This window comes from Gymnoscopelus microlampas (assembly GCF_963454915.1).
Source record: "Gymnoscopelus microlampas genome assembly, chromosome: 3".
Classification (NCBI taxonomy): domain Eukaryota; kingdom Metazoa; phylum Chordata; class Actinopteri; order Myctophiformes; family Myctophidae; genus Gymnoscopelus; species Gymnoscopelus microlampas.
Genome location: NC_139940.1, coordinates 59,862,194 through 59,934,282, shown reverse-complemented (window position 1 = coordinate 59,934,282; position 72,089 = coordinate 59,862,194). Strand labels below are relative to the sequence as shown.

The window sequence follows — 72,089 nt, the reverse complement described above, 5'->3', positions numbered from 1 at the left end:
TTCTGTTTTACTTGCGACACAGCCTTGGCACACCTGCTTGATTCCTCCTGTCGGCGGACTTCGGCCACAACCATTTTCCGCCGTTCCCGTGAGGCTGCTTTGCTCCATCAGGGTCGCTTTTCACCCAGCCCCAAGCCACTTCTTCCATGTTGAACTTGGCCCACGATGTCATTGTGGTGGAGAGCAGATTTTGCCTGCTGTACCGCATTCTTAACTGTCCACTTCCTTCCTGTTGCCAGGGTTGGGGCAGCAGCTCGGATTACAGTGTCCTTTGATTCTGTCAGGGTCATCTCTAATCTCGCTTTGGTACATTTGAACTCCTCTGTGAGGCTAGAGAGGGGAAGCTGAAGTAGCCCCTGCCCATACAGAGCTATACTACTTAGGCATCGAGGGGCCCCTAACCACTTTCTCAGATGAGAGCTTATCATCCTCTCCATCTTCTCAACTCTTGTGAGTGTGATGTCATACATGGTTAGTGGCCACATAAGGCGAGGTAGTAATCCGAACTGCAGGCACCAGATTTTCAGCTTGCCGGGCAGCATGGATTTGTCAATGACCTCCAGGCCTTTGATGAGTTCTTGCCTGAGTTCATGTGCCTGATCAGGGTCCTTCAGCTTTGAGTCGTACCATCTTCCCAGACTTTTGATGGGCTTTTCAGTGACCGTTGGGATGGGTTCTTGATTGATGAAGAACCTTTGTTCCATCAGTTTGCCTTTCACTATCGAGATGCTTCTTGATTTGGATGGCTTGAATTTCATTCTGGCCCCAGTGATGTTCTCTTGAAGCTTCCCTAGGAGGCGCCTGGTACAAGGTATTGTTGTTGTCATGGTTGTCATGTCATCCATATAGGCCCTGATGGGCGGTAGCCGGATGCCAGATGTTAGCCGCTCACCGCCCACCACCCACTTGGAGGCTCTTATAATGACTTCCATCGCCATGGTGAATGCCAATGGGGAGATGGTGCATCCTGCCATTATGCCGATCTCCATGCGGTGCCATGTGGTGGTAAAGTCTGGCGTGGTGAAACAGAGCTGAAGATCTTGAAAATAGGACTTGACAAGGTGCGTGATGGTCTCTGGTATCCTAAAGAAATCAAAGGATGCCCAGAGGAAACTGTGAGCGACTGATCCAAAAGCATTAGCGAGGTCAAGAAAAACAACATGGAGATCCCTCTTCTCCTTCTTAGCAGTCTGGATTTGGTGCCAAATCATGCTGGTGTGTTCAAGGCATCCAGAGAACCCTGGGATACCTGCTTTTTGGACTGCTGTATCCACAAGGTTGTTTCTCTCCAGATAGCTGGACACCCTCTGAGCTATGACGCTGAAGAAAATCTTACCCTCTACATTAAGCAGACTGATAGGGCGGAATTGGTTTATATCCGTGGAGTCCTTCTCTTTTGGAATCAGGAATCCTCCTGACCTGCGCCATGCTTTGGGTATGATTCCCTTCTCCCAGGCCACTCTCATCAGTCTCCACAAAAAACGAAGAATATCCGGGGCATTCTTGTAGACACGGTACGGAACTCCATTTGGCCCTGGGGCTGATGAAGCTCTCGCCCGCTTCACTGCGTGTTCCACCTCCCTCCACTTGGGAGGATTAATGTCCATTTGATGTTCAGGTTCTTCGATTGGTGGAATGTCAGATAGAATATCTATCTGCTCGTGCCTCTTGTCATCCGCAAACATTCGTTCCAAATATGTTTCCAGCTCCTGCCTTGATGTTTTCAGGTTTCCTCCTTTCTCTTTGGTGAAGAGAGTTTTCACAAACTTGAAAGGGTCCTTGAAGAAACGTGATCTTGCTCGTTCTCTCTTTTTCCGTGACTTTCGCAGGTTCTCTGCTCGTCTCAGAGTGGTTAGCCGGCTTTTGATGTCTCCCTGGAGGATGTTGATGCCCTCCTTCTCACTATCAGAAGCCTTCCTCCACTGCTTCTTGAGTTAACTTCTCTCCCGGATCAGCCGGTCGATCTCCTGTTGTCGTCTGGACTTGCTCTCTAGTGCTGGTAACTTTCCCTGCTTGCTCCTTACTCCATACCGTTCTGCTCCGTAAGAGTAGATGATGTCTCCCATCTTGTCGAGCTTTCTTTCAACTGTGCCGCTCATTCTTTGTAGGACACCGGTCAGGTCGCTGTTTATTGTCTCCCATTCTTTCTTCTCCGAGGCTCCAGGCCATTTCACCCGGGGTATGTTTCCACTGATCTTCCTCTCCATTGCTGGTTTTGGCTGGATGGGCTCCATACATCCCTCTGCTTCCGCCACTGTGCTTAAGTTTCCTTCTTCAGGGGGGCTGATGTCCTGCGAACTTTGGTGAGATTCCAGTCGCTGGACTTCACTCGACTGACTTGATTGACTTCTCAAGAAGTGCGTATCAATGCGAGGTCCCTGTTTTCCTTCCTTCAAGCACTTTTTCCTCCCTTGATGTATTTTCAGGCCCCGTGGAGTTGTCATTTTCCTCCAGCCACAGGGACAGACCTGAAGCGTTTTCTCGGACGATGATGCTGCGCATGTCTTCCTCGTAGTCTTTTCCGTTCCGTTCCAGGGTCTATTGCCATGTTATCCGTTTGTGAGTCTTCTTCCGCCCCCACTCTCGCAGACTCTAGGGGTATTTCTTCTTGTATTTTGTTCGTAGCAATTTGCGGGTGTCTCCAAAATACTAACTAGTATTGGATCCTGCTGACATGGGTAGCTAGCCCATGCCTGCCCCAGAGCCTTACTCAGAGCCTTCCATAAGCTCAAACTTACTAGAGAAATAGCATATCCATATAAGAGAAATGCTGTAGTTAATATTAGCTTGGACCATCAAGCAGATGTTTCAGAAACACGCTTACCAGTGACATCATCGACGGGTTATCCAAGCTAATAGAAACAGCAGTCTTTCTATTCAGAGAAAGTTTGCAAGCAATAATATAAGTCATGTTCTTCTTGCATTAATAAATGTAATAAATTAAATAAAATAACATTTCAAGTCTTCTTGAAATGACCAAACCTGCCTACAGATTTGCCACTGGTAGGCAGGTCTCTGAACTGTCCACAGCCCTTCTCTGTGATACAGAGTGAGTAGGAAAAAAATGGGTGAAGTCGTCCTTACAGTATCATTCTCTCTCTCATCCTCAATAGTCAGCAACGAAGTCCCTCCTCTTTGGCCATTTTCTCTGTGGTCCAGCAGCTCTGATGGCATTGTTGAAGTCATAGTGTTTATATATAGTATTTTTAAATTTAATTTTACCTTTTGTGTCAATACAAGAGACAGCACAGTGTATAATATCAAAAACCATACAGTAACACCACCAAAACAAACAACGCATTACAACAACAAGAATAATAATAATAATAATAATAGTAATAATAAAAATGACATTTTTGAATGAAAAAAATAATTAGGGTCTTGTCCTCACATCATTCCATCTGAGAATATGTAAGGAGTCCATATTTTATCATAAATGTACAACTTTCCCTTAATTTTGTATTTTTCCCCCAATTTACATCAATACATTAGAGTCAGTGTTCAGTAGTTTGTGTGCGAGGTTTTACTATGGTGTTTGAGAGTCTTTACTAGTGTGTCTGTGAGGCGTTCAGTAGTGTGTATGTGAGGTTTTACTATGGTGTGTGAGAGTCTTTACTAGTATGTGTTGAGGTGTTCAGTAGTGTGTATGTGAGGTTTTACTATGGTGTGTGAGAGGCTTTACTAGTGTGTGTGTGAGGCGTTCAGTGGTGTGTATGTGAGGTTTCACTATAGTGTGTGAGAGGTTCTTACTAGTATGTGCGTGAGGTGTTCAGTAGTGTGTGTGTGTGTGTGTGTGAGGTTTTACTATAGTTTGTGAGAGTCTTTACTAGTATGTGTGTGAGGTGTTCAGTAGTGTGTATGTGAGGTTTTAATATGGTGTGTGAGAGTCTTTACTAGTATGTGTGTGAGGTGTTCAGTAGTGTGTATTTGAGGTTTTACTATGGTGTGTGAGAGTCTTTACTAGTATGTGTGTGAGGTGTTCAGTAGTGTGTATGTGAGGTTTTACTATGGTGTGTGAGAGTCTTTACTAGTATGTGTTGAGGTGTTCAGTAGTGTGTATGTGAGGTTTTACTATGGTGTGTGAGAGGCTTTACTAGTATGTGTTGAGGTGTTCAGTAGCGTGTATGTGAGGTTTTACTATGGTGTGTGAGAGGCTTTACTAGTGTGTGTGTGAGGCGTTCAGTGGTGTGTATGTGAGGTTTCACTATAGTGTGTGAGAGGTTCTTACTAGTGTGTGTGTGTGTGTGAGGTGTTCAGTAGTGTGAGATTTCACTAATGTTTATGAGAGGTTTTCAGTTGTGTGTGTGTGAGGCAACGTTTTCAGTAGAGCGTGTGTGAGGTTTCACTATAGTGCGTGAGAGGCTTTACTAGTGTGTGTGTGGGTTGTTCAGTAGTGTGTGTGTGTGAGGTTTCACTAATGTTTATGAGATGTTTTCAGTTGTGTGTGTGTGAGGCAACATTTTCAGTAGAGCGTGTGTGAAGTTTCACTATGGTGTGTGAAAGGCTTTACTAGTGTGTGCGTGATGTGTTCAGTAGTGTGTATGTGAGGTTTCACTATGGTGAGTGAGAGGTTTTACTAGTGTGTTTGTGAGGTGTTCAGTAGTGTGTGTGTGAGGTTTTACTATAGTGTGTGAGAGGTTCTTACTAGTGTGTGCGTGAGGTGTTCAGTAGTGTATGTGTGAGGTTTTACTATGGTGTGTGAGAGGCTTTACTAGTGTGTGTGTGTGTGTGTGTGTGTGTGTGTGTGTGTGTGTGTGTGTGTGTGTGTGTGTGTGTGTGTGTGTGTGTGTGTGTGTGTGAGGTGTTCAGTTGTGTGTGTGTGAGGCAGTAGCGAGTGTGAGAGTTGAGAGTGAATTTTGGCCCAGACGGCACCCCATACCTAACTGCCCCCCTCCCCTCCTCCCCCTCCCCACACACACACACACACACACACACACACACACACACACACACACACACACACACACACACTCTCTCTGTATCGCGCTGTATCTATCAGGCTGCGACTCCTAACTGCCCCCCTCCCCTCCTCCCCACCCACTCACTCTCTCTCTCTCACACACACACACACACACACACACACACACACACACACACACACACACACACACACACACACACACACACACACACACGGTGCCACTGTTGAGAGAGGGAGACGCACACAGGCACTGGTCGTCAACGTAGGTAGTAAAACATCTTGGATCGACCACTGGAATAATAACTGATCATGATACATCTCAAATATAGGTGACCACATGGCAATCAACAGCACTAATTAATGGCAGCTGTGTCTTCGTGTGTGTGTGTGTGTGTGTGTGTGTGTGTGTGTGTGTGTGTGTGTGTGTGTGTGTGTGTGTGTGTGTGTGTGTGTGTGTGTGTGTAATATCAAACTGAATGTTTTCTGTAGTGTAGATATCAAGTATTTACCTGTAGAGCAGGGGTCTTCTAGGGGGTCCTCAGAGTTACTACAGGGGGTTCTCCAAATCTTTGTGATAGGACCTGTTTCTTTTATTTACATTAACCACATGAACCCTAATATCCCTATATTATGAGGAGAACTTTAGAAGAGGTAGAGTGTAGAGGGGAAAAGAGCAGACCAAGTACAGAGCCTAGGGTCAACGTTACTAAGTACTGAGAGTTTGACATGTCTGATAAATACACTGATGACACTGCTGTTAAATAAGGCTATGAAGCTATCTATGAAATCTATGAAAAGGTTTAATCTGCAACACAAATTTTATACAATATGTAGTGGGGGTCCCTGCTTCATCTCTCTCTTAGCTAAGGGGTCCTTGACCTAAAATACCTTGGGGACCCCTGCTGTAGTAATCAGAGTAGACCCTCTCCCTCACACTAAACTTAAATGACTTCTAAGTTTCACTTCTCCCCAAAAGGACAACTTTATTTTCCATCCTGAATGACAAGTCTAATATTATTATTGTATTTTGGCTATGTGCAATAACTGCAAGCCAATGTTCAGAGATTCAGTATTTGTCTTGATTTCTTTAATTAACATTTCTTTTGTTGGCAATAATTCAACTGTCAGCCAGTGTTTTGAGACATATTGTCTTTTATTGCTACAAAATAAATTATACATGCATAAATAATCATTTAAAAATACTTTTTTAAATGAAAGGATCGGATCTGGAAAAATCGGGATCGGCAGATACTCAAAATCAGAAGATCGGAATGGGATCGGGAGCAAAAAAACGTGATCGGGACATCCGTAAAATTCATTATATACATGTATATATATTTATCATATTCGGCCTTTCGGTATTCGGTTTTCGGCCAACTGTTTTCTATTTTCGGCATTCGGTTTCGGCCAAGAATTTCCCATTCGGTGCATCCCTCGTTTAGATGGAAAACCTGACACCTCGCTTAGACAGACAGACAGACAGACAGACAGACAGACGGACACACGGACACACGGACACACACGGACACACACGGACACTTACACACACGGACGGACACGGACACATTTAACATCTTTATTTGCGTTCACATTTAACAAGACATTCTTGAACACAAACAATAGTAGATGCACACACAAGTATTTCAGGATACAGATCACAGGTCCAGGAAGCATAGCCTCCTACATATATGGCGACTGCCAATTATCACAGACACTGAACAGAATTTTGCCAATTCCTTGACATTCCTGCAATCTGCAGGCCTCTCACAACTGATTTATAGACATTACCAAGGCTTCCAAATATGAACACAAACAGTTTACATTTGTAACCAGGCTGTATAATAGCATCCTTAAGACGTTGGTACTGAAGCACCTTGGTAAGGAATGCCTCTTCCAGGATGTGCTCAAATGTACATGCCACATCCAAAATGGTCACTTCTCTACATCACCATTGATAATGCTGGGGTGACGTCAACTCGGACTGCGAAGAATCTGGGTGTGACCCTGGACGATCAACTGTCGTTCTCGGCAAACATCGCATCAGTGACACGGTCCTGCAGATTCCTCCTCTACAACATCAGGAGGATTCGCCCCTTCCTCACGGAGAAGGCAGCCCAGGTGCTCATCCAGGCTCTTGTCATCTCCCGCCTGGACTACTGCAACTCCCTCCTGGCTGGTGCTCCGGCATCTGCCATCAGACCTCTGGAGCTTGTTCAGAAAGCTGCAGCTCGTCTGGTGTTCAACCGCCCCAAGTTCTCCCACACAACCATCCTTCTCCGTTCTCTACACTGGCTCCCCGTAGCAGCTCGGATCCAGTTTAAAACCCTGGTGCTAGCCTATAGGGCAGTGAAAGGAACAGCTCCTTCTTACCTCCGGGCTATGGTCGATGCCTACACCCCTGCCCGACCACTTCGGTCTGCCACCTCGGGGCGACTGATTGCCTCGTCACTCAAGGGTCCTTCTGGTCGATCGACACGGTCACGACTTTTCTCTGTTCTGGCCCCACAGTGGTGGAATGAACCCACTGATGTCAGGACAGCAGAGTCACTGCCCATCTTTCGCCGCAGGCTGAAAACCCACCTCTTCAGGAAACACTACCCTTCCTCTTTGTCTGGCTTACTTGTTATTAACTAGTTGTACAAACTCTTGTTTTATTGTTGTACTGTTTTATTGGATCTTGTTTAGTCGATACACTTTTTGTATTAGCTCGTGCTCATTTGATTTTGCTATTCATCTCATCTGTTTAAGAAAGTAGGTAGCTGATATATTGCACTTTTACCTTAGCGCTAGGTATACTCTTGGTTGCTTGTTTTTGCAGGAAATGCACTTAAGACTTCTGGTGATTAGTAGTTTCGTTCCCTACCTATGTTGAATGCACTTATTGTAAGTCGCTTTGGATAAAAGCGTCTGCTAAATGACTGTAATGTAATGTAATGTACTGTCCTCATAAACAATAACAACATCTGGTGCACACACACACACACACACACACACACACACACACACACACACACACACACACACACACACACACACACACACACACACACATAGATGGACAGACAGGGTCCGCCTGTCTGTCCGCCTGGTACGCCTTCGGCCTGGCGGCGGCAATGAACATGTGTAAATAACATATCAATAGTCCAGCTGTGTTATGCGAGTGTGTTCTAGCCAACACCAAGTTCCAGCCAACTCTAACATCAGTGTCTTGAGCTCTAAAGTGTTGTTAGCTAAGCTGTTATTATTATTATTATTATTATTATTAGTAGTAGTAGTAGTAGTAGTAGTAGTAGTATTAGTATTAGTGTTATCACACATACGCATTTACAGTTTCACTTTGAGTGTTGGAAGTCCCCAACTGCACTCAGAACACACCCTGATGAGAGCAAACCAATTTTCTTTCAGTTTCTGCTCCAAGAAGGTGTAGCGGTTAGGGCATATGCCTCTCGTGCGAAAGGTCGTGGGTTTGAACCCTGCATGCGGTTGCAAAGTTCCCTAACGCCAAATCAAATGGGTTCAAGCAGTCGGAAGGCTGTTCTGGACAAGAGTCCCCGGACATACCCCTGGCTGTGTATGGGGGGTTTCCAGGGTGCTCGCGCGCGCGCACACACACACACACACACACACACACACACACACACACACACACACACACACACACACACACACACACACACACACACACACACACACACACACACACATAGATGGACAGACAGGGTTCGCCTGTCTGTCCGCCTGGTACGCCTTCGGCCTGGCGGCGGCAATGAACATGTGTAAATAACATATCAATAGTCCAGCTGTGTTATGCGAGTGTGTTCTAGCCAACACCAAGTTCCAGCCAACTCTAACATCAGTGTCTTGAGCTCTAAAGTGTTGTTAGCTAAGCTGTTATTATTATTATTATTATTATTATTATTATTATTATTAGTAGTAGTAGTAGTAGTAGTAGTAGTATTAGTATTAGTGTTATCACACATACGCATTTACAGTTTCACTTTGAGTGTTGGAAGTCCCCAACTGCACTCAGAACACACCCTGATGAGAGCAAACCAATTTTCTTTCAGTTTCTGCTCCAAGAAGGTGTAGCGGTTAGGGCATATGCCTCTCGTGCGAAAGGTCGTGGGTTTGAACCCTGCATGCGGTTGCAAAGTTCCCTAACGCCAAATCAAATGGGTTCAAGCAGTCGGAAGGCTGTTCTGGACAAGAGTCCCCGGACATACCCCTGGCTGTGTATGGGGGTTTTCCAGGGTGCTCGCGCGCGCGCACACACACACACACACACACACACACACACACACACACACACACACACACACAGCTACGTACGATACTTGCAATTCTACATTCATCCCCTAAACTGATATCCTCAAAACAAACCTCATAGCTTTCAACTAATGCTATTCTCCTAAAATGATTGTACATTTCAAGCTCCAAAGCTCCCACTCCTACACACACCACCGCCACCCCACCCCCCACACCACATGACATACCATACCCCCCCTCTGCCATACGTTGACTGTTCGAAAAAAGCCGATCTACAATGTGATGCGTTGTGAGCTTGCAGAATTTCTGTAGTTTTACTTAAAGTATATTTTGATGGCAATACCTCAAGCTCCAATTTAACACTAATGGTGTGTATTGGTCAACAAACCCCCATCCCCCCCTCTCAATCCCCCCCAACGTCACACACACACACACACACACACACACACACACACACACACACACACACACACACACACACACACACACACACACACACACACACACACACACATACCATCATACCAGGGCAAGGGTCGGAAGTCCATTTCTGGGGGAAATGGGACTTAGGGGACTTTATTTGTATAGCAAGTATACAAATAAAATGTTGGCATGATCAAGAATGTTATCAGGCCAATGAACTCTTATTTCTCGGAGTCAAGTGTTTTTTCCCAGAAATGGACTTCTCTTCTACATAGGATCTCGACACTACTTTTTGGAGTTAAATCAACAATAAGGATTTACAAAGTAGGCTGCATAAAAAGGAAACGAAATAACTGTAAGACAAAAAAAAAAAAAGTAAGACTTTTGGGGAAAAAGTAAAATAAAGTAATAGGTAACGAGTTACTTTTGGCAGGGAGTAATATGTAATAATATAACTTTTTAAACAAGTTACGAGTAATAAGTAACATCATTTATTACTGTTTTTGAGTAGCTTGCCCAACACTGTACGTAGATGAGGCAGACTTCCAGAAGTTCCAAGGGTCCAGGTGGTCACTGCAAACACAAAGTATTCAGAATAACACACTGAGTAATGTTTCTGGACCGGGTGTAAAACGACTGGGTCTAACAGAGACTATACTATGGCAGAGAATGAAGAGTTGACCCAGGCTTAGTAGATGTTTTGATTGGCAGCGTCTGCCTCCTGCCTTGCACACCTGTCTCCACTCCTACAATCAGATGACAGAGAGGACTACGAAGCATAGACATATAAAGGTAGACGGCTCTGAGGCGTGCGTATCTCGGCCGTGCTTCCACTTCCTTCCGTTTCAGCAGGGCAAGCTGGAAACTTCCGTGTGCATCACAGAAGGGGGCGTTCGGTAGGCTAATCAGAGGCAGGTGGGGCGGGTCTTTTCTTAAGAGGCAGCCACGCAGCAACTAGTCAGTTAGACGCGCTGTGATTGGCCAGTATAGTCAACGCGCTGTGATTGGCCAGTAGTCAAGTAGCCCTGCAGAAGAGCCTTGTATTATGATACCAGTCGCTCCAATGAACTGCAGAGGCCAATGAGGTATCTAGGTTTCTATATCTATGCTAGGAAGAGGAGGAAACAGGCAGAGTGGGTGTGGCAGATCTTACTCATATCAAAGATGATTAATTTATGAAGATACACCATCCCATTTGGAGCCACTAGAGACACAAATTTTACAAATGGTCTCCTGGGCGCCGGCGTCAGACGGCAAATCCTGCAAACGTTCTGTGTTTACCGGTGCTAGATTCCGCGAGAGTGTGTTGCTGGAACAGAGAAAGGTTGACAATAAAGTACATTTTCTCCTGGTTTGTCTCTCTGAAAAAAACATTTTAGTGTGAAAATCTTGGGAAGATTGTGTGTCTTGTGACGACCGGGTCCAATATTTAGTTCAGTGACCATGGAGCTAAAGAATGGTTCAGAAGCTGTGTTCACGTTCACTCTCCCATTGGAATCAATAGACCCCAACCTGCTTCTGGTCTCCTACTTCACACAGATACGGGAAGTAAACAGGAGATGGCTAGGGTGACCACCTCCAAACAGGCCCGTTGAGGGACAGGTGAACCCATTTTCCGGGACATCGCGGGACACATGGGGGGGCTTATACATATCTCCGCCAGGCCGAAAGGCATGGAGAGAGAGTATGTTTTTTCCCCCTGTCCGTCTGTCCGTGTGTCTGTCCGTCTGTGACCAGCTAATCTCCGGCACCGTTGGCTTGATCGCAGCGAAACTGTGCACACACACTCCCTAGATGCCAATTCAGAACCTCTGCCCCAAATATTTCTCATTTATAGCGCCACCAGGAGGCCGATTTGTGCAAAACATATTTTTTGACACTACTCACACAGATTTTGTCCAAAAAACACGCAAATCGGTTCACAGTATCTCTAAAGTTATTAAAAAAAACGGGTCTTTCAGATTTTTCATATTTCATCCTGACTGGCTAAAAATGTCTTCCAAAGTTTGCAGGAGTGTTCCGTTTTCAACAAAATGCCTCAAATCATGAACACAGCATGCAATTTCCGTGAAATTTTGCACGCACATTCCCATTAGGCCAAGGAAGAAATACCATTTGCAAATTTTCAAATCAACCTCATGGTGGCGCTATAACAGGCTGATTTGTGTTTTTACCTATAACTGCACCGATCTGTGTAAACCTTTATATGCACGCCCCCTAGAGGTCAAGGAAAAACCTTTGCCCTGCAGTTTTTCACATCTGCCTTTTATAGCGCCACCAGGAGGCCGACTTATGTAAATCACATTATTTTATACTACTCCTTCCAATTGTATCCAAATGTCACGCAAATCGGTACACATGATCTCTAGTCATGTGATCAAGACGGATGTGTTTGATTTTTCATATTATATCCTGATTGGCTAAGATTGACATCTAAAGTTTGCATTATTGGCTTGTTTTGAACACAATTCCGCAAATCATGAACGCACCGTCCTATTGCGGTCAAACTTTGCATTCACATTCACACTATGTTGAGGAACAAATACCATATAATATGCCGTGAACGTCCCAATCTGGCGGATAAAATCAGGAATTTGGAAGCAGGGCGCTACAACATTGAACATTGAATTGTTGACAAAACGTGCCCGGGGGGCCCGGGGGGCCCGGAACCAGGTCCGCGCTGAACCCCCCCCCCCAGTTGACAAAACGGTCCCGGGGCCCGGAACCAGGTCCGCGCTGAACCCCGCCCCCAGATCATTTATTTGGTGCGCACCAAGTAACATCTCCAGGTGCTAGACCAAAAAAAAAGTTATGTGCACCCCCCTGCACATACATCCGATCTACAATGTGACGCGTTATGAGCTTGAAGATCGGCTATTTTCTGAAAAGTTGAGTACTTTTACTTCGGTACTCAAAGTATATTTTGATGCTAAAACGTATGTAGATTTCAAGCTCCAAAACTACCACCCTTACGCACACACCCCATACTCCACCGCCACCCCACCTACCACACCACAAGACATACGCCCCTCTGTCATACTTTTGACTATTAAAAAAAATACGATCTACAATGTGATGTGTTGTGAGCGTGTAGATCTGCTATGTTGTAAAAAGCTTGAAAGTGTGAGTACAGTGGCAGTGGCTCAGGGGTTGAGTTGCTGGTAGAGCAGCCAGATGCCAATTGCAAGGTTCCCAGTTTGATCCCGGGCTCCTCCAAAGTAAGTGTCGAAGTGTCTTTGAGCAAGACGTTGAACCCCTAATTGCTTCCGATGAGCAGGTGCCTTGCATGGTTTCCTCCACCATCGGTGTATAAATGGGTGAAATTTTTATGGCAATAATTTTTTACATTTCAAGCTCCAATATAACACTAACGGTGTGTATTGGTCATCATAAACCGACACAACTCCCCCACACCCAATAATCCCCCCCCCCCCCCCCCCCTCACACACGCACATGCAGGCACGCACGTACGCACGCACGCACACACACAGTAAACCATCGGAAATAGCTAATCTACAAGCTCACTGGAGCCAGGGGGAGCACCCCACACCAATCACTCCTGCCCTAATCTGAGTTCCCAGAAGTTTTCGCCAGCTCTCGCATACAAACGGGAGAGGCGAGGAAACTTCTGGCCTTGGTATACTCACACACACACACACAGGAAACTTCTGGCCACAGGAAACTTCTGGAAATTCTGGCCGTGTGTGTGTGTGTGTGTGTGTGTGTGTGTGTGTGTGTGTGTGTGTGTGTGTGTGTGTGTGTGTGTGTGTGTGTTCTGTTTATGTGTGTGTTCTGTTTATGTGTGTGTGTGTGTGTGTGTGTGTGTGTGTGTGTGTGTGTGTGTGTGTGTGTGTGTGTGTGTGTGTGTGTGTGTGTGTGTGTGTGTGTGTGTGTGTGTGTGTTATGTTTATGGGCCCAACGGTGGGCATCCAGACGATTTGTCGGGTTGGGAGACACCTCAGCCCCATAAGCCAGCCTCGACGACCTCGCAGGCGTAGGAGCAAGTAAGGGTTAACAGCGCAGATGCTTCCCCGGCCGTAATGGTAGAAACAGTAGAGACAGCAAACATCTGGATATTCTGTTAGGGAGGACCACAGAAGAGGTTAGCAGGATAGAGAAGAGCAGAGAGACACAGCAAACATCTGGGAGTCGTAAAAGGACAGCTGAACACACTAATTGCTTTCCCAGGGTTGTGATGGAGAGAGGGTTTGGATGAGGACAAGTGAAAAGCCCATACTAGTATGAATGAAATGATAGCAGAAGTGGGGGTGAAACTAGGGGAGAGGTGAGTTTGATGTCAAGCGAAGCCGTCCAAAATGTGAAGGAGATTAGCAAAGACGTTAGATAAACATGTCTGTGTGCTTTCTGTGTGGTCCACTGAGAGTTAAGAAGGAACAAATGTTGTGCAATAATGACGCATGACCCCTCAGAGAAGTGGGGGAGACAGGGAGGTGCCCCGAGTCAGGAAGGAGGGGGACATAGATTCTGGGGGCCCCTGAAACGAATATTTTTTTTATATTCTACTGTTTAGACTGATGATAGGGTCTTGGTTTACCTCCTAGATCTCAATGCATTTGATGTATTACCTCGTGTTTACCTTGCTTACTGTAAATCTCTCAGTCTGGATTAGGTACGTCTTAGCATAATGAGATAATTAATAACCACTACTCTACCTAATGCTTCGTAGGTTAAAAAAGAACGCACTTCCATCGTGTATACTGTACATTGTTTAAGTCATAGGAGCATGTTTCATATCGTAAAATATGAATTTTGGCCCGAATCTCGCGTTTATATTCCACGTGAGAGTTGTTTATATTTCCTCCGTGTCTGGCGTCTAGCGTCCTGAAGGCAGCACTAACACAACACACTTCCTCTAAAAACGAGGAAAATTTCAAATTTCAAAATAAGAGCATCTTGTTTTTGTTTTTTCTCTATAATTTTTGTCCCGCGATTTTGTAACCCTTTTTTTTTCACCCGGTGCCAATTTGCTAAGTGATCCTGGGCACTACACTCCCCCCACCAGCCTAGGGAGGCCAGGGCCTAGGGAGAGAGCCAACTGACCTTCTTGTCACCCGACAGGGGGGAGTTTCCCTGGTTGGACGTAGCGCGTGGAAGGAACACGTTATTCCAACCAGTTCCCTTCCCCTCCATCAGGCGCCCCGGCTGACCAGCGGGAGGCAGTATAGTGACCAGGATTACTACATGTCTTTGTGAGGGTATTAACTACCCTAGGAGACACGGGGAGAACATGCAAACTCCACACAGAGTAGGCCCTTTCGCCAACCCCCACCTAGGGTATGGGCGCTGATGACGCGGAGGAGAAGACACGCCCCCAGCACCCACAGCGTCCCCGGCGGGAATCGAACCCAGGACCTTCTAGCTGTGAGGCGACAGCGCTACCGACTGCGCCACCGTGCCCCCCTTATAAGAGCATCTTGTAATATATTAATATGATTAGTCAACACTAGTGTTATGTTTTAGTCTAGTTACAGGAAGTAGATACACATTTGCAGTATGTGTCACACTCTATGGTCACACTCTGGCCACACTCTGGCAAGATATAGCAGCTGACGTAACGGCGACTGCACGCATGAGCGCAGATCTTTTCGACTGATCTGCCGCCCAACATTAATATTTAGCATTAAAACTAAGTAACAAGCCTGTTCTGTTTTGAAAATGTACGGAGTAGAAAGTACAGATACTTGTGTTAAAATGTAACGAGTAAAAGTAAAAAGTAGTCTGAAAAATACATACTGAGTAAAGTACAGATACCTGAAAAAAAGTACTTTGTTACAGTTACAAAGTACTTATACTTTATATCCCACTTATATCCCATCTCTGGATGCCAGCTACAGCTACTCTATCACAAATACTCACCATCAGTGTGACTGTGATCACATCTGTATGGAAGAACATGTCAATGTAACTGATGTGTATTCTGGTCTGTAAGTTAGGCTACAGTGTATCCTCTAGAAGAACAGAGTAATGTAACTATTGTTGTCTGTAGGTGAAGCTACATTGTCTCTTCTAGAAGAACAGTGTAATGTAACTATGTATTGTTGTCTGTAGGTGAAGCTACAGTGTCTCTTCTAGAAGAACAGAGTAATGTATTGTTGTCTGTAGGTGAGGCCCCTGGTTCAGAAGGAGCTATTTGCTACCAAGGCAAAGGAGGGCAGAACTGGACAAGTAAAGCTCGTTGTCGTTAGTTGAGAGACAGTGTTTCAAAGTGTCCAATAATGACAATAACAACTATAAATATAGCTGCAAGCAGCGATAATACGGGGCCAGGAGAGAGAAAGAGAAATGATAATTCCTTTAACAGGTCAGTTCATGAAAGTCCTTGCGGTCTTGTTTCCAATGAGGGCCTGTGAGCAATTAGGGGTTAAGAGTCTTGCTCAGGGACAAATTTCATTTCATCGACACATTTGCTGACCTGGCCTGGAATCGTACCTGGGTCAACCAGAGCCTCTGGCTCCCTAGGCGGGCTCACTACCACTCAGCTATGGCCGACCCTCAGAGAGAGAGAGAGAGAGAGAGAGAGAGAGAGAGAGAGAGAGAGAGAGAGAGAGAGAGAGAGAGAGAGAGAGAGAGAGAGAGAGAGAGAGAGAGAGAGAGAGAGAGAGAGAGAGAGAGAGAGAGAGAGAGAGAGAGAGAGAGAGAGAGAGAGAGAGAGAGAGAGAGAGAGAGAGAGAGAGAGAGAGAGGCAACATTGCGGTCGTGAGGCACTCTTAGGTAGCTGCAACACTACCTATAGTGCTATAGCTTTGTCCAGGCTGATATTGTCTGTTGAGGATCACAAACTCTTGCCTTCTGTCATGACCCAAGCCCCTGTTTCACTAACACAAAGATCACTCGTTCACAAACCATTTACCAATGAAGAAATTGTACATCTCCTAAGAACCAAAACTAGTGAAAGTAGCCGATCTACAAGCTCACAAACCATTAAAAGTTGTCAGATTGTACATCGGCTATTTTCACGATGAAGTATGTTATACATTGAAAAAACATACTCTCATTGCTATCTGAAAAGTTGTGAGATTGTAGATCAGCTATTTTCACAATGAAGTATGTAAAAAACACTCAATTAAGTATTTCATGTTATCTTTAACAATTGCAAATGTATTCATTGATAGTCATGTTGTGTGAAATGCAACTTAGATGAAGTCTGCACCAAGTGAGGCTTGAACCTGTGACCTTGAGGTTGTGAGACATACACTTAAGCGGGACGCTATTGGACCAACAGACAAACCTCTGAAAAAAGAGATCACACTGATCATACAGTGTCACGCAAATAGCTGAAAAATCCTGGGTTTAAGTGTTTTTCAAACTGCTCAAGATTGCGGACAATCTAAGGGCGGTGCTTACTGGTCAACGTGATAGATGTGTTCCTCATTAGTCAAGGCACATGTGTAAGCAGGTCTAATGGCTGTCGGCCAAACGAGGCATGACTTTTGCCTGTTTAAAGTTTGCATTTTCAAAAAATTGCTATAGCGCCCCCGTTTGACCAATTGGAGTAAGATTGGTTTCAGTGATACTTGGAATGGCCCTTTACATTTCTGCAAAGTTTCAAAGAATGGTAAGTCTGCATGTATGTGTTAGGGGCAGATGAATAATTGTCATAAAACTGCAATATTCATTGGCTCATTAAAGCTTCATTTTTTCACTTATGGAAGATATTTTGCAAACGTTTTTTTGGCATAGGTCCAAAGTTCATGTGTAAAAAGTTTCGTGCAGATTACTCAAAAATCCCAGGAGGAGATAGGTTTTAACTGTTTTTCATATAATTCAAAATGGTGGGAGATCTAAAGGTCAGAGGTCAAAAGTCAGAGTGTGAAAGTTGTTCAGCATGAGGAGACGCATGTGTGCATCGAAGTTTCATGGCTGTAGGTCAAACAGGGCATGAGTTGTACCTGTTCAAAGTTGGCATTTTCAACTGAGTGCTATAGCGCCACCTTTTGACGAAAGATTGTGAGATTTATTTTTTGATCGTTTTTCATGACCATCTACCATATGGCCGAGTTTCATAAAAAGCGACTGCACGGTTCAGCCAGAACTGTCAAAAACGGCAGAAGAAGAAGAAGAAGAAGAAGAAGAAGAAGAAGAAGAAGAAACGGAATAATGCCAATAACATACGGGTCCATGCTGGAAGCCTGGCCCCGTAATAACACTCCACAATCATATCCACATCCACAGCCTAGGACCTCCTCTGAAAGTCAGTTAGCCTGACTTTTATGAAGTCATGTTAAATACGCTAATTGTGTAATTCCCGGTTACGTCAAAACTTATCACTTAACACATTGGTATTCCGTTTTTAATGATAATATATAGCACATTGGTTGGCTATTCAAAAATAGCAGATATGCAAGCCCATAGCACGTCACGTCTTTGTGCCGCATTATGAGCTTGTAGATCTGTTATTTTTGAAAAAATATTATGTGCAAAAATGTAAAAAAAAGTATTTCAATACAGTATATCTTTATCTTTATATATATCTTATATATATATATTATATATATCTAAAATCTTTGCTTCTGCATGGGGTCCTTGGAAAAAAATATTTTGAGATGGGGGCCGACGGCCAAATACATATAATTTGGGGGGTCCTTGACATGAAAAAGGTTGAGAACCACTGAAACAGAAGTTTTTCAGAAATGTAGTAGACATTTTTAGAATCTGCCTCAGGTCTTAATGGGTTAAGGTTCTAAACCTGTTACCAACACTATATATATATATTTTTTTCCCTTTCAGCTTTGTTACCCTTTGAGGACAAACTACCTTCGGCCAAAAAATGCAGAGAAGAAGAACTGGAGCAGAGAAAGCAGGTCCATCGGTGAGTCTGATGTTATGTGACATACTGGTTCTCAATGTTGGGTCTGTGGACCTCCAGGGGTCCAAATGGTCGCTACACTCTCAGAGTAATGAATACAGATTCAAAAGACGTATCAAATAGCGGTTCATGGCCTGGCTACACATGTCAAACAGGGGTGTCCTGGAAATCAAAAATGAAGAATCACTGATATAATATATATAACTTCAAGTTTGTCTGGTCAAATTACCCAAGGTCTTCCAAGCCAGTTGACTGTTCTCTCTCCCTCCATAGGTGGGCTGTATATTTAGACGGCATTCCTCACTGCATGAAGAGTGATGGTCCTCTACATATGCCTTTAGAAGTCCGTTTCTCCTTCACCAAGATGACACAGTTTCTCTACACTGCAGCTAAGAGGTGAATAATTTACTATTGACTATTGTATGAGAGGACATTGTTTACGCTGCGTCACAAGTATTGTATATGGATTTGTTTCATGTTAAAGGGATATTTCACTTTCAAATATGGTTGGGGTCATTTTAACATCTACTTCGGCTTTTGTGAGAACCCCGGACAGTTTTTAAAGTTGCTTGATTTAGTATTTTGATATTTGATATTCATTTTTATCAGACACGCCCCCTTCCTACACAAACTGTAACTTCAAACTCCATTTTAACCATGATAGATTCATTAAAAACACCCATCCTTGGTTCTGGTGACTCATACTGCCCTCCTAATATGTGAGGGGCCATGTTTTTTCGACGACTTTTTTCATTCATTGTATTTATGGTTTTATTGTATTATTTAAAAAAGAAATACATTTATAAGAAAAACAAAATGATAAATAAATGAAAAAAAACACGGTCCCTCACGTATTAGGAGGGCAATATGAGTCACCAGAACCAATAGTCCAGGCAAACTAGCAAATGTGGGACCTCAACATCAAAGTAATTGAATTTTTTTCTTCACAGACCACTTTTATGAAGTCACCAGAACAACATACTAAAAGTCCTAAGAAATCCTAGTTGTGGAAATATGTTGATATTTGGCATCTAATTGGCATCAATCCAAAATGCCAAGAGTCCAATTTTCATTCGTCTGAGATTTGAATTGACTTCCAAATACATTTTGAGGAGAGGAATTCCGATAAAATATGTTTTTAAAATAGTTTAGCCAATGTTTAACCAATATAACAGAACTACAGGGTGTTATCACTTAGCCTGGGATCCAGACTGCTTCGCTACGTTTGGCGGATTTTGTTTCTCATTCGCTATACAGTCTGGAAAGCCTCTGCACAGACGGGAGAGAAGGAACCACGGCTTCTGATTGGTCTGTGTGTGGGGGGGGGGGGGGGGGGGGCAGTGTTGTCCAATGTAAAACTCAAGTCACTTTCTGACTTGTTGTCTACGTCATTAAAATACGAAGTCGAAAAGGAGGCTGGCCAGACTGCTAAGCGAAGTGAGGGAAACAAATCAGCTGAACGTAGTGAATCAGGCTGGATCCCAGGCTAGTTATAACTAGCATTTCACATACAAGTAGCCTAATTGTGAAATAATGTTTTTCTCCATACATTACACAATATCATTTTATATGGCTTTTTAACAATATTGCTGGACATCTTTGATTAATGCCAATTAAACATACTTCCACAGGATAGAATTTCTTAGGACTTTTAGTATGTTGTTCTGGACACCTCATTGAAATAATGTATGGTGAAAACATTCTGTTACAATTACTTTGATGTGAAATGCTGCTAGAATATCTGGTAATAACACCCTATAGTTATGTTATATTGGTTAAAAAATGGCTAAAATATATTTTTTGATATTTTATCTTAATTCTTCACCTCAAAATGTAATTGGAAGTTAATTGAAATCTCAGACAAATGACAATTTTACTCACCATCATTTTATATGTCTTTTTGACAATAATTGGTGGCCATTTTAGATTGATGCCAATTAAACATATTTCCGCAACTAGGATTTCTTAGGACTTTTAGTATGTTGTTCTGGTGACTTCATAGAAATGCTTTGTGAATAAGTATGTTTTGTTATCATCATTTTATGATTTTTTGACAATAATTGCTGGCCTTTTTGGATTGATACCAATTAAACACATTACCAAAATGTCTTAGGACTTTTAGTATGTTGTACTGACTTCATAGAAATGGTCTGTGAAGAAAAAAAAATCTCTTACAATTACTTTGATGTGAACCGCTAGTTTGCCCTGGACTACAAGGACGGGTGTTTTCGATGAATATTTCATGGTTAAAATGGAGTTTTAAGTTAGTATGGGTTTGTATAGGAAGATGGGGGGTGTCTGATAAAATGAATATCAAATATCTAAAAACAAAAAATACCATAAAACGTTCTCACAAAAGCCTGAGTAGATGTTAACATTTCCCCAAACATGTTTGATAGTGAAATATCCCTTTAATATAAAGTAAATATTGAAAGAAATGCTGAATGCCATTTACATCTAAATATTAAATATAAATCTAAATGCAAATAACGGATACAAAATAGCCTATACGAACATGCTTGACACTAGTGTTGAATTGAAGAGTGTAATGTGTGAATGGTGTGTGTGTGTGTGTGTGTGTGTGTGTGTGTGTGTGTGTGTGTGTGTGTGTGTGTGTGTGTGTGTGTGTGTGTGTGTGTGTGTGTGTGTGTGTGTGTGTGTGTCTGTGTGTCTGTCTGTCTGTCTGTCTGTCTGTCTTAGGGTTTAACATTTTCCGGGAAATAGCTAATTTTAATTCCCGGGAATTTTCAGACCTTTTCCCGGGCTTCCCGGGAATTCCCGTTAAAGGGTAAAAAAAAAAAGTGCCCACTAAAATGCATTTATATGTAGATACTTAAATAGCCAATTTTACACCGAGGTGCCCAAATGTCCCTATTGTGTCCACCTATGAACTTGCACTAATAATGACTTAAGTTGATTTTTTAAAAATCATATAAATATAATATATAAATATAATAGCCTATAGTACGGAGCCCTGCCCTGGCGGAGATCTGCCTTGTTGCGCAGCAGCGGGTGAAGACAATTAACTTAAACTAGGAGCTGCGCTCAAAACGCACTCAAACAATGTCAAACTCCAGCTGCTGAAATAAACGTTCCATTTGTATCATTATTGACAAGAGAATGTGCAAAGGGATTATTTATTTATTGTCCATCAGAGCGCCGGTGAGGTCACAGTTTATCTCTACTTTTGTAGGATATTGATTTGATAGCCTAAACTTGTCATTTGTTTGCAGGTATTAATTTATATTAGGCTACTTGCTGGATATTATAAGACTCCATTTGGGGATGTTGGCTGTATGTTGTCTATTAATCTATATTTTGTTGTTGATCAAATGTGGGGTTTTGTTGTAGTGTGATTTTGATGTGCACATGCATGCGCTGCCAGCACTGACAATCAATGAGACAGACAGCTGTTGTGCAGTTCACTTGTTCTACTGGGTAGTTCTAGTAAAATGGTGGTTTGAACGTTCTAAAATGCAAGTGTAGGTAGGGTAGGCTACATTAATGATGATACAAAAATCGGACCACATCGGTCTAATACTTTCTCTCTCTCTCTCTCTCTCTCTCTCTCTCTCTCTCTCTCTCTCTCGCACGCGCTCTCTCTCGCACGCGCTCTCTCTTGCTCTCTCTCTCTCCAGCTCTCCGGTCTGTCGTCTCTCTCTCTATCAAAAGCATTGCTTGGCTTGCGCGCATTTTAAGCTGGAATATAGGCTCGATCAAACCTACCTACTTTTTATGCAGCGTTTCACTTGATGATGTTGAATATGAACTAGTCAACTGGTGTCTACTATATTGACAGCAGAGGAAACAGTGAAATCAGCGTGCGCACTGCGCAGGGCAGGCATGGGGCATCACGGCCACTTGTGTTTTATTTTGTTCATTAGCCTACTGTTACATTCAGTGCGTCCCATATTGGTTCACAACGGGACGATGGGACCCTGCCCTGGTCGGCAACGTGGCAAGTAACTTGCCTAATTATAATAGTAATAGTAATTCCTCCACGCTGTAGATAGGCCTTTCTACTAATTAGTATTCATTTCTAACAAGAAAAAAAAAAACGGGAAGCCCGGGAACCGAGGTGAATTCCCGGGATGGTAAAAAACCCAGAATTCCCGGGAATCCCGGTGTTAAACACTAGTCTGTCTGTCTGTCTGTCTGTCTGTCTGTCTGTGTGTATGTCACACATGTACACACAGGTTTGGCCATGGTTAATCTCTCACCCATTGAAAAGTTCACATCTTGGCACTTGAAGGCCTAGCCAGTTGACACAGAAGTAGTTATCAGTTTAATGTTGAATGCATTTGTAATGTTCTTTTATGTTTTAGTTTTGAAGCAGTCCTCTCCTCTATTTTAAACTTTGTGCTTGTTTCACTCCCCAGTCTGGCGGAGCTGGAACTGAATGCTCTGATCAACCAAAGGGACAACTGGAACAACATTAACGCCATTGCCAGAGTTCCATCTTCCATCAAATCAACTAAAATTGCAGGTTGGCTATTCCAGTGGTTCTCAAAGTGTGGTCTGGGGACCCCCAGGGGTCATTGAGGGGGTTCCAGGGGGTCACTAGCAATAGGTTAACCACTTAAACCCCATATGGTTGCGTAGAGTCCCTCAAGGCTCTATACCAGTGTATTTTCTGTTTTCTGTTATTCTGGGGAAAGCTTTCACTGAATAGCTGATCGACAAGAGCTTGTCTGTCGATCTGCTATTTCCCCCACGATACGGATGCTAGGGTTTAAATGGTTAATATAGCATCAAAATCAGTTTAACCACTTTAACCCTACTAGATTTTCAGGCCGCTACATGGCCTTCATACCTAGTCCTATGTTGCGCCATTTGAAGTGTTAAACACTGCTATAACGCTGCTGCCGAGCAGCGATTCGCTTGCTGCACCCAGGTCCACTGTCATACCTGTGCGACCTTGTGTTCGGGAGGTAGGGGTCTACTTTCGGGTTACACCATTGAACTCCACACCCCTCAGAGAGTGTGTGGGTTTCTAAATTCTAGGCAATCCGACAAACTGGAAATAGGACGGCAAACCCGGAACTGGTCATTTTTGATGAAATTGGAAGGACCACCCACCAAGTTTCGGTATTTAGCATAATGGGAACTGGAGTTATGGCTTTTTAAACCCCAGCCAATAGGAACACAGAGGGGGCGGGGCATCAGCAATTACAGCCTGTCCCCATTGGCCGTCTAAGAGCACCTACCAAATTTGGGGCATTTAGCATGCTGGGAACTGGATTATGGCTGTTTAAAGCCCAGCCAATAGGAATACAGAGGGGGTGGGGCTTCAGCAATTACAGCTTGTCCTTATTGGCCATCTAAGAGCATAATTATAGTTATGATGGTTCAGTGTAAAACCAATTTTATTTATTATGCATGGTTTACATTCATTTAAGTTCATAGTTAGGCTGGTAAAATGGAATAGATACATGTTTAGCATTTAAAATGTTGTATTTGCACAGTGATAATGACACATAGACATGGTGAAGAAAGAAAAAAGTCAACTTTGTTCTAAACAATGCAAAATGGATGCTGCTTGGCTGAACAGTAAACTAAACAAAAGCAGAGTTCCATCTCTCTTCCAGACTATGTGCAGAGCCAATGGAAAGAGGATGCTTTCTTCGGCTACCAGTTCCTTAATGGTGTCAACCCCATGTTGATCCGCCGCTGTTCAGCCCTACCAGACAACTTCCCTGTCACCGATGACATGCTGAGCCTCCAGGGTGGGCGGAGCTGCTTAAAACAAGAAATGAAGGTGCTTTTTTTTTTTTTTTTTTTTCTTAAATAGTGAACTGATTCTTTATTCTTTGGGACACAAATATAGGTATTTGGGAGTATGGCCGAATCTACCGTTGTCTTTTAGATGAACTTCAACACAGTGGTTGCACTTTCAACCTTTTTGGGCCGGACATCTATACAGAAACAGATTTAAAATATAAATGCTTACCCCATGGCCACGGATGTTACAATTGTGTACGGCTCCTCAGAAGTACCCGTATTATCCGTATTGTTCAATAAAAAGCATTTTAATCCGATCTGAGGTCATTTTCTCCATATTTTCTCCATATGCTTTCAACTACGTGACCCTATCGGTTGGGAGGTGTATTGCTCTCTGATACATTATAACTCTATGAGAAAATGCCACTGATCATATTAAAATGCTTTTTGTTGAACAATACAGAAGATACAGGTACTTCTGAGGGCCCATACACAATTGTAACATCCGTGGCCATGGGCTAAGCACTTCATATTTGAAATCTGAACGTTTATGTAGATGCCAAAAAGGAAAGTGAGAAAGTGCAAATATGCACTTTCTCACTTTGTTGTACTATGTTGAAGTTCATCCATGACGGTCACAGGCTGGCTCAGCACACGTGCGCGCGCACACACACACACACACACACACACACACACACACACACACACACACACACACACACACTTAAATGACCAATCTACAATTTAAGTAAAAATCACACCCAGTGTGAAGAGAGTGGTGCCTGTTACGTGTTTTTACTCATTTTAACAGCTTTTACGTATTTTTACTCATTTTAAGTATTTTGACTCATTTTGAGTATTTTTACTCAGTTTAAGTATTTTTACTCAAAAGTGTGTGTGTGTTGCACTCTTGTTTGTGTATAATTAGTGTAACTGGTTGCATCTTTGTGTTGCAATCAGCCGCAGCTGTTGAGGTCATGCTGAGGTCGTGCTCATACGGACGGACACCCGGACACACACACGGACAAAGTCACGTATAGGAGTGGTTGGCACCACTCAAAAGTAACCAAAGTGACAAAAAATGTACTACAGTGTGTAAAAAATACTCAAAATAAAAAATAAAAATAAAAAAAAATACTTAAAGTTGTTAAAATGAGTAGAAAATACTTACAGTAAACAAAGTGATTAAATAATACTTAAATGAGTAGTTCACCCAAACATGAGTTATTTTCTATCATGTACACACCTCCATGAAACATTGAATTCACTGAGTTGTTTTAATTTTTGTCACATTCCTGAGCCAATAATTTTATGATAATATTAAAGATGCTAATGTATCCGGTAGGAGACACAAAAGAGACTCTTTGTGTCTCCTACTGGACAGATCGCTGGTTATCAAATTATTGGCTATAGGAATGTGATGAAAACTAAAATATCGCCATGAATTCAATGCTTCATGAGGTGTGTAAATGATAGAAAATAAGTCATTTTTTGGGGTGAACTACTCCTTTAACAGAAAATCAATTGACTAAAAATACTTAAAATGAATTACAATGAGTAAAACGTTTTTTTTTTTCCCCCTAAATTCTTTATCCCACGATTTTTTAACCCCATTTTTTACACCCAGTGCCAATTGTCTATGTAATCCTTCTGCCAGCCTAGGGAGGCCAGGGCCGAGCTCATGCCTCTTTCAATGCATGAGAGCCAACTGACCTTCTTATCACCTGACAGGGGAGAGTTTGCTTGCTGAGGTCGTGCTCATACGGACAGACACACACACACACACACACACACACACACACACACACACACACACACACACACACACACACACACACACACACACACACACACACGGACAAAGTCACGTATAGGAGTGGTTGGCACCACTCAAAAAACAGAAGTCTCGACGAGATTGAAATCTCGAGATTTCAGTCTCGTCTAGCGAGACTTCTGTTTTTGTTTTTGTTTTTTTTGGTTGCATAGTGTTCTGTTTTCTACTGTACCATTCATCCTAAGATATCATAACGTCATAGAAAAGGTAGGAAAACTTTAGTCCAAAATTTTCCTTTAAAAGAGCCATTTTGGCTGTTTTTGTTATTCCGAGAGCGATAGGGTACACAGGACCACGAGTCCATTTGGTTCCATCTGTACTCTCGCAGTTAAATTTAGATTTTTTTAAATTTAAATTTTACATTTTTGCGATGTAACGTAAAAAAACTTTGAGAACCCCTTTTGTTCATATATAGCTTAATGAAATGAACTCGTCAAAGGCATCACTTTTTTTGCTTTGACGTAAAACAATAAATACATTTCTTTTTGCCTTACAGAGCTAAAAGAAATTGCACAAGGAAGAAAACATGACAAATAGCTTACGAAGAGATGACTGTCAATGACCGGTACCAATAATCAAAATAAATCATATACTTTGGCTAAAACAGGCCATATCCTTATCTCTTTCACTGCAAGATTAAATACATAAATAAATTGCCCACTGCCAGCGATTTTAACTTTTCAACTAGTCACAGAATATTTATATCCAGTATGATCGATTCCCTGACAGTTTCTAAACACGGAGGGTTTCACTCTGCTTCCGCGAGAAAGACAAAAAAAAGTTATTTTGACCCCCCGGTGCAGGGAGAATGCAGGGAGAAAAAAAAAATCCCCAAATACGCTAAACAGGAAGTCAATGGTGGTGGAGACTTGAGGATGAAGCCAGCTTTCTTAATGTGCACCTTGTGTACCCGGAAGTTGAGACGCACTGTGATTGGCCAGTAGTCACTTTGAGTGGCAGTTGGGGCAAACGCAGTCAGTGGGGCAAACGCAGTCCCCACCAAAAATATTTACGATTCTGTCCCTATCGGTACATAACTCAGACGGCGCTTAGTCGACTAGCAGACCATCGGCTGGTCGTCGCGGGCACTCGCGCCTGGAGGCGCTCGGGCGCGACTCCTCAGCCTCAAGGTCTGCTGAGTCGGCGCGCCTCCGTCATGGTCCAAAACTATACTTTATCGGCGAAAAAAAGTAGTCCGCGGATGACAGAAAAAGTTTCACCCCAAGGGGGAGTCAACCCACACTACCAGTGGTAGTGGGTTGGAAGTCTAATGACTAGCGAGGTGCGCCACTGAGGCCGGTGCCAAGATTGGGTATTTTGGTTGTATTAGAATGTGACGTCCTAACTCTTCTATTGTAGAAGAAAGAAGTCCCCGCCCCCGCCCGCGCCCCCGCCCAAAAGGGGGAGCCTCGCCCCTCGCTCCCGATATGCACAGTGCACTTAGAGAGATGGCGAGGATGAAAATGTGTGTAAGAGAACAGCGCCATCTGGTGGAAAACCACTGAAAACAAAATAGTCGTAAAAGTCGTCTTTGGCAGTCTGAGCCTTTGGGGAAAAAAGTCGTAAAAGTCGTCCTTGGCAATGAAAGAGTTAATAATTGTATACTTTAAAAGATGTACGAAAATAGCAAGAAGAAATCGATCTACAACTGCGTATCGTTACACGTGAGCTTGTAGATCAGCGATTTTGGCTTTGGAAAATTTGTGAACATTCTTCAACATATTTGGATTTATTTTTAATGGAAACAATTCCAACGATTATGCAAAAAATAATTGCAATTAGCTCAACTAATGGTAATCAGGTGATTGTGTAATACGTGACAGGGCTAAATGAGTCCAATGTGAAGCAATACTAACATTGTTAATGTTTCCAACAGAATGGCAACATTTTCCTGTGTAACTACGAGGACTTGGATGGAGTGGAAGCAAACATCATCAACGATAAGCAGCAACACCTGATGGCTCCACTGACGCTGCTGCACTCAACACCTGACCACAAACTGATTCCCATCGCCATTCAGGTAAGAACTAATCTGACTCCGCCAGATGGAAGAAGCTTGCTTCACACTTGTCTCACAACCTACTTCCATCTGTGAACTCGGTAAGAACCACGCCCCGCCTGGTCGAAAGTAACACCAAAGAAGCAGGACGCCCCGTCTGGTCGAAACACCAAAGAAACAAGGTGTGAAATTCTAATAGAGAAAACACCTTCATATCCATTGACTTGGTTGCGTGCTTGTTAAACATTGGACTCTCATTCCCAACTCTCCATGATCGAATCCCACCATGACTTTTGCTGCGGTGTTTTACCGAACACCACGGATTATAATTTTTCCGGCGATTAATTACAGTTATGGACCATGACGGAGGCAACGTTCGGCACGGCAACTCGCTCGCTTTAGCTCACTCGGTGGTGCCTCTCGAGCCTACTCAGCGCCGTCCGAGTTATGTACCGATAGGGACAGAATAGTAAATCATGTTTTGGGAAGAGCGTTTGACCCAACCAGTGTGTGTGTGCGTACATTTCAGCCATTTGAAAATAGCAGATCTACAAGCTCACAGTGGTTGCGATGCAATGCATTGTGAGCTTGGAGATCTGCTATTTTCAAAAGATTTAATATACATTTGGAAAATTGTGAAATAGGACATTGTGCATAATGAGTATTTTTATTTGAGTACTTTTTAACTAAATATAGTTATAAGACCTTATAAATAGGCCTACTCATAGTACTTTATGAGCAACAACAATAATCATGTCATATCTAATACTATAATCGAGGACCGACTTCCGCCCCTCCGCTGACGCCATTAAACACAACAACTACATCTCTACGCGCAACCCGCCACGGGAGGCATGCGTTAATCCGACAGACCTTTTCTCCGACTATGTGGCATCCGCGTGCCACCCGCCACAACGTGCACGCTGAATTTACGCGTTGGGTAGGGCACCTCTCATTGCTCACTGCATATTTCCCACGTCGCAACATAATTAATTCTACTCACCACATTACGGACACAACGGAAGGGGAGACAGTTTCGTACCGTTTACCGTGCGCACCACCGACACCGAACGGCGGCGGCCAGAGCCGAAACAACACGAAGGGGTGGCCATTGAACTCTGCGCATCTCCACAACAACACACAAGCAGGTCCTTCGCTTCAACCCCCACCCCCCCTTCTTACGTACCTCTTTTCTTCCACCCAGGCCGTTGCTTTCACTTCTGTCATGTCTGCATCACAATATGTCCGTCCTTCACGTGCCATGTACATCCCAAACACAAAAACAAACGGCGACGGGCACACTACACCGCGTTGTCCTGCTGTATGTGGTAAACACACCAGCCTAGGTTCATGACACCAAAGGATTCGACAGTGATGTCATCATTATGCAACCCGGAAGTAAAAATACCAAGTGATACTTGGTCACTTATATAGCTCATGATTTATTTCCGTTTTTCTAAACTTTTGAACGGGGAAGCTTTTCAGGGCTTGAGCGTGCCACTCTAACTATAGTCTGTTAGAGCGCCCGTCTCCACTGCCATGACGAGATTCTAGACTAAACGTTCCTATGTTTCACATAGTACACAAAATTACTTTACGCGAATGACGAGGGGTCCGCACACTTATCTATATTTGATCATATAGACCGTGTGTGGTTAACATAACCTTCTTACGTCATTATCCTACGCTTTACCATAGCACAAGAGTGGCTGCCCTAGAGCAGCCTAAATGTTACCGCGGAGAGGAAGGAAGAGAAAAAGAGAGAGAGAGAGAGAGAGAGAGAGAGAGAGATACAGTGAAATATTTTTAAGAACGTTTAGTCTAGAATCTCGTCATGGCAGTGGAGACGGGCGCTCTAACAGACTATAGTTAGAGTGGCACGCTCAAGCCCTGAAAAGCTTCCCCGTTCAAAAGTTTAGAAAAACGGAAATAAATAATGAGCTATATAAGTGACAGTCTAGACCATATATAAAATATATATATATACTTTTTAAAATAATTCAAAATGACTTTATAATGAACTTAATATTATAGTTAATTTTTTCCAATATTGATATTAGAACATATTGAATCTTATCCTACTATAATTCTAGTAACCTGACGGTGGGTGGGTGGATGGAGTCCTGGGTCTCCGATCAAACTGCGCATGCGTCGTGTTGCCAGGTTTCGCGAGAGAAACAAGCAACGAGGTCTATGAAAACGAGGCCAAACCAAACAAACCCTATACCACCAACATTGGCCCTACAGCGCTTACAGTACGCCGACATGGCAACACCGAGACCCCGCCCACTCTCTGACTGTCTACAATTCTTTCTGTGGAAAGTAAACACACCAGACGGCCCCGGGCCGGTTGCGTAACATGCCTACGCCATTCTCCGTGCCGATATATATACGCCCGTGGAGAGGGGTGACCGCGGGCCGGGGGGGGGGGGGGGGGGGGGGGGGGCGCGGGGGAGAAACCGTGCGACAGGACGTGCATTAACCCCAAATTTGCAACTGGGTAGCGTTAGCATGCGCCTAACACTAACACTAATGTTAACCACCGCTGCTGTCGTCACTCAAACGGCTACGTTAAACATCTTATCAACAACCTGTATGAACGTTAGTGTGGTCAATGTCATCAATGCTAACTAATTAGCCCGTTGAACAGTGTTATTTTGGTGACTTTTGTGGCTTTCTGTGATACAATGTCACGATGTAGCCTCTCACAGTGTTATGTCACACCGACTCGACTGAATAGCTTAGCACTTCCAGTCGTTCCTTCACAATAAAGGTTGCAACAAACTGAAAATAGCAGATTATCAGGCTCACAATGCGTCGCCATGCGTTGTGAAAATAGCTCATCTACAACTACAAGCTCACAACGCCTCGCGATGCGTTGTGAAAATAGGGAGATGGAGAGAGAGCGAGAGGGACGTAGAGAATACTCAAATACCTTGAGTAAAAATACTTCACAGTACTCAAAATGAGTAAAAATACTTAAAAGTACTGAAAATGAGTAAAAATACTTCAAAGTTGAAAAAAAGAGTAAAAATACTTAAAGCTTGATAAAAACACTACAAATACCTAAAAGTTGAGAAAAACAGTAAAAATACTTAAAAATAGGGGGGCGCCACGACGGGGCGCGCGCGGGGGAGAAACCGCGCGACAGGACGTGCATTAACCCCAACTTTGCAACTACTTTCGCCTGCGCCCTTCACCGGGTATGGTCTAGTTAGGGTAAATTTAACTGAGATGGGTTGAATGAAGTTGAACTTAATGGAGGTTAGGTCGTTGCCAAGCAACGTGGCAGTTACTAACACTTCCTGCTGAAGGAATTATGGGTAGTGGAGTTTTAGACACCAGAGTGGAATGATTTAGTTTTAAGTGACCGGAGAATGATTGAAATTTGGACTAAGATTGTTAGAGAACGAGCAAGACAGACAGACGCATTCAAATGATTCAAACATTCCCGCATGCCTGCATAGCTGAATCGCTCACACACAGATAGAAGATAAGCAGAGATAAAAAACATTCATTAATACACACAGACATACCGAACATAGATATTGCAGCGATAAACTAATTTTGGAATGAGAAATATTTTATCCTGACTGGGTTCAGTATTACTATATTTTTCATTATATAAAAAATATTTAAAAGAATTTAAAACTTAGAATTAAGGCAAACTATATTGATGGTTCAATGAATTAGAAGGTTCAAGTAAAGGAATAAGGCATTCAAACTTATTGTTAAAGCTCAATATATTAAATGGATGGATGATCAGATAAGATATAGTAATCAATACGAAATCCACCGAAACAGAACGTAGTAACAACAAGCAGTAACCAGTATATAACAAAAAAAACGGACTTGTGAATTATACATGTAGGTAAGAAATCGCTGAAACGACCTTAATAAATGACCACTAGATAAGAGAATTTATGAGACATTAGGAATGTCTTCCCAGGAATATAGGTGATAAAACATTTTTACAAATCGTTCGGTAAAGACAATAAAATAAAATAAATAAAAAGGTATACTCATCAGATCAAGGTTCACATGGAGAAGTTACGAGGAGATCCCAATCACTGGACCATGGTAAAAGAAAAAGAAAAAGATATACTCATCAAATCGATGGCTCAGGGATCCTGACCCCGATGGCTGGACCATGTGGAATTTGAGACAGGTCGAGGGTCAAAGGGCAAGTCCAAAAGGTCCAGCGATCGCGTCCAGGTCCAAAACAAAATAAATAAAATAAAATAAAATGTGATACTGTTCAAAGATAACCTTCATCTGAATAGAAGTGATAAATCGTTACACCCAAGGCTGGTTCGTTTGATACGTATTAAAACATGGTCTGCCAGGGGAAGAGAGTCTGACCGTACAGTTCCGGTCAATAGCTCAGTTCCCCTCGTCCACCTTGTTTCAAACATATCCGGCTCCGATGGACCAATTGATACGTATGTTTTTTCCTTATCAACCATATATATAAATATCGATGCATGGCGAAACATCACATCGATATTTATATAAGTATCAGACATAAAAGGCGATAAAGAAAAAAACAGACTCAGAACACAGGCAGCCATTGGATGTAATGAAAGATCTTGTATTCAGACAGAGAGAGGGGAAGGTTACAGTATCACAGGTATGGTAGGCATCATCGGTCGTGTCTCTCTCTGCTAAACAGAGAAAGCACTGGTCTTTAACAGCGTCCGTTAACATAAACATATGACATCATTGAAGATACATCGAGCGTCCAGCCGTCGGAGGTGTAGTCCTGCCATTGGTGGAGAGTGATGATTACGTCATCAGATGAGGATGATGATGGTAGATGATGAAGATGATGATGATGGTGTGACCGTTTATCTTTGAACAAACAGCGTCCACATGTCTCGAACAACACGTTGGCCTCGGCTCTGACCTGTCACTGGTCAGAGGTAACTTCGTGACACTGCGAGAAGGGTTATGCATTGGAGGAGAACACCAAGATATAGTGTTCTCAAAACAATAGATAGTCACAGATCGCCTGTACTCCCTGTAGCTAGTTTGACCTTGCATAGACAGAGACAGGAGAAAATAGGGAGAGTAGAGTACATGACAGAATTTAGGCCAATATGACAGCATTATATTAATTTGACATTTAAAGCAGGTTTAGGACACTAGACAAATTATGATCAATCAAAATATTTCTATCACCAAGGATTCGTCAGTCATGTCAGTCGGGATGCCAGTCGGGATGCCAGGTTTTCAAAAACAAGCGGCAGAAACAAGCAAGGACGTTCATGAAAAAAAAAAAAAAGAAACAGCCAAAGGGGTCCGCCATCTTCCACAGGGGTCCGCGGGGGTCCCAACACTCCCAGGGGGTCCGCAGGGGGGGGGGGGTCCCCCTGGGGGGGTCCGTGGAAAAAAAAATATATATATATTTTTTTACACTTTTTTTTTTTTTTACACTTTTGGAAAGTTTTTTTCACACGATTTTGGTACTCCGTGCGCGTGTCCCGGCCGGACCTCTAGTTTATTATAATCACTAATTTGCTATAAAGTGTCTTTAAATTGGTGCTGTAATAATGAAAGTAGAATAAATAGCATTAATGTAGGCCTATTACAAATATCCATGTAAAAGAAAACATCTTCCATAAATTATGAAGTAGAATACTTGACCTTATAAGTAATTAGAATGATTTATAATATGTTATATTGTACTTCAGAGTTCTTATAACGGGTGGCCAAGACACTTTTACACGCGGAAGAGAACGCAAACTCCCTTGCAAATCGCATACACGCAAGTGATCCCAGATGGAGGCTGTGTTGTGAACCTGTGAACCTGTACCACCCCATCTGGCATAGAGTCAGGTTAGGTGAGAACTAGCTCTGGTCCACAGCCTAAAAGGAGTTCTCCTTAAGGCTATGGGACTTTCGAGCCTTTTCGCACGCACCACAGGCTGCATATATAGCCTCTCGTCTGCAGTAAAAATAAAAAATACTCTTTCGCTACTCACCAAAACAAAGACGGTTTTATGGAGTCAAAGTCTAAAATACACTTTTTGGCCAAAATGTTAAATATTTCACCGGAAAGAAAACTTTATTTAGTTACTCCGCTGCGGCCTCTACAGATCCAGTCAATGGAGTTTTGTAGCAGCTACAAACGTCACATGTAGCTTTGTAATCTTCATGTCGTTGGCTTCCATTTAAAAATAATGGTAGACTGTATACAGTATGTATGACGAATAAACAATCCAAAAAAAGTGTCAGCAAAAACTGTAACATCAAACTATAAATTTGGTGATGCCTCTTTCATAAAGGGTGATGCTTGTATTTGTGGTAAAATAATTAATGAACAATAATTATGTAACTTCATCACCACATAATATTTGTGTTCTGTGTGGAGATACTCACAAACAGCAGTTTAAATTAATGTGAATTAATAACACAAAATAAACAGGAGCTTTTACTCCTCACAAAGTAGCAGCCCTGTACAGTATGTCAGAGATGCCAGTAAATTCAATAGCAGCTATGCTCGTGACATCATTGTACCCGGAAGTTATGCAGGAACGCTTACTGAGTGGCAAAAAACTACTTCTGGCCTTCACAGCCCATATACATCCAAACAGAAAAGTCCTATATGATTGTATCAAACGATGTTAAACTCACCAACATGGCAGCTGTACGGATAGCTTGAATTATCCTCTTTCTATCTGCAAAGTTTGTTTCTCAAAAATCCACCGTAGAGATGTTATGAGCTACTTTCTGTCAATAAAAAATAAAGCTTGTTTTCAATAACGCAACGTGTTGCTGCCTCCTACATTATGTGCAATTTAGAAACAGGTGGTACGCAGGACCGTTGAGTGATTTCCAACGAGCGCTTCCAAACTCCAATGCTCGATGCTACTCGATGTTTTGCCACTCAGTCTAGATGAGGGGGCCGTTGGAAACGTGATGCATGTGCATACTCTCTATTTCATCTAATTTAATTTAGTTGAAAATTGTGACAGTGCCTCATGTCGTTCCTTACAGTTGAAGCAGAAGCCATCAGAGGACAATCCTATCTTCTTGCCCACTGACTCCCAGCATGACTGGCTGATGGCCAAGATCTATGTAAGGAGTGCCCATTTCAGTGAACACGAGCTCAATGCTCACCTGCTGCGCACTCACCTGATGGCAGAGACCTTTGCAGTGTCACTGCTAAGGAATGTCCCCATGGTTCATCCTCTGTACAAGGTACAGCTATCAGAATTCAATCAAATGTTTTTCTTGTGCAGCAACACAACCAAGTAATACTATCAAATCCAGTTGAGATTATGAACACATTGACTTATGTCATATTCACATGTTAGCAATACAATTATAATGGGTATAACATTAACTAGATGATACAGTTATGATGACTTAAGAACTAATTTCCAATACTGTCAATTTCTCTTGTTCCCTCCTCCTCAGCTCCTGATTCCTCACACCCGCTACACTCTGCACATAGGATAAGGATAATCATCAACAAACATCAACAGCCTGGCCCGAGAATCCCTTATTTCTGAGAATGGGTTTTTTAATCAGGTAGAAAACACTGATTAACAGCTCAATTCTGAAAAATACATTCAATCTCTTTCAGGCCTTGGCTACACGTACATGGATCTTTTTGTAAACGGATATTTTAGTCCTCCGTTTTCAAAAAAATCCCTGGCCACATGACACAAATATCTATGTCCACACGTACACCCCTAAAACGAAAACGATCGGTTCCAACCAGAGCATGTGAGCGGAGCGGAGCGGAGCGGAGCGGAGCGGAGCGGGTGAAAATGCCGCTCCGCGCTCCAGGGGGCTGAAATGCCGCTCGCTATTCGCTCATGTTAAACCCCCCCGCGCTCCGCTCCCCGTCGCTCCTCGCTCACGTTGATTTGCGCAAATCTCGCTCCACGCTCCGCTCAAACCGGGTCGCTCAACAGTAAAAAAAAGAAAATAAAAAGAAAGTAGAAATTCTAATGACATCTCGGTGCGCTGTGCACTGCGGATGTCTGTGTGTCTCTGAGTCCGTGCGACCGGGCATGCTCAAACATTCGGTGCGCGGCCCCCGCGAGGGCGGCCTGGAGCGGGAGGCGGTCCTCGCTCTGAGTAGCGCTCCAACCTTTTTATAACCAGCTCCGCGCTCACGTCAAAATCGCGTCGCTCCGCTCACCGCTCCGCTCCGCTCACATGCTCTGGTTCCAACAAGCATTCCAGGCCAGTAGGTGGCGGTAAGGGGTAGGTAATACCATAGAATACAATTATGCGCAGTGAGCTGTTTTAGCAGGCGGTAGTTGTGAATGTGAAGTGAATCAAAAACAAAACAAAATTTTATTGAACGGAGAAGTTATGGCTACGAAGAAAAAGTCCAAAACTGATGTGACTTCTTTTGTATGGACCGACGACGAGGTGGAGTTGCTGCTAAATGTCACCTTGCAGTACAAGGCCATGAAAGCGCAAGACAACGTTGATTTGGAGACTTGTTACACCAAATATGCAGACCTAACAGAGGAGTTCGAGGAACAGTATCCTGACAGAGAAGCAGCAATTGAAGTTGGGAAAGACTTTCCTCATCCAAAGAAAACGGTGACCAGGTTAATAATCTCGACCAAGCTCAAAAGCATTCGTTCAAAGTACCGTAAGGCTGTTGACGACGGACACCGAAGTGGACACGGTAGGGTGGTCATGATTTACTTCGAGCTCTGTGCCCAGATCTGGGGTGGCTCTCCAGCAACAACCTCGTTATCCACTGGCATTGAGTCATCAGACATTGGCATGGACGAGACCGGGGGATCATCGACCACTACCAGTGTGGATCCTCCTGATATGCATGATTCGGATGGCGCGTCTGCTGATGGTGGCGCGTCTGCTGATGGTGATGCGTCTGCTGGTGCTGGAGTGTCCGCCTCGGTCGTGAAGGAACGACAGGATTTACTTCAGGTATGTTTGTGGTCCTCACTGATTATTTGTTAAGGAAACACATAGCCCTGGTCCAGAGCGTTAGTGAGTTCTGTCTAACGACCTGCCAGCCGCGGCCGCGCTGCTCTGCTCATAGATCGAACATTACACTGCCGTTCGAGGTCTCCCGTCCTCAGTGAAAATAAACAAAACTACTTCGCTATTCACCGAAACAAAGGCTGTTTTGTGTTGTTGAAAGTTTATTCTACAGGGTGGGAAGCCTCTCAGAACCCCACCTTCTCTGTATAATACACTTTTTGGGCAGAAAATAAAATATGTCCGCCAGATGGAAATCATGTTATTTACTCCACTGCGCCCCCTACAGATCTGGTCAATGGTAATTTATATTTACCAGATCTGTAGGGGGCGCAGTGGAGTAAATAAAATAATTTCCGGACATATTTTATTTTCTGCCCAAAAAGTGTATTATACAGAGAAGGTGGGGTCCTGACAGGCTTCCCACCTCTGAGAATAGAACATGCTTAAGCATTCGACAATTAAGGTCTAATATTTCTACAATTGCCACAAAACCTGTTTATCCAGTCATGTTGTGGCATAAACCAGAAGTTGAAGGATAAAATGATAAAATTGTAGTTCTGTGTGCTTGTTATTAAAAAAGATTTTCCATTTGTAAGTTAAGTATTCTATTCTTCTATTCAAGGCCAAACTGAAGGGCTACAGATACGAGAAGCTGAAAAGAAGGGTTCCGGTGGACAATCCGGCCCAAGAAGACCTGGACCTGAAGAGGAGAATGCTGACTTTTATGGAAAGAGCAGAAACACAGAACATGGAGAATCTCAACAAAATCACCTCAAACATAGCACAGCTCACATCCTCAATCACTGATGGATTTCATCTTTTCACCCAAATGATGCAGCCACCTACTCAGCCACCATATTACACACACCCCTACACACACATGCACAACCCTACATCCCCACATACACACACACCTCCTCAAGCAAATACCACACCACAACATGCTCAGTTCTTCCACAACCCTCCATCCCAACCTAACCGATCCCACACACCTCCTCAAGCAAATACCACACCACAACATGCTCAGTTCTTCCACAACCCTCCATCCCAACCTAACCGATCGCATACACCTCCTCAACCAAATAGCACTCTACAACATCCTGCTCAGTTCTTCCACAACCCTCCATCCCAACCTAACGGATCACACACATCTTCTCAACCAAATAGCACCCCACAACATCCTCCTCAGTTCTCCTACAGGCAGGCTCTTTTCCAAGATGATCTGAATGACCCATTTGAAAATGTGTAATACTGTTTCAGTTACAGCCTAATGTTTAATTTAAGTCATCAAGACCTGGAACACATCTGTGTCACTTTCATTTGAGCTAAAAAGCATTATTTTACACTTTGGCTATTCAAAAATAGCAGATCTACAAGCTCATAGCGCGGCACCGAGTGCCGCGCTACGAGCTTGTAGATCTGCTATTTTTGAAAAATTGTGTAAATGTGTGCAAATCTTTGCTTCTGGGAGTCCCTGGAACCAAATATTTTGAGATGGGGGTTCACGGCCAAATTCATATCGTTTTGGGGGTCCTTACCATGAAAAAGTTTCAGCACCACTGACATAGAAACATACGTTTTTCAAAATACTGTTAGGATTTAGAAGACATTTGGTAAAAGACATTTGTAGAATCGGCTTCAGGTCTTAATGGGTTAAGCCTCAATTCTCATTTCATGTATTATTGCACTGAAGGCGTACTTTATGTTTAGTTGTTTTGGCAGAACTGTTGCACATAAGACCACATTGAATGTGGATGGATGTTTACATTTTTTGGACATTAGTTAGATGTTCAGTTGCACAAAGACCACTTGAATGTATAGAGTATACATATCCTATGTGGATGGATGTAGGCTACTTGAGTTAACTGTTATTTTATATTGCACTAAATGCCTTTTTACGGTTTTCTATTACCTCTGTTGCACATAACACAGTTTACAGCTACACACATGATTAAAAAAAGAAAGGTTTTGCAATGTCAAATTCAGTTTATTTCATTCAAATTGCCAATATGTTGGCTTGTCATTGTCTGCAGAACTGTATGTTTTTCTGTTCTAAAAAGTTACATGGAAAAAAAATATTACAGTCGCATCTGTGTTAAAACATGTTGCATCAGAAAATAAATAAACAGACAGACATGTAACATTCAGCTTTACAGTTTTGTTGCGTCACTGTTATGTTCCAAGTAAGACCAGAATTGACAGTAAAACGACACTATCTTGACGCAAGATTTTGATTTTTGAATGACGTCTCATGTCTGTTAGAACATTGGTTCTCAAAGTGGGGTACGGGGAGTTCCAGGGGCTGCACAGCTAAATGATATAGTTGGGAACCAAATGGACCCTAATGAATCTGTAACTCAGAGAGAATGTACACATGGTTCCATGTGTACTCAAATTTAAATTAATATTGATTTTACATTATAATGTGGGTCCCAAGTCTGCAGCCCAATACATATCAAACTGGGGGGCCTTGAAATTAAAATGGTTGAGAATCACTGATACTTGTAAAAACATTCTCTTATAGGGGTCCTCCTTGGCATATCTTTTGAAATGGGGTCAGTGGGCTAATAATAGTGTCAATTTGGGGGGGTCCTTGACACGAAAAGGTTTGATAACCACTGTGTTACAACTATTTTAGCCTGGAAGTGACATTTACAACAAAGTCATGTAACAATATTTGATGGCTGTCACATTTGTCACTGTGAAAACATATTTCATAAGAACAGTGGTGGAAAAATAACAAAATTATTTGTCTCTGAGATGTAGTGGAGTAGAAATAAAAGTATAGAAATTGGAAATACTCCAGTAAAGGTAAAGTACCTTAATATTGATTTTACAATATATTTTGGGTCCCAGAGATAGAAAAATGCCATTAAATGGTGTCTGTAGCCCAATACATATCAAACTGGGGGGCCTTGAAATTAAAATGGTTGAGAATCACTGATACTTACCTTACAAACCTTCTCTTATAGGGGTCTTTGGCATATTTTCTCAAATGGGGTCAGTGGGCTAATAATAGTGTCAATTTGGGGGGGTCCTTGACACGAAAAGGTTTGAGAACCACTGTGTTACAACTATTTTAACTTAAAAGTGACATTTACAACAAACTAATGTAACAGTATTTGATGGCTGTCACATTTGTCACTGTGAAAACATATTTCATAAGAACAGTGGTGGAAAAAGTACAAAATTATTTGTCTCTGAGATGTAGTACAAATAAAAGTATAGAGAATTGGAAATACTCCAGTAAAGGTAAAGGCACCTAGTAAATGTTATTACTTTACACCACTGCATGAGAACACAAAACACAGGTTTGTAGCATTCAGCTTGAGAGTTTTGCATTACTGTGTTATAACCTGTTGAACATAATCCCAGAACTGGACAGTATATAAGCTACAATTCTGGCAATAAATGTTTTGTTGCACTCAATGCAAAATGAACAATGAAAAAATTTGGAGAAAAAATAATGAAATATTTTCTGAATGGCTTGTTGTGTCTGCTATAGCCTAACTACTTTTGCTGATCAATGACATTTACCAAAACAAAGCATCTGTAACAGTGTTGTATGATGATAGTAACATCTGTCTTGTCATTGTGAAAACAAATACATAAGAAAAGAAAAATCAGTAGTTAGTAATAACCAACAAGCCCACCTAGTTTTGGCTCAGTTTGTTGTTTCACATCTAGAACAAACAAACAAAAAGAGAGAAAAATAATACTGACGTACATGACATACTTACACTGTACATGTATCAGTAGAAAGGAAAATAAAAAATAGCATGTCACCACTGGTGATGTCAGAAGTTTTAAGGGTCAAGATATTTTGTCAGCACCCTTCTGACTCTCTTTCCCTCAGCTTCATTACTGTCTGTTCTATACTGGTTAACCTGCGTGGGAGGCTGGTGGTCCTTGTCAAATTGCACAGCTTCCACCACACTGCTGTCATCAACTGTCTCCTTACAGACCTCGCAATAATTATGTAGAACAAAACATGCATATATGACGAAAGGGAGATCTTTTAGGTTTATGTCCATTGCCTTTTGAAGGACTCCAAACCTGGCCTTCAATCGCCCAAAAGCACATTCTATAGTCATTCGGCCTCGGCACAGAGACAGACCAAAGTATTGCTCCTGGGGGTTGCACCCACCGTTTGCGTATTCCTTCATGAGGAAAGGCATTAGTGGATACGCAGGGTCTCCCAGGAGGAATATAGGGATGGGGTCTTCTTCTTCCACGATCCTCTTTTTCAAGGGAGGGATGCGACCCGTTTTGAAATGTCCATTCAACTGAGAATTCGCGAAGACACGAGCGTCGTGAACGCTCCCGGGCCATTTGATGACAACATCGATAAATTGGTACTTATAATCACATGCGGCTTGTACGTTGAGCGAAAATCTCCCTTTCCTGTTTATGTAATCCATCGAGCTGGTGGTAGGCTGCTTAATTCCTATGTGAGTGCCATCGACTGCTCCCAAGCACTGTGGCATTCCATATGCACGGTCAAACCGGGTGACAAGCTCTTCTGCTTCTGCTTCAGTGAAAGGGAGCCTGATGTACTCTGGGCCTAGATGGACAGTTATGGCTGTACAGACCTCCCGAACGATGTTGGAGACGCACTGTTTTGACAAGCCAAACGAGTTACCCGTCTTCCGCTGTCTCCCTTGGTCGCTGAGGTAGTACAGTGTAACGGCTACCTTTTTCAAGACATCCACTGGAGCTCTCATCACTGTATGTTCACCTTCGATGTAAGGACGGAGACGCTCAGCCAAAGACACCAGTGATGCTCTAGACATACGGAAGTTCTCCTTCCACTCCTCATCAACCACAGCCCCCGACACGAAATTGTCCCACCAGAGGCTGGTTCTACCGGGTCGGATCCAAAACTGCCGCTTCTTGCGGGCTTTAAACCGTGGACGCTGTGGTGGGCTGCTCAGTAATATTGTGCGCATCAGACGCCTTTGCGTCCTGGTGAAGTGTTGCAGTTGATGTAATACTGCCAGGTTTAGCTGTAAAGCTGACGTTAGTCCCAAAAGTGCTAAGACAACAACAACAACTTTGTGTACAGCCGCCATGTTTGTTGTTGTTCTTCCAGCGCATGCTCACTGCTAAAAGCAACAATGGCCATGTGCGAATAGGGCGGTGACGTCATCGTTTTCACACCCGCTCCGTTTTGCATGTCCACACAGATCCACTCAAACGGATCTTTTGGAAAACCTTCACTTATTTATCCGTTTACAAAAATATCCGTTTTAGTGGCCAAAAACACCGTTTGCGTGTGGCCAAAAGGCCCAAACGCACACAAAAATGTGCGTTTACAAAAAGATCCATGTACGTGTAGCCAAGGCCTCAGTCTTAACCAATAGAGGGGATAAAGTCTCTATCCCCCTGGGACACAGCGTTATTTTTTCTCTTGAAAATCCCATAGGGGAATATTATTGCGTCATATAACAACTGTGTTCTGTTTCATTTTAGATTTTAACCACTTTAACCATTATTTTATACTTTGGCTATTCAACAATAGCATATATAAGCTAATAGCTGTGAGCTTGTACTCGCTATGAGCTTGTAGATCTGTTACTTTTTAAAATCTTTGATTATTATATTGTTTAAAGCAAACATGTTTATGGTCATTGTTTACCCGTTTTCAAGTTTAAATAGGTAAAAAGCACCCTTTACATTTCTTTATTGGAACAAGGCTTCATGATATCCTCAGAAACAGCTATTTTAATGCAAACAAATTAATTACCACCAGTTTAGTTAATTCTGAAAAAAGGTGACATCTGTGGTGTTAAGGGTCAAATTTGACCCGGCAGAGAAGTGTGGCTCAATTCCCCCCAAATTGTCAATATTCAATGTTTACAGTGAGAGAGTGAGAGAAACTTGTCCTCAATTTGCATTTGCTATTAGGAGTAAAATAAATGATTTTTTACCTTCTATGGTATACGCGTCAATTTTGACATAATATTAACAATTTTTAAAGTTAAAAAACTAAAACAAGATTTTTTTTTTCTTTTTTGGAAGTGTGTTCTAATATTAGTCTATTATGGCTGTGTGTGTGTGTGTGTGTGTGTGTGTGTGTGTGTGTGTGTGTGTGTGTGTGTGTGTGTGTGTGTGTGTGTGTGTGTGTGTGTGTGTGTGTGTGTGTCGTATGTCCTTTCTGTAAACTAACCCTGCTCACCTATGCAAGACCTAAGAACACACACATTTTTTAAAATATTTGTATTAGCTTTTCCTTGAATGTCACAATGCAACTTTGGTTCACTGTTTCTCTCTCTCTCTCTCTCTCTCTCTCTCTGAGCCCCCCCCCCCCCCCCCACTCTGAACCCCACACCTCCCATTGTTTGAACAAACCTCTAATTTACATGTGTAAGGGAGATTCCCTAGCAGAGAAAAGTGAGAAGCATATCCAGGTATCTTAAAGGCATTTGAAGGTAAACAGTCCTCTCCCGCATTCATTGAAAAACTCCCACCAATCATTTATGTTAGGTGGGTGTATGCCTTGCCCACGTATCCAGGTATATCACCTTTCACTGCAAGAAAAGAGGCATTAACGGGCATTTTTGGGCATTTACAGTTGCTCAGTGAACCCGCAGTTTGCTGGTGTTTTTGTACGTCATTGGAAATTTACAGTTGAAAATGTTTACTGTGAAATTCGTCTATATACTTTGGAAATCAGTGATTTACCGTTCCTCTGCCAGACAAAGACCCAGCAGGAGACTGGCCATTTCCTTTGACATCCAAATTCACTCTTTGTTTAAAGAGGGGGTCTCTCTCTCCCTTTCCCCATTACCAAAGCAAAAATGGAACAAAACAAAACTATACTTTTCAATGTTTTTGTTAAGGGCTTAAAAAAAATGTTCCCTATACATTCTGTAACCATTGGTTCTCGAAGTGGGGTCCAGGGACCACCATGGGTCTTGAGGGTGTTCCAGGGGGTCCCCAGCTAAATGATAGGAAGGAACCAAATGGACCCTTATGGGTCTGTAAGTATGTATAGACATGGAACCAAATGGACCTGTGAAACGTGTATGTTGTACGTGTTTCAGAGTTAAATTAACAATGATTTGAATTAAAGATAAAGATGAATTTGGGTCCCAAAGATAGAAATGCCATTGGACTGGGGTCCCTGAAATTAAACTGGGTGAACATCACTGCTATCATCACTGCTATCACTTCATTTTCACTGCTATCACAGCACAGAAATAATCCAGATATACAAATTCAACACCATTAAAAAAGTGAAACGTAAAACTATTTATATAAACTCTGTCTGTCTGCCTGTCTGTCTGTATGGGTCTGTAAAGCTTTATTTTTGCTACAGTCGTATGACAGTTGCACAAATAAGAAATAAGAACATTTTGGCAGCTTCCCTGCTGTATCTGAGTATGCTGACCCCTGATGTACATGAAATAATGCAGTAAAGACTTTTTTTTTTTATTAGAAAAAGGCACAGAGATAATCCAAATATACAAATGACATTATCAAAAAAGTCAACAAGTAAAACTATATAAAAAAGTAGTCCAAATTAAACACTATCAAAAAAGTCAACAAGTAAAACTATAAAAAAAAGCCTTTTTTTTGCCATTTTCCCCCCTAAACCTGAAGCCATTTGTAATCGTGTATATTAATGTTATTTAGTGTTCAAAACAAAATAAGGTGACCTCAGTAATAATACTGATAATAGTACTACTGAATAATTCCAAGGATTAATTGCTCCTCAGTTGTTGTTTTTTTTAGCTTTGTTGTTTTTATTATTCTTATTCTGTTGCTATTATATTTATTCCTTGCATTGTTAATTCTAATTTAGAGTTGATCTATTTGCTTATTTAAAACAAAATCTATATAATGAAGTGTCTTGTTATTATTATCAATATCATTATTATTATTATTATTATTATCAAGTAGTATAATTCATTATTAGCACTAAACATGCTTTATTTAGGCCTTACAGGGACTCAATATACTCCAGTTCAGTAGGTGGCGGTATACACCGGATATACGCAACGGATGCTTACATCAAATGACTGACCAGAGTGTTGCCATATTTTGCGAGAGAAATAAGCAGCCAGGTCTATGAAAACAAGCCCAAAACTGTGTATTGGCTATAGTCATGTATATATATATACATATATACTATGAAAATAGCCGATGTACAAGCTCACAAAGCGTCTTCAAACAAACCCAAAGTCGCTTATAATAAGCAGACATGGCAACACTGTCCGTTCCGTGATCAACGATAGGACATCCGGTTGCTACCAAGCCAGCACCCGGACCCTTCTCTCGACGGAGGGAAAAATCACAGCTGATATATCGATAATTTTCCTCCGGGGAAATGTAATTTAAAGGTTAGTATATTAACCTACTATTATTTTGTATCTGTGTGGATGTATGCCTGCTGTGTGTAGTCTAAATATGTCGTTTTAGAAATGTTTGACATGTTTGTTTACATGTTAGCGTGCTAGCTTGGCTAGCCTACTGTAGCTAACTGACTAGACTTTTCTTGGTTGCTACCCACATTACTTTTAATCACGTCACAGAGTTATGATACTAACTGTTGATCGATGGATTGGTAGGCAAATCTGTGTTATGGATACTTGTACTTATTTTATTTATATAGATCGCCGAGCTCATGTTAGCTGAAGGCTAGAATAAGGCTGAAAATAGCCAATCTACAATCTTATGCCACAGCCGAAATCTTAAATGTATTTTTCCCTCTCTTTTCTTTCTCTCTATACAGCATAACCTCCAGGTTAGCATCATGGAACCCAGCTGTACCATTTTTGACAACAGGAGTTCTGCTCAGGTATGAAGGCAACGTTTATATATTTTCATTGTGGAGTTCTGATGTTGCTGAGCCTTTACATAAAATAAAACAACAAACATGACTTTATTAAACACTGGTTAGCAGCTAAATGCAGGCCCCAGAAAATGTTAAGACCCTGCATTGATATTAGTATGTTACTGTTTGTAGTTTTTTCCTGACTAGTTTTCCCCCTAACAAAGAAAATAAATTCACCATGGGACAATGGCGCTTGGATCGTCAACACATTTCTATAGCTACAGTAATGCTAAAACTGGGCCGTTCACGCCTTATCTGCATGACACACAGACTCGATGCAACTCGATGCAAAACATCTCGGATAGAATTGCCACTAAATTAGGGCTTAAATGCATAACTGGGTGTCTGACATTAAAATGACAACATCACAGTCATGCTTAGAATATTACTTTTATTGACTGTCTAATATATCTCCCTTCTCTCTCTCAGGTGGCGTTCTGGGTTGCTGCTGTGCTTATAATTGTAACTGTCCAACCCTCCCTGTGGAGTATGAGAACACTTTGTGTGTCCAAATTCTCTCTACCAGGTATTAACTAGTCTAATCCATCTGTTTTGTACCAATCTACAAGCAGTTGTGCGATGGAGCATGATACTTTGATTGTGTCTAACCCTTCTCCTTTTCTTTTTAATTTTCTTTCTTTCTCAGATGTTTCTGCTTGTCATTTCCTGCGTCACAGCAGTGGGGATGAAGAGATCATGGAGCGTCTGTGATGACCAAGCTTATAAAACCATGGTAGGTTTAACATGAGTCTAGAAGTAATGTACAGCATAACAGTATAAAGTAGAGCCTGACTAAAAAAAAAACGGTTCGATTACTTACACACTCTCCCTGTGTCTGTATGTTCCAGACGCAGCGCTGTTTGACCTGGTGAGGGCAGTGACCACATTCAAGAACCTCTTGGACCTCACATTTTGCAAGGTAAGGGTGTGACTACACAGTTCTCCAAAAATAGCCAATCTACAAGCTCACAGCACGTCACATTTATTTTACCACAAATCCCTGAACCCTCTTGTAATCTCTGTCATGATAGTTGAACATTATGTGAAAATTACAAGTTACATTGTAGGCCTGGTGTTGGTGTGGAAATTTAGTGAGGCATTAGAAGAGGGGAACTGATCAATGTATCAAGGGTTTCTACACACTGAGTTAAATTAACATACATTTCACTATATAAATTGGGGTCTCAGAGATAGCCATGCCATTAACAGGGTCTGTAGACCTGATGCATGTTAAATTGGGGGTCCTTATTAAAGTACCAACTCCACCGTTGTCTAATTTATTTCCTTTCTCTCCCTCTCAGTTGGCGTTCGTTGGGTGGCTCACGTGACGCGTTCCACATGAAGGAACTCCATTGGCTTTGGAAGAAGAGGACTAGAAGAGGCGGGCGACAGACACCAGCACACGGAACCCACAATTGAATTAAATGAACAGTGGCCCATTTTGTATTCATTCCAGTAGCTTTGATATGGCTCTGAGTGTGTGGCATGTTAACTAGAAACACATACACCAGGACAAACTACAGCGGTAACACACGGAACCAAATGGACCCTTACAGGTCTGCAACTCTGAGTGTACAAATGGACCATAGATCTCCTATTTTTTAATATTCTTATGCATTTTTTACTTCACATTCTGCTCAATGGGTATGTTTACTGTTACTTTAAGTAGGCTATTGATTACCAGTCTGACTTCACACATATTATTACAGCATTGATACTTTTATGTGGAATACTTTTCTCACTGTCTGCCATTTTAAAGTGATACATTTGTATTTTAGGATTATTATTTCTGTGCCTTCCTTTTCTAATAAATACCATAACAATGGAGTTAATGTCTGTGCTGCATTATTTCATGTAGGCCATGTATTTTCTGCATTATGTCATGTTCTTAGACAGATACTTAGAGATACAGGGGAACTGTGTGATGGGGACCTTATTCTGTATTGGGGGGCACCACCCCCCAGATCCCTAGGAGGGGGGTCACCTTGTGAGCCCCCCCCCCCCACACACACACACAATGTGACCCCCAAAATAAGGGAGGGATGCCCACCTACGTCACAGCCAATCATAGGTGGCTTATTGCACATGCTCAGTAGCATTGCTCGAGATAGGGAGGAGGGAGGGGGGATCTCCCCCCTCCCAAATTGTGGAAATCCAGGTTAGGGCTGAAGGTGTGATTTTCTGGCAGCAACCCCAGCAGGGGGTCACGCATACTTAATTTGGTACCATACAGGAGTTTACCGACTCACAAAACTTTGAGTTTTCCGAGTGGAAAACTCTTGTAAATTCTTGTAAATTCTCTGAATTTACATCTCATATTCATCGGTTTTCATAGCCGGAAACCTTGTTTTTTTTGCAGTGTTTTTCACCCAGTGAACATCATTATCCATTGTCTTCATTATAGGAAATGTAAGGAGTGAATTTTTACATTTTTAGAATTGAAAACGAGATTTTTGAATTTTTGAATTGAAAGATGAAACCTTAGCCCCAAAAAAATAAAATTATATATATATATATATATATATATATATATATATATATATATATATATATTGTATTTTGGGCTGAGTTAAACACAATGCAAGGGTTAACTCAAATCTTTGCTTTTGGGGGTCCTTGGAACACAATATTTTGAGATAGCAGTCCGCGACCAAATACCTATCATTGTGTGAAAAAAGTCTGAGAACCATTGATATAGCAACATACGTTTTTTTCAGAAAACTGTTAGGATTTAGAAGACATTTGTAGGTTTGGCCTGCAGTTCTTAATGGGGTAAACCCTATTATACTTTACTAACAGGGGCCCCCCAGGGGTCTATATTTGGTCCCATCCTTTTTCCCCCTCTTCCTTCAAGTTGCACAACTTGTAGATCTATCATCAAGTTGTTGGGAACTTGTAGATCTGCTAATTTTGACAAATGTTCAAATACTGTCCTATTTTCCTATTATATGTGTCCTCCAGTTTACGGCTTCAGGTGGAGAGGCTAAGAAGATAATCCTGCAGAGAGCCACGTCCTCATTGACCTACAAATCTCTGTGTCTACCTGACGACATCGAGGAGCGTGGCATGGACTCTGTACCAGGATTCTACTACAGGGATGATGGGCTCAAACTGTGGGACATCATTCACAAGTAGGAACATCTGATGATTCTGCTTTACTGATTGTTGTGAATATTATACAATGCTCTTTCCTCTACCTAACTTTTCTTTACCTAACTCCTTGTATGCAGTTTCACATCACTGACATAATGAAAAAGTAATTGGCTTTCTTTATGTTAGGGGTGAAACCTGTCCGGGATGGAAGTGCTGAGGTGCAGTGCTTCTTAACCTTATTTCCTGTCCCCTTTGTCACCCTAATGTTTCTTAGTAAAACGCTAGCCTAGAACTGTTTACATGTTTGCAGAAATGACAGTTATCTACAGAATACATCTACAAGACTTCCTGTAAATCGGGGAGGCTATAGCGCCCCGTGCGGGAGGCCATATTGCACCCGTGGTGAAAGCCTGCTGATGTTGCTCAACATCGGGTCCCTGTTAGCCACAGCACATCCTCCCATCAGCACATCTGTCTGACAATCCAGGATGTGGCAAAGGGGGCCTGCCGATGTCTTTGCTTATCTCACCTGATGAACTTTTGCACTTCACTCACTTACACATATAGGCATAATTTATTTGTGTAATAGCTACGCCCATACGAGACCGCCTCGGTGGGCTGTCCAACACTAATTCTGTCAATGTATATATGTGACTGCTTGTCTTTCAATAAAGGAGAACATGTTAACTTGGACGCTTGTTTGAGACTTAATGTGTTCCCGATCGATCGCTCCTCTTCTATGCTGCTTTAACTGAGACATCACCTTGTGTTTTCCTATGAACTTCTTTCATCCACATCATCTGACCAGACTTTGAATGACCTAGATAATAAAAATCATTACAACTTGGTGTCAGAAAGCGGGATCGGTCTCTAAAGGTAAGTCATCCATTAAATGTATTAATTTATATTTAATGCTGACTTCCTTCACCCGAAAACCCACAAATTTAATTGTTGTAAAAAGCTATATACACTTATGCTTGGAGCATATTAGGATCAACACGACACCTGGGGTGTGCGTGAGATCTCCTGTGGTGACAGGAGATGCAAGGTACTGAAAGCTATAGGATAGCTTTGAAATAGCTATAGGATAGCTATAAAATAACACAATTTTTTTGAGTGGGACTCATTAGTTATTGTGTGTCACCAGTGGACAGTGAGATTATACTGACGAGTATAACATAAGTAACAGTCGCAGTTGGTGAAGTGACCGCGGTATAGAAATAAAAAGGCCTAAATGATGTACCTGTGCTAAGAATAAAGAGTTTATTCAGTAGTATTGCGGCGACAATACAGGATCCTTGGTATATAGCTTTGATACATGGTTTTAATAATATAATTTTGAGCTTTGTTATATGGTCTTAATAACATAATTTTGGTATGTAGTCTGACGAGATGTATGTGGTGAGTTAAGTAGGAGAACACTGTGATTGTTTTCTTTTTCTATCTATTTGGAGGTTGGAAAATGCCATTCTTTAACAAATTAAAGCGTGATAAACAGAGCAAGGCTGTTTGCTCTAAGGTGGTCATTCCCCTTTAAGACAGTGATGAGGTTCCAAATGGAGCATTTAACTCATCTGTTGAGCATCTGTTGAGTAAGGAACAACCAATTAACTATTAGAGACAAATTGGTACTTTTCACACAACTCCTTTGGTGAGTTGAGACTACTCTGTGTAAAACCACGGATACTGATTCTGACGACACGTTTGCTGTGACAAGTTATGCACTTCTGTATTCAGACTTAATAGATTTGGCTAAATCAGCTGACGAGAACACAAGTACCACTTACTTCATCTGTACTCATACGTGCACAAAAATAACTGGTAAAAGAGAGTGTGACATATACTGTAGTTGATATAAAATAAATTATTCTTCAAATAGATAAGGCTATCGACCAATTTTGCAAGGCTAAATCCTCTTCTGAAATGAAGGAACAAATAGCCAAATTGCAGGAGGAAAGGTCTCTGATAGAAGCAGACATGCACAAGGTATTTTAGCTTAGTTTAGGTTATGTAGCAAGCACATTGTTATAAATAATGATAATAATAATAGAAACAATACATATCAAAGAAAACAAGTTGCTGTGCAAGGAAAGGAAGAAGCCGGCAGGCTTATTTGGAATCCTTTTCTTCATGGAAGAGGTCATAACAAGGATTAAAAGTTAAATAAGAACAATACAAAATAATACAAGATTACAAGGGGAGCAGTGGTGCAATAAAGAAATAAAAACAAAAACTGCACAAAAGAGGAAAAAGACAAAGTGATGACTTAAGAGAGCTCCACAACTGAGGGCCTCTAAATTTGATTAAAAAAATGATGTTTAGAAGTAAGACTTAAGTGACAATAGTAACAATATTACAGTAATTAATATGGGGGAAAATTAAACTATAATAAAGATAAAGTTAAATGAGATCCGGATGGATGAACCAGTGGACAGATATTTCTCAATATACCAAGCATATTCATAGACCTTATACATACAGTACAGTATCAATCTGTTGTTTCCAATTTTGTATGTGGAACCTGACAGACTTCCGTACTATTTATCAAAATTCTACATTTATCTATTGGGATTTTTTTTTCATGTTACTAAAAATCATGAAGTTGCATTTTGTATATTGAGTATACGCTGAGGCAAAGGAGACAGACATCAGCCTGACATGCCCCTCCGTACAGACCGTAAAAAAATCAATTTCCATGTTTTTTTTGCGCATTAATGACAGCTACAGTATGTTAAAACCACTTGACTTCACACAAATTAATCAGATTTGCAGTGATGCCCCTACAAAAATGTGAATGCTTTTATGAGCTACACTCGCAGACTTGCTACGTTTCACAATTTGACTGGAACAGACTGGCAGTAGCTACTATTTAGAACACGTTCGCGGGCACTGCTGCCGCTTCTAATGAATCTGATGACGAGATGATAAAGTGGAAAGAGGATGGAGAGTTGAGGATAGAAAGTAAAAATGGTCTGAGGACATAGATACATTTCTGTCGGTGTTGGATGTGTATTGCAGGAAAACTTTCAGAGAGAGTTGATTTTACCAAGGCATTGAATGTTAAACAAACCGTCTGTGAACCAGTGATCGCATTCATTGAACGTTATGAGAAAGCTTGGAAAAATTATGCTAATTTGCCATTAGACAGCCCCACTGACCACTGGAACTTCATGTCCGATGCAATATCAAACATGTTGCTTGAATGTAGTGATGTTATGAAGCTGTTTGTTGATTTCACTCAGACTTAAGGAGTCTTATGGAGCTTTTGACACTGCTAGGGGAGAATCTGACCAGGTAATGCGTAGACAAGTTTTGCTTTGTCGCCTAGTTGTTTGTCCATACATGGCTCTGCTCATGGGCCCACAGGTGACATTTGTGGCTGCTTTTGATGACTGTGTTGTCCGACAATTTGACGGTACCTGTATTATATCCTATTTCTTCTGCTATTGTAGCAATGTCAGTGCAGAGTGCTGACCACGGTTTGCACATACCTGAGCACGTTTGAGACGTGCCATTTGAGTTATGAGCAAAACATAAAGACCACACAGGCTCTATTAATTGCACTCCATATAAGGCTAAACACACATTACACTACGCAAACCTTATCCTTTGACAAAGGAAAAGTGAATTAGACCTGTCATTCAATCAATGCTTGACCAAGGCATCATCGTGCCTACATATTCACCGTTCAACTCTCCTATTCATCCTTCTCAAACCAGGTGGTAGGGGTTATAGATTGAACGTTGACCTATGTCATATTAATGATTTGATCGTGGCACTTCCTGCCTTTGTCCCAAATATTATTAACATATTAACATCTATTTCAGCCGATCACACCTATTTTAGCGTGCTTGATTTGTGTTCAGCTTTTCATTCAGTCCCTGTGGCTGCTGAAATGCAACCACTATTGGCCTTTGAGTTCGAACGTCGACAGTATTGTTTCACACGGCTGGTCCAGGGCCTGATTGACAGTCCTGCGGCCTTTGCACACATGGTGCATGAAACCCTGGCTTATTTCGCACCACCTGAAGGCTGCCGTCTTATGTGGACATTCTTTTACTCACTGCACCGGACAAAGACACTTGTGAAAGTGGCTCTAAAATGCTCTTGAAGTATGGGCATGGGGTCTCCTTCTCAAAATTGCAGTGGGTCAGCTTTGTGCTGTCGAAGGGACAGAGAACGTTGGCTGCTGATCGTGTGTCAATGATTAAGCAGCTCCCACCCAAGAGGACTCAAAATCAAATGAGATCCTGGCTCGCCGTGGTCAACTACGTTCGACACTGGCTGCATGACTGCTCCTATCATGACAAGTGTTGAGACGAAGTGACTGGTTGTCCTCAGGATATTGCGTGGACCGAGCAGATGACAAAATCTTTCACTGCATTGAAACACTCTCTGTGCAGTCAGCCTGCGATTGGCTTGCTGAGATACGGAGAAACTTTTCATCTATACGTCAGTGAGACTGGTGTGAGGTCCTGGCGCAGAAATCTGGGTCTGGATTTCACCCTGTGGCATATCTGTCGACTTCATTCTCACCTTTTGAGCAAGGGTTGCCCACCTGCCTGCGTGGGGTGGTGGCCTGCGCTCTGATGATACAATCAGCTGAGAAAATCCAAAAATCACTATGACATGATTTTGCATGCTAATCACCAAGTGTTGATAATTCTTAACAAGGTTAGCTCACAACACAAACACAACACCACATAACTGCTTAGAACAGTTAGCCGAGACGGCGGGTGCGAACACGGACATTTCAACTGTCCTATTTGATGAAGGTGATTTCGTATTTGTTGATGGTCCATGCTCGAAACCTGCTGATGGTGTGTACAAGTGTGGTTATGCCATTGTTAAGCTGCCTGACGCCGTTGTTGAGTGCTACAAATTGTCATATATGTCGGAGAAGGCTTCTCAGAAGACAGAAGGCTGAGTTAATGGTTTTAATTCGCACTTGTGAGCTCTCTGAAGGGAGGTTGTCACAGTATCTATATAGATTCTAAGTATGCCTATTCTGTGTGGATTTCTTGATCTGCCGAACAATTGCCGTTGCACCTGGCCGCCATTAAAACCAGGTCACAACCGTTTTATCTCTGTGGAATTGGACAAAAAGTTTCCAAGAGGGCATATTAATGTCTAGTAGTGTGGAATTGTAAAACAAAATACAAACACACATCTCCATAGGCTGGATTAATTTAGAATTTGCTTTGCAACAAAGTATAATTAAATATATACTCACCTATATAATCATGTGAGTTAATGCAGTATTTTAGTTTAATACTCATTAGAACTGCAGTGATTTTAGCCTGATTGGGGACTAACTTGTTCACATTCCTATGTCTCCCTTCTCTCACCCAGACACAGAGCAGGCAGCAGACACACACACACACACACACACACACACACACACACACACACACACACACACACACACACACACACACACACACACACACACACACACACACCGCAGCAGTGCAAATGTTTAGCTCAGCCCTGACTCCTCACTCTATTGACTTACTGGTAATACAGGCGGCTGCTGATGCCGATGAAAAGGGACGCGTCTGCCTCCCTAGTGCATCATTACCTTTTGTTGTCCGTCATTTTCACGGTTGTTCACATGCCGGACAAACAGGGGTAGTAAATAGAATTTTGTAGATCTACTATTTTTGAAAAATCGTGAATATTTGTGCAAATCTTTGAATATATATATATATATATATATATATATATATATATATATATATATATATATATATATATATATATATATATATGTTTTGTTTTTTTTACTCGAATCTTTACTTCCCTGGAACACAATATTTTGGGATGGGGTTCCGTAGCCAAATACATATAATTTTGGGGGTCCTTGACATGAAAGTTTGAGCACCACTGATATAGCAACATGCATTTTCAGAAAACTAGTTAGGAGTTAGAAGACATTTTGTAGAATCAGCTTAAGTTCTTAATAAGTGTAGTAAATAGAATTAAGGAACAATTTTGTGCATCTAAAATCAGCAGTACAACAAAATTGTAAGAATCGTTTTATTTAAGGAAAGATTGGTGAAGGCGGGCCTGGAAAACGGCTTAAACTAGGTGGACAATTTGCCTACAGTGTTGGCCGCAATCAGAATGACCCAGAACCAAAAAAAAGACTAAACTTTCACCCTTTGAGGTGATCATGGGCAGGCCTTTTCCAACTCCATGGATTCATAACACTAAACTCCTTGGTCCATGTCTCACCGGAGACATGGACACCATTGTATCTGACTATACCAATGCTCTGATTAACAAACTGAATAGCGTTCATGGTAATGTCTCACTTTCTCTCCCTCTGCCGTCTAGTAGGTCCGTCTCACCCCCACAGGCCAGGTGATTTAGTACTGGTGAAGGAACTGAAAGCAGTCCCGGGTGAGCCGAGGTACAGTGAGCCGACTGAGGTCATCGCTGTCACTAGAACTGCTGTCCTTACAGCCCAGGAGCCTAGGTGGATCTACGCAACCCGTTTGAGGCGGGCACCAGAAAAATACAATGTTTATATATATATAAAATGTCTAACTGTTATTCCCCCAGGCCCCTGGGTCTTGCAGAGAGGATTAGAGGAAACGGGCGCCAGGGCCGAGGAGGGGGACGTGTCTCCTTCTCCCGCACACCCTCGGTTTTGGTCCAACAGAGAGCCCCCATCGCCGTACGCACCTCGAGGCAGGCGTGGCCCTCCGCCCCCTCCAAGAAATAGAGTAGACAGACCCTGGTTGACTCAGGATTGCCGCTCTATAATAATAATTGTTATGCCCTAACCCTAACCCTAACCCTTGGTTGTCTCAGCAGCATGTGCTGCTGCGTTTGTGCTCTGGGCATACTTTAGTTAGTTAGTTTATTTATTTTGGTCATGATTTAGAAAAATAAACAGTTGAACATACAGAATATTGTCAACAAGATCATTTTGGCAGAAAAGGTTTGGGCTGAAGCAGAAACTTATTATGCCCACCTTATTAATAATTACATTAAATTAAATGTCACAACAGAAAAGGAAACAAAAGAGAAACATTTTTGTGGTGCAACAATTACACAGAAAAAGTAAATGCCATTTACTAATTGTTATATAATGTATTTTTACTCGTTTTATATTCATAATAATAATGTATCACTATTACTTATAGTAATAATAGTAATAATATGTAAGAACTACGATATAACATGATATCAATGTTAAAATGTGAGGAATTTGTATAAAGATAAAACAAATAATCCCACTATCATGTTTTATGTATATGAAGTGGTAGCTTTATACATATAAATATATTGTTGATATTCATTTTTGTAGACATTTAGATTTACATAGATATGTTCCATAGGTGTGGGTCTGTGGCCCAGGGGACGTGTCCGCCTGTGGCAGGACACAGCTACTCATAAAGGTTTATATGATGAAGGGCATCACTAACCATTCTGTTCTCTCCCAGACCACACCTGACACACCGGACTACAACTAAATGTATGAACGCAAACAACGTCCTTTCTCTAAGAGAAAAATGCTGAATCTGAGAGGCCAGTCAAGTTCAATGTCACGAAAAAAGAGGGCTGACAATGACATGCCTTCTGCCATTCGACTAAATGCTGTCAACCTAGCAATCACACAACCTGTTAACATTGACCCAGACTCTGCTCTCAAAATATGGTTAGACATGACAATTTGGCCTTAACTATAATGTCAAAGTTTGCTCACAAAAAGAACATGACTGACTGCTGGATTTGTCACCAAACGCCTTTGAGTTCAAAATCACCAATGCTGACACCTGTACCATTTACAGTGGCAGATTGGAATCTTGCCAAGTTAGGCTACTCATACAAAATCATGGGAAGGAAATTGATAAATTGTTAAGTACACAGGCAAAGAGAACCTTATCCTGCGATCTGTCATGTTTGAGTTCAACAGGAAACATCGCCCCGGCGATATGAATTGGGCCTCTCTGTACACACACTATGAGAAGACTGTACAGAATGGTTTCAGATTCTCCATTCAAATGACACTAATATAAACTAATTGTTTCAATTAATTTCAGAGTCGTAACAGGTATTCCGGTATTCCACAAATTAACACTGATTCAATTCGACAGAGTAGTGGTCGTGTCTGTACCGTGGCTACAATCACAGTGGCATCACTGAACTGGTCAAAGCACGACATCTACTCATCACTTACGACATAGCACCATATATTCCTTCCCTTTCATTATATTTGTATTCAATGTATTAGAAAATGATGATATACTTTTCTTCCTCCTATGACTGATTAGGTGTATGCTGGTCTTCTTTCATTGTATAATGGTGTTGTCCTATTCAGGACAAAAGAGGGCAACTGTTGTGAATATTATACAATGCTCTTTCCTCTACCTAACTTTTCTTTACCTAACTCCTTGTATGCAGTTTCACATCACTGACATAATGAAAAAGTAATTGGCTTTCTTTATGTTAGGGGTGAAACCTGTCCGGGATGGAAGTGCTGAGGTGCAGTGCTTCTTAACCTTATTTCCTGTCCCCTTTGTCACCCTAACGTTTCTTAGTAAAACGCTAGCCTAGAACTGTTTACATGTTTGCAGAAATGACAGTTATCTACAGAATACATCTACAAGACTTCCTGTAAATCGGGGAGGCTATAGCGCCCCGTGCGGGAGGCCATATTGCACCCGTGGTGAAAGCCTGCTGATGTTGCTCAACATCGGGTCCCTGTTAGCCACAGCACATCCTCCCATCAGCACATCTGTCTGACAATCCAGGATGTGGCAAAGGGGGCCTGCCGATGTCTTTGCTTATCTCACCTGATGAACTTTTGCACTTCACTCACTTACACATATAGGCATAATTTATTTGTGTAATAGCTACGCCCATACGAGACCGCCTCGGTGGGCTGTCCAACACTAATTCTGTCAATGTATATATGTGACTGCTTGTCTTTCAATAAAGGAGAACATGTTAACTTGGACGCTTGTTTGAGACTTAATGTGTTCCCGATCGATCGCTCCTCTTCTATGCTGCTTTAACTGAGACATCACCTTGTGTTTTCCTATGAACTTCTTTCATCCACATCATCTGACCAGACTTTGAATGACCTAGATAATAAAAATCATTACACTAATGTCCCATGAATATTAAGTCACTCTGGAGAGCTCCCTGAGTGAGAAATTGTCAAATGTGACCAAATTTGACTGGGAGACAGTCATCTAGTATTTTTTCATTGTCATGTTTTCATGTCATATGAAAGTTATACTAGGAGGATGATTTTTTTCAAAAAAGTGTACAGAAATTGTTAAAATTATGTTTTTATGTGGACTCGCCTCCAGTTCATTAAGTATGCCTGGTTCTTACCTTAGCACAGGGATGGCAAACTGGTGTTTCGCGGGCCAATTCCGGCCCGCGACGTCGTCAAATCTGGCCCGCGAGGTGATTTAAAAAAACGACATTTAATACTACCTCTAATGGAAAAAAAAACGAGAGAGAAAAAAAAAAGGCAGAAAAAAACGCCAGCACCCGCCAGTTCCTTACTGAGGCTGCCTGGGGGTTGAATACTGGACAAACTTGTTATGTGAGAACAATGGACAAGCCGTGAAGCCACAGCCAAGGTCATTAACATATAGAGGACCATCACTATTCAACTCTACCTGTACTGGAGAGAGCGCTTGTTCAACAGCATCACAAATCCGGTAAAACACCGTTGTTTGGAGAAGTATATACCAGTCACATTAGTAGGATAACCAGCGACAGTTAAGAGCCTGCGCAGGGCAAAATAATTAACACCAGCTGTGAACGCTTGACTGTGTGTGTGTGTGTGTGTGTGTGTGTGTGTGTGTGTGTGTGTGTGTGTGTGTGTGTGTGACAGTTTTAGTCCGTTTTTTGGTGCGCAACACAGCCCAGTTTAAGTGAATTGCTCTCACCTGCTGCTGCTGTGCGGAGAGTGCGCAACAGGGCATATCTCCGCCAAGCCAGGGTGACCAACAGGCCCATGAAATTCATATGCAGGCATAGTAGCCAATTAGAATGAAATCTGCAAAAACTGACTCATATACTGATACAGAACCATATATTGGCTATATATTATCGTTGGAAATCTTGTATGTTCCTTTTTTATTATTATTTAAAACAATTTAAAATCGTGCAAATAGACAAAATTACAACACCAAAGGCCAAGTGGCCTTGCCCCTAAAATGATTATTTAACCACCCACACACATTACCAGGTATTGTTTAACTTCAAATTGAATTATTCTACTTAAAATGTTTTTTTTTATTATTATTATTATTATTATTATTATTATTATTATTATTATTATTATTATTATTATTATTATTATTATTATTATTATTATTATTATTACTACTACTAATAATAATACTACTACTATTACTACTACTACTACTACTACTACTACTACTAATAATAATAATAATAATAATAATAATAATAATAATAATAATAATAATAATAATAACAATAACAATAACAGGAGTATTATTAAGTAGTATTACAAATGAATTGTTTGATTTCAATGTAAATAATTAAAGAAGCTAATCTTCATAAAACATTTTTAAAGTGATATACTGTTATATGTCATAGCAGTGACTGAGATGTAGTGGAATAGAAGTAAAAGTACTGGAAATTGGAAATACTCTAGTAAAGTAAAAATACGTAAATTCTTTACTTAGGGTACAGTACTTGAGTAAATGTAATTAGTTACTTTACACCACTGTTGTTCTATGAATCTAATTATTTAACCACCCACTTCAAATTTAATTATTATACTTAAAATGGTTTATTATTATTATTATTATTACCCTTATTACAAATTGCATTGTTTGTTTTTAATGTCAATAATTAAAGTAGCTATTCTTCTTAATACATTTATTAAAAAAAAGTTAGTAGCAGTGTCTGAGTGCGTGAGAGCGCGCATGTGCGCCCGCAACTGGTTCCGGCCCCCAACAAGTCACCATTTGACCAATCCGGCCCTCACCCCAAAATGAGTTTGCCACCCCTGCCTTAGCACCTTCTCCACCACCTTAGCACCACCCACCTGTCCTAGTCCCTCCTCCTCCTCATGCCCACACCTGTTGTGTTATGATAATGAGAGGGAGGGTATGTTTTTACTATGACACTAAAGTGCTGTTTCTCTATTGGCACGTTTGACCCTCAAGGTTTCAGCCTCCAGGAAGAAACTCCAAATAGTCAGAGAAGACATAAAACACCATAAAACCACCACCGGGGGGCTTAATGAAGTTCTATCAACCTCATAGACACATGAAAAACAGTGTTAAAAAAAAGTGCAAAAACATGGCACCAGCTCTTTAATGGTTTAGGGTTAGGCTCTCTTTGTTATGTATGCTCTTTGAGAAGTGTTTGCCACTGCCCCCTGCTGGAACCAGCTGGTTCCAGTGACCAGGAGGACTTAACTAGATACCTTTTCACAACAGTTTTAACAAAATATGATTGTTTATACATCTTTATTTGACATTCTCATCAGACACAAGCCAACAGACTAATGATACCTTTCAAAACGATCGGGTAGAAATAGCGGATTTTACTGCGATTTCGCGATGTTTGGATGGAAACTGAGGATGTTGTTAGCAATGCTAGCACATGCTAGCTCAAACTTTATATTTTAATACATGTTTATGCGTTTATTTCATATTTACATGTCGATTTAAGCTCTGAAATTTCTGTCAGACATACTATGGTATGTGAAGAGTCTAACTGTGCTATTTTTGAAAAAAAGTTTTTTCTCCTTTCCTGAACAATGGGCACCAGCGAGATGACTGTCCTCTAGTCAAAAATGGTCACAAATGTTAAAGGTAGGGTATAAGTGATTTTTATTTGTTAAAATAAGGGTAAATAGCTCTACAGTATATTCAGATATAACTCATTCTATAGAGTGTTTGTTCAGTAACAGGAGTCTCCATTTCTCTCCAGCTCTTTAGTCAACAGAAAATGCATTTTCAGGTCAGAATACCAATTATGAGAGAGCTCCAATACGGGATACAGAATAAACAAGTGGATATGGAAGTGATGGCACAAAGAAATGAACAGACAACATTTAAACTGGAACACAACTAAATTTAGCCTGATACATGGGTACTATCTATTGATTGGCTGAATGGTGTTGTGTTGTGTTGCGTTGTGTTGCGTTGTGTTGTGTTGTGCAGGTTTGTTGAGGGGATCCTCGGCTACTATTACAAGACTGATGATGAGGTCCAAAAAGACAGTGAGCTGCAGAATTGGATCAAGGACATCTTTGAGCATGGATTCCTTTGCCAAGCAAGAACAGGTACGCTTAGGGGCCCTTAGTGCACACATAGCGTTTTCTGAGCTGCCAGCGCCTGTCTACCATGCATTTCTATGGGCAGTGCAGAGCTCCTCTTCCCAGCGCATGAGCATTGCACTTCAACACTCTCACCGTTTCTTGCACCCTAGTCACTGCCCTTTTGATTTTCCTGGTTGTGTCTGACAAGATCATTTTTATCATTTTAATCTAAGTGTTTTTATCCAGAGATTGGTTAACCCATTTTTCACCCAATGCCAATTGCCTAAGCTTTTATTCCTGGGCGCTACTCTCCCTGTGCCAGCCTGGGGAGAGCCCCAAACTGAGCTCATGCTTCCTTCAATGAGGCGTTAGTAGACCGCATCTTATCACCCGACGGGGGAGTTTCCCCGGTAGGACGTAACGTGTGGAAGGAACACGTTATTCCAACCAGTTCCTTTCCCCTCCATCAGGCGCACTGGCTGACCAGGGGGAGACAGTATAGAGACAATGATTAGTTTGTTTTTTTGTGAGGGTAGTTACCCTAGGAGACACGGGGAGAACATACAAGCTCCACACAGAAAGGCCCTTTCGCCAACCCTACCTAGAATATGGGAGGACACAGAGGATAGGACACGCCCCCAGCACCCACAGCGTCCCCGGCAGGAATTGAACCTTCTAGCTGTGAGGCGACAGCACTACCGACTGCACCACCATGCCCAACCCGGTCATAAAAAAGAAGAAAAACAGCCATTTTTAACCCGACGTAGAATGTTTATCACAATCATCATATGTCCATGTTTAAGCGGACGTAGGGGGGTTTTCCGGGTTGAATGGGAAACATGGCCACAGGCTGACTAAATAAGCGATTTAAACGGGTAGTTTCGCTGGCGACTTAAAATTTTATGGCGCCGACCTAACCTTAAACATCCGTGCTGTTTGGAATCTACCACTAGTTTTGGGATTCGACATATACAAAAGGGTAAACAGCGGAGTCTTGGCAGACGTTCGCCCGATCCTGGAGGAAGCGACATAGAACCTCATCTCGGAGCTGTATAGCGGAGTGAGAGGTTCTTTATGGAGCTATTAGTGCTAATAACACAGATGGCAGGTCGTTCGAGCACAGCAACGGTTATAGTTTCAAACGTTGCAGGTGTCAATAAATGTTGCATTTTATAGACATGATATCCAAATATCCTCTTCCGTTCATAAAACACTTTCTGTCAGTGGGGTAATTTGTATAGGGTTGATGGGATGTACACACACACACACACACACACACACACACACACACACACACACACACACACACACACACACACACACACACACACACACACACACACACACAATATATATAAAATGCAATTCTATGACCTTTCTAGTATAATGGACTTCCTAATGGCATGGTTCCTGCCAGATTGACACTACTCTATCTGTAACCAGCAGAACAGATGATCAAAATGAATGGCTGAGATTTAAAAAAATCAGTCTATAAAGGCCAGTCTTGGGATGAAAGCCCAGACCAGGGGCCTGTTCCTCAAAAGGTGAATAAACTAAGCCTGGACTTAAGCCAAATCCAGACTTGACAAAGTCGGGTCCATATAAGCCTCGTTTATTCCGTTCCTCGAAGCAAAGCCAGGCTGAAAAGGAGCGACTTTGTCGAGCTAGGCCTTGTCAAGCCAGGCTATGTCCAGCCAGGATAATGAAGCCAGGCTTCACGTATTTCTATAAAAGACCATGAAAGTCGATAGCAGAATCCTTGAACTTGACCAATCATGGAGTCCAAAACCAGAGCGGCGTTCCTCTCTGTGGCTGAACAGCAGCATTGCAGCAGCTCATGAAATCATACAAGGAAGTAAAATGTATTATAAGCGAGAAACGCGACCGCAATAAATAGATCCAGGGAGAAAGCGTGGCAAAGTATTGCAAGCACACACAGTGTGTGTGTGTGTGTGTGTGTGTGTGTGTGTGTGTGTGTGTGTGTGTGTGTGTGTGTGTGCGCGCGCGCGCGACGGGACGGCAACGGGACGCACGGGACGGGACGGGGGGGTTGACCGCGACTGGGGGCCGCGACGGGATGAGCGGGGGGGGGGGGGGGGGGGACACACACGCAATAACCCCACATTTGCAAGACCACTTTGGTAGAGGTTTGGGTTGTGTATTACCTTGCCATCATGATGTAACTCCAAAGGCGGACAAGAAATAAAAAAATATTTCTCCATTGACTAGAAATTGATCATTTAAAATATGCTCCTCATTGACTTACATTCAGTGGAAAAAAATCTGTTATATATTATCAAACATCTAACAACAATATGAACTATAGTGTTAACAGAGTGACAATGACATCACATGAGTCATTGTGAAACAATTATGATTCATGGTCACACACTATTTCAGTAATATAATTAATTTGATTATATCTGATTGTATTTATTTCATTTTATTTGAATGCAAGGTCATTAAAATGAGTCCATATTCAAACACATGTGTTGAATTAACTGTGGAAAAACTTGAAGAACAAGGCACTGGATTAAGTAAGCTTGGCTGTTAGCCTGCTCCTGACCAGGCTAACTTCACAGCTAAATTGCCATGGTAACTAAGGTAGGCTTGCTTCAATTCTCTTTTGAGGAATCGGGTCATGGCTAAACTTAGCCAGGGTGAACTGGCTAAACTAATCTTCAAGCTAATTCAGCTTTTGAGGAACCGATTCAGCCCTAATCCTGGCTAAATTAAGCCAGGATAGGTGTTAAAGCCAGGCTTAAGCACTAATTCCCTTTTGAGGAACAGGCCCCTGGACTGATGTCTGCATAGTGTTGCGCTGACCTGTGACCTGTTTTACATGTCATTAAAAGTAATGATAAGGCTCTAGATCAGCAGTCCTACTCTGACAGTTGATAAATATAAGCCCCCTGAATTTATTGTTTCAAAAGATCCTTATTTTTTCATGTTCTGTTTGCATATAGGACTGGCAGACAGGGTGTACAGGACGCTACTGTCACCTTGCATGATCTTTTATTCAAAATCATGACAAGCTGTTTGTAGATTTCTCATCATCTTTCAATACTATTCAACCCCGCCTGTTTGTGGATGAACTCTGTAAACTACTTTGGTGTTGACTCTAGTTGTGTTGATTGGATCCTCTCCAATAGAAGACGTGAGGCAGAATGAGAGCTACAATACTTACTTACGTACTTACTTACTTACGTACTTACTTACTTACTTACTTACTTACTTACTGCCCTTTTTGCCGGCTGTAATAGGCTCATACAAATCAATTAAGCACTGCTTTATACATGTGTACTTTATTGTATGGCTTTATTGGCTGTTAGATTAGGTAAATGACCACAGGAGTTATAATCAAATCCAAAGATTGAGAATAAACCAACAACCTCTTGTTGATATACACACGCACGTGTCGTATATGGTCCCATCGATCAGACAAAAACAACACTATTCCCTGAGTGTAAGAAAAACAAGAATCCAGTTTGAAACTGGGTTTGTCCAAAGAAATGTGTGTATTTACATTCGGACATAACATCTGTGTGTTGCCAATCACAGTGTAACCTGAATCACAGAAACATTACAATATATGCAAAAATTAAACACACCTCGTGGTTCATTTCCAACCACTTACAAACAGGTTTTTAAGAACAAAAGACTTATTGGGCCAGCCTTCTCAATCAGCACAGGGAATTAGCATCTGCCTTGGTTTCAACATGTGACAATTTACTTTAACCCTTATCTTTAAAACTATACTTTTACACAAGCTCATATTATGAAATATTTGTTTAACATCTTATTATCTTCAAAATAAGACCACACACATATGTATTCAACCTTGTATGAATGATTTAAACTAAAAGAGACGATTTAAAAGCTTTGTGTTAAAAAACACTTTCAAGATGTCCTCAAAAATTGTTCAAAAATAGCAGATGCACAAGCTTGCTGATGTGCTGTGAGCTTTTAGATAATGCTATTTTGTATTGCCAACACTAAAATCTAAAATGACTCAGATGCTTTCCCGGTTTTAACAGGTTAAAATGGAAATAAACAGGATTTCCAAAGGCAATCAAGTTATTTCCAAGAAGCATTGTTACAGCAGAGAAATAATCTATCAAACACACATTTCTGAACATTTTAACGATTAATGTTTTTAATAGTGTTTATTATGATTCTGGTTTGAATATATGTAGCGATGAACTTCACATAATGCTATTTTTAGATATAGACATGAACATATAAACAATGCTTTTGAATAACTACGTCATGGCAACAGTTATATGCATTGTATGCAGGTATTATGCAGGTATTGTTTGCATTTGTATTATGTTCCTGTTACCACAATGCTTCTACCGTAATTATTATGTAATGATTTGATTCCTTTGACCAACAACTGTTTTCTTTCATGTTTTCTGTCCACACTCAGGAGTGCCTAAAAGTTTCAGCTCAGTGAGTGAGTTGGTGAAGTTTGTCACCATGGTGATATTCACTTGCTCTGCCCAGCATTCTGCTGTCAACTCTGGACAGGTATGTCCTTTTAGATTCCCCTGTCATAGAAACACTGACTGACCAGACAGACTGTTATAAAACCACTGACTGACCAGACAGACTGTCATAGAACCACTGACTGACGTGACAGACTCTTCACATTAAGTTTGAGTTCTGCATGAAAGCTACATATTTAGGGCCCGAGCACTGCACAGTAGTGCGAAGCCCTATTGAAACTGCAATGATTATCACTATTCTGTGAATCATGAATCGCGTTTTTGAGGCGCAATACGCGCTACAAAAGCTACGCAACTTTGCACACACATCACCTGTGTCGAAGAAGTACGTATTTAAATCATCAGAAAAGGGGGCGTGGCCTCATGGCACAATACGGTTTCACCTACATGTATGAAAATCAGTACACACCTGTATCATGTCCCGACTTATGAAAAAGTCTCCGGAGCCATGACCGAAACCAAACAGGAAGTCGGCCGTTTTGATTTTTTTTATAGTGGCGTTTTTGTTCATTTCACGCCATTTTGAAGGGTTGTACTTTAACAAACTCCTCCTAGGCAGATTGTCGTATCCGCCTCAAATTCGCACATAAAAGACGTTAACAATGACATTTTATCAAAAGCTTGGATTTTTGTAAAACGGTGTGACTGTAGCGAAGCGTCAAACTTCAACGCAAAACAGGAAGTGAAAATAGACAATCTACAATTCCTTTTGGCTGGGCTTTAAACAGCCATAACTCTGGTTCCCAGCATCGAAACACCTACAAAACTTCCTAGGTAAACTTAGACGGCCAATAGGGACAGCCTGAAATTGCTTAAGCCCCGCCCCCTCTGTGTTCCTATTGGCTGGGCTTTAAACAGCCATAACTCCAGTTCCCCGCATGTTAAACTTCCGCGACTTGCTAGGTGCACTTAGACAGGCTGCAATCGCTTAATCTATGTAGCCTAACTTTTCAGCGGATATACAGACAGACGGACAGACAGACAGACAGACAGACAGACATGCATATGTGTAACATCTTCATCTATTTCTATTCTTATAGTTTGACTTTGGTGGTTGGATGCCCAATGCTCCCGTCACGTTGCAACGTCCTCCTCCCACCACTAAGGGGAGCTCAAGTGAGAGCAGCATGTTACAAACCCTTCCTGATATCCACACTACGGCCAATGGCATGGCCACCCTGTGGCTGCTAAGCAAAGACTCCAGTGACTTCGTAAGTGTCCCTTCCTTCATTAAAAGTCAACTTATACATAGTTGCATGTTAGGTGTTGCGGTTCAGAAATATCAGATCTAAAATCCCACGTCGCATCACACTGCGACACATTGTGAGCTTGTAGCACTGATATGTTTGGTGTGTGGCGGTGTCATACAACCAAGCATAGGGTACGGTGGCGCAGTCGGTAGCGCTGGGGGGCGTGTTCTCTCCTCTGCGTCATCAGTGCCCACACCCTAGGTGGGGTTGGCGAAAGGGCCTTTCTGTGTGGAGTTTGCATGTTCTCCCTGTGTCTCCTAGGGTAGGTACCCTCACAAAAAAGTAGCAGTAATCCTGGTCACTATACTGCCTCCCCCTGGCCAGTCGGGGCGCCTGATGGAGGGGAAGGGAACTGGTTGGAATAACGTGTTCCTTCCACACGCTACGTCTAACCAGGGAAACTCTCTCCCCTGTCAGGTGACAAGAAGGTCAGTTGGCTCTCATGCATTGAAGGAGGCATGAGCTCAGCCCTGGCCTCCCTAGGCTGGCAGAGGGAAGGTAGTGCCCAGGATTACACGCTTAGGCATTGGCACCAGGGTGAAAAAAATAGGGGTTACAAAATCGTGGGATAAAAAATAAATAAATAAATACAACCAAGCATAAACGACGCCTGATTAACTACCTCATCTTTGAGTTCCATTCCTGTAATGGAACTCAAGGGCCTGGTGTGACTATTGACATGGCAGACCCCTGAACAGTGCTTGTACCAAGTTTGGTGCGGGTCGGACCACTTAAAACCTAAACTTAATTGACCGGATAATACTAGGCCCCCTCCTGTTTTCACCCTACATTAAATATCTTCACCAAAAATAGCTGATATAAAAGCACACAGCGCGTCACTTGTGAGCTATTTGCTATTTTGGCAGATTGTAGGATAGGGCTGCTAGCGTAGGCTATATGACATCGCAGTCAAAATAACCCCACCAATGCAGTTCTAATCGTCTGAGGTCAAATGTATGTATTGTAACTATTGTGAATACACAGACAGGAAATGTGTTCATGTACCTGTATTATAATATATGTTTCTATTTCCTCAGGTTCCTCTTGGTCATTACCCAGAACAGCACTTCAATGAGGATACTCCATTGACGCTCATGGCCCAATTTAAAAAAGACCTTAAAGAGCACAGTGCAGCTATCCATAAGAGAAACCATTCTCTGAAAGTCCCATACACATACATGGACCCACAGCTGATGGAGAATAGTGTTGCCATTTGATTCACTTTATTCTGAGGAATTCCTTCACTATGGAATAACCTTTTTCATTCTAAGGATGGACCCCCAGGTAGATGTGCATTAGGCCACAGACCCCCATTTGATACATAATGTTATACTTAATGTCTACACTGTGAAAATCCTCAGTGATAATTTAACTTCCCTGGAATGGTATGGAATGCATTTGCAAATACAACATACAAAATATTGATTTGATGCTCATATTAACTCATTCTCTGCCTCTGACGTAATTGACGTCATTAACCAATACCGCCACTGACGTAAAAAACGTAATTTAAAAAAATAATAATAATTTGACCCAAAGACCAAGGAGATATGATTTTTTTTGAAGATTTAGACTCCCATCCACTTCCTTGTTCACTTAAAAGTTCTGTATCTCGGCTCCTGAGTACTTTTTTTTTTTTTTCAATGAAAAATCTCTGGCAGTGGGCAAACACAAAAAAAAAAGTTCTGGCAGTAGGAAGTATTACGTTGGTTTGTATTTGCACATACATTCCATAGGGCTAGACCACACATGGACACATGACATCGTCAACTTGAGAAGGGCATTGGCCCGCTTCAGTAAAAGATTAACTATTTCTGAAATAAATAAAAGTAATAATAAAATAAATAAAGTATTTTTCATTTTCATTTTTGTTAAAGACGGCAATTCAGGGCAATTTACTTTCTTTTACTTTTCAGTTAAGTTACTTTCCAACAATGGTCATTTCAAAACAGTTTAATTTGTAATTTCAAAGAAAAGTAACTTTTGAGGTTGATGTTGATATTCATATTGCAGCTGTTTTCAATTTGTAATTTTTAATGTCAAGGTTCAGGTTTCTTTATTATTACATCAAAGCAAAACAAGTTGTAAGTTTCTAAAAATATTTTTTTTGCCCTGAAGAAGCATCTGTGTCACTTTTTGATTTGAGCTAAAAAGCATTATTTTACACTTTGGCAATTCAAAAATTAGCAGATCTACAAGCTCTACAAGCTACGAGCTTGTAGATCTGCTATTTTAGAAAAAACGTAATTTTGGCTTTCAAATTTGTTTTTGCAAAAGAGATTTGAGTTACAAAAGCGAACATTTTTTTGTAACAACAATTTGTAACTCAAATCTTTGCTTCTGGGGGATTCAACAGTTCTTTGAAAAAACGTATGTCGCCATATTATCAGTGGTTCTTTTTTCCATGTCAAGGACCCCCAAAATGACCGCGGATTTGGCCGCGGACACCCATCTAAAAATATATGTTCCAGGGACCCCCGGAAGCAAAGATTCAAGTTAAAACGTTTCGCTTTAAAACAATATATATTAAAAGATTTGCACACATTTTCACGATTTTTCAAAAATAGCAGATCTACAAGCTCGTAGCACGGCACTCGGTGCCGCGCTATGAGCTTGTATATCTGCTATTTTTGAATAGCCAAAGTGTAAAATAATGCTTTTTAGCTCAAATCAAAAAGTGACACAGATGCTTCTTCAGGGCTTAAAGGGTTAAAGTTATTTGGTGAGTGCTGTCATAAATGTTTGGATATTGTGTTTTTAGAAGTATATTAGGTTTAGTACCAAAGAGGTTTTACTCTGGGAAGGTGAAATCACATTCCTCCATTCATTGCACTGACCCAAGTTTATATATTTGTAGGCCAAAGACATTTTGTAATGTTTCAAGTTTCTTTAGGTCTACTTCGGATATTTTGTTCCACTATACGCTGTGGCCCCGGAGTGGCCATTGAGAGAAAAAAACCTATGTAGGCCTAAATGAGTGCACACATTACTACATTGAGCACACAATTTACTAAATTGTGCAATTTGTGCGCTTGAATTGCGCAATGTGTGCACTCACTATAACTGGAATGGCGCAATTCAATGAGTGGTTCTCAAGCTTGTTTTATTTCATGGAACACAGTTTAATACGCATCAGTAATGACAAGGAACCCCAAATTAATGTATGTATTAATGTATTCAGCCCCTATATGAAAATATGTTGTGTCAGGGGCAGGGATCCCCATACAAGATTTGTGTTGTTAAAATATTTCATAATTTATTCATTCCTTCATTTTCTGTAAAGGTCCATTTGGTTCTATTTGTACACTCAGAGTTAAAGACCGTAAGGAAGATGGGAAACATCTTCCTACTCTTCCATTGAGACATTTACCCTGGTCAGGTAGGACACCTACTGGCTGACAAGTGGTACTGCCTGAAGCACATAAGCGCAAATATTTTATTTGGTCTCCACTCCTTGTGATGTTTTGTATATTATTTGCACATAATAGTGGAATTTGTCCTCTGCATTTTACCCATCCTATAACCACTAGGAGCAGTGAGCACCCATTATATACATATATATATATATATATATATATATATATATATATGTGCCGACAAAAGCTGTATGTATATAATCTGTTGACATGGGATGCATTGCTTAGGTCACATAGCTTGACAGTGCCCTCTGGGGTCACGAAAGTCGATAGGTCACCAATATCAGTGTAGTAGCAGGGCTTTTATTATTGGCCGTTTCGTTTGTATTGTATGTTTTACATAGCATACACTTTGTACACAAAACGACATTAATACGTATTAGTACCTTAAACTGTTGCAGTTTGTCCTGCTGCTCAGGGCTCAGTGTTCCCACGTCCAGTTGATCTGCTGCTGCTGATGCCATCATCTCTCTGCTGTTGTTGCCAACAGTCCCGTATTAGCCGGGACGCCCCGTATTTTGACCAAAAGAGGCGCATCCCGCACGGGACTTCACTTGTCCCGAAGGGCGCTAGGACCCTGGGGTGCCGCTCTGTTGACAGGGCAGGCTCAGTGTGCACGCTCGTGTGCGCTTGTGTTGTGTGAGACTTTCCTCATTGTGTTAGTGGAGAAATGTGGCCTACAATAACCTACCTGACCTGGCGGAGACCTGTGCTCCACGTAGCACTTGTTCTAGTTTGTTCATGGTCTGTTTGCGTGTAGGAGTGGCAGAGTGTACAGGACGCTACTGTCACCTTGTGTGATCTTTTATTCAAAATCATGACAAGCTGTTTGTAGATTTCTCATCATCTGTCAACACTATTCAACCCCGCCTGTTTGAGGATGAACTCTGTAAACTACTTTGGTGTTGACTCTCGTTGTGTTGATTGGATCCTCTCCAATAGAAGACGTGAGGCTGAATGATAGCAAGTATAATAGGCTCATACAAATCAATTAAGCACTGCTTTATAAATTAGTACTTTATTGTATGTCTATTTTAACTCTTTCACTGCAAGAGTACATACATTAATAAACTCACCCACTATCCGCGATTTTCGTGTTTTATGACTTTTTTCAACTGGTCACAGAAAAATTTGGATCCATAATGATCACTCGATCAACCGTGTGTAGACAAACAGGATCTGTGGCCGATCCTCAGAGGAAAAAAAAACACCCTTGAGGTAACTTTCCTTGCTGAAAACAGCATCTTTTGTCAAAAATGCCTTGTCTTTCCCGCCTCCGCAACTGGCCACAGAACATTTATATACATTATGATCGCACTCTCAACTGGAGGTTGTTGATTCATTCACAATCGTTGGATTTGATGATAACTCCCGTGGTCATTTACCTAATCTAACAGCCACTAAAGCAAAGTCAATAGACGTAAGTTCTCCTTTCTACATGAACATCTTTTCTGTTACTGTAGGGGTTGAAGGCATACAGTTAGTTAAAATGTACATGACAAAATCTCAACAACATTGCTCTGTTTTAGCATTGCCTTGGTTTAGTGTTAACCAGTGTTGGGCGCGTTACTTTAAAAAAAGTAATTAGTTATAGTTACTAGTTACTTCTCCAAAAAAGTAACTGAGTTAGTAACTGAATTACTCTATTGTAAAAGTAACTAGTTACTAGGAAAAGTAAATATTTGCATGAAAAAGTTGTAATATGTCAAAGAATTTGGATTATTTTTGGGAGCAGG

At 41.6% G+C, this 72,089-nt stretch overlaps 1 pseudogene across 1 annotated transcript; it reads left to right on the top strand.

Moving 5' to 3' along the window:
- Positions 1–13,851: 13,851 nt before the first annotated feature.
- LOC311041956 (polyunsaturated fatty acid lipoxygenase ALOX15B-like) lies at positions 13,852–68,154 on the top strand (annotated as a pseudogene). Its single transcript has 11 exons — positions 13,852–13,895; positions 22,817–22,923; positions 24,026–24,195; positions 27,869–28,012; positions 34,991–35,194; positions 35,414–35,527; positions 48,771–48,940; positions 61,082–61,203; positions 65,609–65,709; positions 66,728–66,898; positions 67,975–68,154. The product of its transcript is annotated as a polyunsaturated fatty acid lipoxygenase ALOX15B-like (transcript).
- The last annotated feature ends 3,935 nt before the right edge of the window (positions 68,155–72,089 follow it).